This window comes from Triticum urartu, chromosome 6 (assembly GCF_003073215.2).
Source record: "Triticum urartu cultivar G1812 chromosome 6, Tu2.1, whole genome shotgun sequence".
Lineage (NCBI taxonomy): Eukaryota > Viridiplantae > Streptophyta > Magnoliopsida > Poales > Poaceae > Triticum > Triticum urartu.
Genome location: NC_053027.1, coordinates 91,492,816 through 91,564,904, shown reverse-complemented (window position 1 = coordinate 91,564,904; position 72,089 = coordinate 91,492,816). Strand labels below are relative to the sequence as shown.

At 45.6% G+C, this 72,089-nt stretch overlaps 1 pseudogene; it reads right to left on the bottom strand.

The window, feature by feature from the left end:
• Positions 1–20,510: 20,510 nt before the first annotated feature.
• On the bottom strand, positions 20,511–63,348 carry LOC125516228 (annotated as a pseudogene).
• Positions 63,349–72,089: the final 8,741 nt, after the last annotated feature.

The following is a 72,089-nucleotide window of genomic DNA, read 5'->3' as shown; positions in this document are numbered from 1 at the left end:
CCATATGGTTCCCGGGGGGTTCCGGTAACCTCCCGGCACTCCGGTAAAATCCCGATTTCACCCGGAACATTCCGATATCCAAATATAGGCTTCCAATATATCAATCTTTACGTCTCGACCATTTCGAGACTCCTCGTCATGTCCGTGATCACATCCGGCACTCCGAACAACTTCGGTACATCAAAATGCATAAACTCATAATAACTGTCATCGTAACTTAAGCGTGCGGACCCTACGGTTCGAGAACAATGTAGACATGACTGAGACAATGTCTCCGGTCAAAACCAATAGCGGGACCTGGATGCCCATATTGGCTCCTACATATTCTATGAAGATCTTTATCGGTCAGACCGCATAACAACATACGTTGTTCCCTTTGTCATCGGTATGTTACTTGCCCGAGATTCTATCGTCGCATCCAATACCTAGTTCAATCTCGTTACCGGCAAGTCTCTTTACTCGTTCTGTAATACATTCATCTCGCGCAACTAACTCATTAGTTGCAATGCTTGCAAGGCTTATGTGATGTGCATTACCGAGAGGGCCCAGAGATACCTCTCCGACAATCGGAGTGACAAAATCCTAATCTCGAAATACGCCACCCAACATCTACCTTTGGAGACACCTGTAATGCTCCTTTATAATCACCCAGTTACGTTGTGACGTTTGGTAGCACCCAAAGTGTTCCTCGGCAAACGGGAGTTGCATAATCTCATAGTCATAGGAACATGTATAAGTCATGAAGAAAGCAATAGCAACATACTAAACGATCGGGTGCTAAGCTAATGGAATGGGTCATGTCAATCAGATCATTCAACTAATGATGTGACCTCGTTAATCAAATAACAACTCATTGTTCATGGTTAGGAAACATAACCATCTTTGATTAACGAGCTAGTCAAGTAGAGGCATACTAGTGACACTTTGTTTGTCTATGTATTCACACATGTATTATGTTTCCGGTTAATACAATTCTAGCATGAATAATAAACATTTATCATGATTATAAGGAAATAAATAATAACTTTATTATTGCCTCTAGGGCATATTTCCTTCATGAGGGACTCCTCATCTATCAGCAGGGGACGACCGAGCATGGTGGTGGCCGCCATGAGCAGGTCGGAGCGCCGCTGCTTGGGTGGGATTCCTCCCAATTTGACCCACACCTCTGGCATCGCCATTCCCTTGGGGGCGTCGAGGACCGCATCGCGGATGTCCACCATGAGGTTGTTGAGGGAGAGGAACAACTTGCCGCTCCTTGTTGCCATCCGGAGCATCACCGGATCAGGGAAGACCACCGAGAACGCCCCGCCCTCCATAGGTGAGATCTGCCAGTCCCATTCGCCCTCGAAGAGGTGTGGCAGCTCCACTTGCAGAATCGCTTGGGTGAGTGCACCGGAAGGCATGGAGAGCACAGCCGCGTTGGCCCCCAGCTGGATCTGTGGCTCCTCCCTCGAATCATCCGGGTACTGGAGGCAAAAGAAGCCCTCGCCGGAGATGGCGTGCCCCATGGTTTGGAGGAGCAAAGGCTTGCCGCGGGTCGGGCACTGCGCCGACGTGTGCCCCTCCATGGTGCACACCACGCACAGAGGCTTGAAGGTGTAGAGGTTCTGGAAGTGACCCGTGCGACCGCAGCGAAAGCACTCAGGTCCGTCGGCTTCCTCGATAGGGATTGGCTTCGCCTCCGTACCCTTGGATGAGCCCGGCGCCTCAGATCTGGGCGGGAGAGGCAGCTTGGAGGCCGTCGCCCCCGCAGGCTTGGATTTCTTCTTCGCGTGGGAGTCGCCGCCCCAGTCGCCGCCCGGCGCTGGTTGCATCCCCTTGCGCTTGAGCTCGAGGCCGCGTTGCTTGTACTCCGCCTTCTTCTTTTTCTTCCTTTCCTGTTCCTTGAGCCACCATGCAGGCGGCGGCCCCCAACCCCCCTCGTTGTCAGCGCGGCCACGGTTGCGGCCCCGCGGCGGCTTCATGGGAGGTTTTTCCCCCCGGCGATCCTGCTTGGAGCCCATCGCCACTACTTCTGCAAAGGAGCGCCGCAGTGGGGGAGGGAGTGGAGTGAGTGAGAGGAAATGGGCGAAACGACCGAAGCGCCGCACCTCCGCAGCGGTGGCTGGAAAACCTAGCGAGGGATTTAGGGTTCCACGGGGGATCCAGAGCCATTTATGTGGCCGCTCGGGGCTGGGCTGTTTGGGCTGGATCTCCCCCTGTGGGCCGGGCTGGGTCCTGGGGACAGGAACACTTCCCTGCACCACAAGCGCGTCAGGGGACTGGGCCCCAGCCCGCGCCACCTCCGCAGTTGGGCCGTCCACCACCCGAGTGGGCTGGCCCGTCTGGACCGCTGGCTGGTCCGCCCCAACCCTAGGGCTGACCACGCCCAGCTCCGTCCGCGCCGCCGCCGCCACGAGGGACGCTGACGCCGGACACGACAGGTCTGCCGCATGCTGCAGGAGCAGCCCCGCATCAGGAGCAGCAGGGTTGCCGCGGCCCTCGCGTCGCCACACAGAGCGAGCCGCCCTGTGCGCGGCCGCATCGGCCCGCCGTGAGCCACGGCCCCCGGGCGCAAAAGCACGCCGGCGCCCGGCCTTGAGAGAGCCCCCGAGCTCCTCGGCCCGCGACACGAAGTCGCCAATGGAGCAGGCCGCACGGCCACCTGCCCCCGACGCCACCGCGTCGCCTAACTCCGCCTCCTCGTCGCAGTCCGACTCGTCCTCCGCCAGCGCCCAAAAGCGGCTTCCCGACCACCCAACGACGCCCAAGGAGGACGCAGCCGCCCGCCTGGGGGCTGGGGCGCGAGCCGCCGCCCAGCCCGCCTCCGAGTCCACCGCCGGAGCCTGAGCAGCACCTCCGTGGTCGTCGGCGGCCAGGCCCTGCGCAGAAACACCACCACCGTCGCCACCATCGCCAGAGACGCTCGCAACGCCTGTCCGTACAGGAGCCGTTGGGAGCGTCATCAAATAACCGATCTCCTAATGATCGATGTAGCCGAGGAAGCTTTCATTGAATAATTACACAGGACTGAACTAAGAACGACTCTTCACTGCATGCAACATAAAATTAATGGTTCCACTTCCACTAGAGGAGCAGGCGGCGCCGATTGACGCCGGACGTGAGCTGCCCGGACCACGGAGCAGTAAACACGTCACTATTGTGCCGGCCGGCCGGACAAGGCGGAGGTTGCCACTTGATTTTGCACTTTTTAGTTATATCGAAATACAAGCGCACGCTGACAAGAAAACTTCCATTTTAAACGGCAGCTGGGCTGACCGCATTTCGATGTGGAACAACCACCTACTGGCTACTGCTGCCTATATATGTGTTTGTAACAAATAAAACTGCTTCAATCAAGGAAACGGCAGCTCCCTGCAGCTTCGATCGAGATCATCCAACACCGTTAATTCCCTCCACATTAAGTGGTTCTTGATGGATGATCGCCAAACCCTTTTTCTCCCAAGATGGTGGTCTCCACACCGATAATGATCACCGACGACCGCCTGGCCGACATCCTGCCGGAGATCTTCCTCCGACTACCAACCCCGGCCGATCTTATCCGCACATCCGCTACTTGCACGTCGTTCCACCGACTCACCGCCGACCGTTCTTTCCTACGGCGCTTCCGCAAGCTCCACACCCCGCCCATCCTAGGGTTTCTAGATACGGCGGGATTCCATCCTGCCACCCCACCTCACCCCTCCGCGTCTGCTGCCCTCGCCACCGCCTTCACTGCCGACTTCTCCTTCTCCTTTCTCCCTCCTCCCGCCCGCTGGACCGTCCAGGACATCAGTGATGGCCGTGTCCTCCTCAATCGCCGCCGCACTGGTGAGCAACGCCGCCCTGCATTCGGCGAGCTAGTGGTGTGCGACCCCTTGCACCGACGATACCTCTTCCTTCCTCCAATTCCTGGTGACTTAGTGGCGTCGGTGGAGGATCCACTTTGTGAGCTAAGCGAACCCTTCCTCGCTCCCCATGGCAGCGAGGAGGTAGTAGGAGTGGTAGATGAAGAGATTTCATTTCAAGTGATCTGGGTAGCAAGTTGCCTGACTAAACCAGTCGCCTTTGTGTTCTCTTCAAACACCAGACGATGGCGAACTGCTGGATACCACAATTGGAATGATTTGCCAGACTCTAAATATTATCACTTTGGGAATGCAGCACGCCATGTGTTATCCCAGCGCCGGTGTGCTTATGGATGCTTCTACTGGAAGATAGACCTTTCGAGTGTCTTGCTCGTGCTTAACTCCCAAGGTATGCAGTTCTCCACTGTTGGCCTTCCACTCGGACTATTTACGGTTACGTGCAACATTGTGGAGGCGGGGGAAGGCAGGCTTGGGGCGTTCCATATAGGAGAGAACAGATCCGACTGCTATTATAGCATTAGACAAAGTAATTACACGCCAAACCGGTGGCTGATAGGGAATACGATCTCACTGGATTCAAGGTACAAACATAATATCACAGGTGCATCAGAGAGGTATGTCATACTGGTAGGGAAAGAAAACAAATTCTATGACAGCTCGTCGTTGGAGTGCCCAGGCTATGAATGTTTCGCACTAGATGTCAAGACATTCCAGGTTGACAGGATGTGCGCGAAGAAACACACCAAGTCTGGTATATCAAGGACACACATATATACTAATTATCCACCATCGTTGTTATCATCGTCAAAAATATGAAGTGGTAAATATTTTTATCACATCCTAGTTATATTGTCACCTTCCTTTGTAATTATCACACAGCTAGTTCGATGCTTTTCCAAAAGAAAGTTGTTCAATGTTTGCTAACTTGTTATTGTAAGTGGGAATTCTAGTTTACATGGTTCAATTAGCACATGTTATTTCTTTTGTACTTTTATCTCACTATGTTGTTAGGGTCCCCACACCTATGTTTAACCGCATTATATGATTCCAAACATCATGAGTTCGGTCTACTGCGGACCTCTCTTAGCTATTCATTGTTAAAATTTCATAATTTTAATAGTGGCATTGTGTTAATTACTAGTCATCTACTTACATCATAATTAAGATTTCCACCAATGTATCAAATTCATTATCCATACAATAATGCTAGACTTACATATTAAACTTATGGACCCTACGCTTGCTATTTCTTTATTCCCCTCAAATTAACTTCACCAAAAAATTCTCCCATGATTACACGGCCTGCCTCAATGTCAGCCCGTAAGTTTAATTAGTAAGAAATTATCCGTAAATCGTTGAGCATTATTGTTATCCAAATTAATCTCAAGAGACACACACAAAAAAATCAGTGAGCTTTTGGGACCGCATTATATGATTCCAAACATCATGAGTTCGGTCTATTGTGGGCCTCTCACTGTGGACCTATCTTAGCTATTCATGGTTCTCAAAATTTCATAATTTTAATAGTGGCATTGTGTTAATTACTAATCATCTACTTACATCATAATTAATATTTCCTCCAATATATCAAGTTCATTATCCATGCAATAATGCTAGACTTACACATTAAACTTATGGACCCTACTCGTCCTATTTCTTTATTCCCCTCAAAACTAACTTCTCCGAAAAATCCTCCCATGATTACACGGCCTGCCTCAATGTCAGCCATAAGTTTAATCAGTAAGAAATTATCCGTAAGTCGTCTAGCATTATTGTTATCAAATTAATCTGACAACACACACACACACACAAAATACCAGTGAGCTTTTGGGCTTTATCATTGGCTTTGTACTTGGTTGGCATGTAGCCAGATGCTTGCTTTAGTAGAATATACAAGTTATAGACTTATAGTACAGAAACTTGTTTTCTTTTATATGAAAGAATTTAATATTTTTTCTAGAACACTTATATAATTAGACTTCTGAGTGCAACATACTATTAGTTTACCATTGTACTTAGTTCTGTCGATATTTATTCCAGCAATTAATTATTGCCATCTTGATTCATTTTGTGTTCCTTGTAACTTTACAGAAATGTCATGCGTGCAGCAAGGATACTGGCAAATTCTTCAATGATGTCTATGTCAATGATAAAGGATGAATTGTATGAGCCGCATTTCCTCAATAGCAGATAGACAGATTTTGTTTTAATTGTGACTTGGGGTCCAGAAAAAAAAGGCTTCTTTGCTTATTTTAATATACACAATGTCCACCAGGCTCCCCTTGTTTTCTTTTTTGTTAGGGCTTGTTGAGCTATGCCCTCAGCAGAACATTTGTACTTTCTCTTGTAAGACTTGGGTGTGTGTGTTCTGAACTAGTCCTTGTATGTGTGCTCTTGACGGTTTGCTTTATTTATAAAGCGGGACGAAAGTCTTTTCGGTAAAAAGAAGAGAATCCTACGTATGTTACATAAAGCGAGTGTCCATGGTGTTCTATCCGAAACTTGTAATTCACCTTTATTTCATACTATATAGTATATAGTATTACCTTCGTCCGGAAATACTTCCCACTGAAATGGATATATCTAGACCTAATTTGTGATAGAAACTTGTGCCATTGAATCACACATTGACTTGACTTCCCGGGGACAAAATGCCCATGAACTGTGATCGAAGGTGTGATGTTTCGTGTTTAGCTCTGGACATGGTTCATGTTCTGACCTCTGAGCAGCTGCAGTTGTGTGAATCTGGGAGAGTATCTGGTGATACAACACCTTGAATGCTCCCATGATACCAACTTTAAAACATTAATTTTAGATGTTTCAAAAAATTCTAATTCTTTTTTGTGAATGTTCACAACCTATGTGACTACAACCCTTAAAAGTCATATCCAAATTCAAAATACACATTGAGAAACAAAAATGACAAAATTAGCATGAATGGTGTCACAAAAGGACAAAAGCAAGATACTATTCACATCTGGATTAGTCTTTTTTGTTCAGCGGCGGTTGTTGTTCTAGTGCGCTGGTCCTATGGGGCCTTAGCAGGACGACTTCCCGACTGTCTACTACAAGAAGTTTTGCCTGGCTCCGACGAGGGAGGGGTGATGACGGCGGCGCGTCTTCGGCTCGCTTCAATGCTTGTAATCGTAGTTAGGTGCTCTACGAATCTGGATGTAATTTTTATTATTTCTGGTGTTTGTTGTACTGCCATAATTGAAGGTGAATAGATCAGAAATTTTCTCGCAAAAAAAAGATACTATTCATATCTGGATTAGTCTTTTTTGTTTGTCAGTGTGCATTTCGAATTTGAAGTAGTGGTTGTATACACATTCCTTGTGAATATTCATGATTTTTTTCAGTACTTTTTTGAAACATTTAAAACTAATTTTTTTTGAATGGTATCATGGGAGCATGGTATCACTGAATATTCACCCTCGTGAGTCTCTCACACTACACATTTTGTTCGATTCTGATATGGTGTCTGCGTGCCCTCCCTGGTTGTCTGAATTTCAATCCGCTTTCATAAATGAGTACTCAATGTCGAAATGTTTGTAAACTTAATCCATGACGAAGTAGTCATGTCGACTTTAGTGGGTGCTTCTATTCGATTTGATCCTGGCTAAGGGCTTTTCTTTTATTTTATTTTGCACTTTCTTATTTTGGCAAGTGCCTCCTTAGTGTACTTGTTTAGGGACCTGTTTTTGGTCCTGTTATCCAAAAAAGGTTTCCCCCACTTTATATTATAAAGCAACCAACACCGATCACATAGCAACTGTTTGGGCGACCAGCACATCAAACCAAAAGAAAACAGAGCGAATGAAGAAACAAATGACAACAACAACAACAACAACAACAACAACAACAACTCGACAAAGCGCGGATGACCCACCACCGCTGCGCTCTCCGGAATCGTCCCACCACAGTCCAAGGCTCCGAACCACCGCGTACCAAGCAACACCTCCAAGAAGGAATGTGTCGTCGATGACACTGCTGCCCGAACGTGTTCTAGGGTTTTCCCCGACACACGGAGGGGAGTGGGGGATGGACACCACCGACACCCTTCAGGAAGGAATGGCGGCACCCACAGGCGTCATCGCGTCGGTGCTGGATGAACCGACAGGGACCCCAAACTCCACTGCCCAACCGATCTAGAGCCAACCAGCCAACATACCATCCACCAGAATGCGCCACCGCGGTCTTGATGTCACCCACGCTGCCTCACCGAGATCACCACCACAAGGCCTAGAGGACGGGGAGAGGGGGCGCCTGGAATCGGGAGCGGCAGCACCGGAGCCGCACGGAGGGTACCACCTTCACCGCCGATGTGCGGGAGGCACATGCCTCTAGCACCTTGCGGTCACCGTCTGGACGCAACAAGAAGAGCATATATACCAGGCCATCCCAGGCCCGCAAAGCCTACACCACCACGTTGCAGCAGGCCGGCGCCAGTGCCGCCACCACCCACCAGCCCAACGCCGCTCCTCCGACTCCTGGAAGACACGCCGATGACAAGCCCTGCCGTTGGCCCGCCTAGACCCAGATGGGGCCCAAAAGGCCCGGATCTGGGTTGAGCGGGAGCCGCCAGATCGTGCCACCCCGCCACCAATAGCAGCACCGCCGCCCAGCAGATCACTGGCGATCGCGATAGGCCACCCCGTCGACGCAGCGGACGACTGCCGCCCCGGTGCGCCCTATGGCTCCACTCCACCCCGCAAAGGCCAGGGACAGCTGCCGCCTGCACCACCTGGGCCAGGGCTAGGGCCGAACACCGGCGACGGTGGCGGGAAGGGAGGAATGGGGGAGGTCTCGAGGAGGGAGGTGCCGGGGACGCGGCCGGTCGCCCGCACTCGCGAGAGCGTTTTACTCTCTTCGTAAATTCCTCTTATAATCAATGAATTTGACAGCTTTCTTACAAACATAAAAAACGATTTTGGGCAGCTATAACTAATTCTAAAAAGTTTTTGATGCCAAAAATAGTGAGAAGGCTCGCTTACCATTGTCTGAGGGGCCACGAGGCAATTGCAGGTGCCAGCGTGGATCTCATGCAAATAGGTGTTGGTCCTCCTCAGGAGAAGTGCCACATTGGACAACTCTAGTAACCTTGTGCCTAAGGCTGGCCATAGTGGGAGTAATATCATTAGTAACATCACACTTTTCACGATAATTTTGCTTATATGGCACATATTTAATGATGAGAGAGGTGACGATGGTAACTTAGCTAGTTACTGTAACATCACACATAAAGGTAATATGAGTCTATAAGCTAATAAATGAACCATAACATGACAACACATATGTTACTACCCACTGTGGAGGTAGTAACATAGCCTAGTAAAATGTGATGTTACTAGTCTAAGTTACTCCCTATTGTGACTAGTCTAAGGATGGGCCCGATCCACAAGGTGATGACCGTCAGGATCTCGCAACCGGGGAGATGATCTGTGGCCTCCAGCCCCCGGTGATTTCGTCGTCTGGCCCTATATCCATGGACACCGCCTGACCGGGGCCGGAATCCCTAGTCTTGGCGGCTGGCTCTCGGATTTCCTTGAGCTTCTTTTTTTTTGAACACGATTTCCTTGAGCTTCTCGGTAGGTGTGAGCCTTGCTAACGCCCAGATACTGCAGGGGTTCGCTCTGATTCCACAACGGGAGTTGATGAATCCGTAGAGCTTCCCAACCGGTAAGCCGAGAACACACTTGTCCGTACTCCCTCCGGTCCTTTTTAGTTCGCATATAAGATTTGACTGAAGTCAAGCCTCGTAAAGTTTGACCAACTTTATAGAAAAAAGTATCAACATTCACAATCTGAAATCAATATCAATAGATGTGTCATGATTTAAAGTTTCATATTGTATAACTTTAGCATGGCAGATGTTGATATTTTTTCACATAAATACGGTCAAACTTTGTGAAGTTTGACTTCAAAAATTTTAATATGCAGAGTAAAAAGGACCAAAGGGAGTACTAAGCCTGATGTTGAGTGCGCGAAGATTTGTAAACATCTCATGCAAGTCATCGCTGAGCGTGTCAATTCTTTTGGTCCCGATGACCATGTCGTCAATATACGCCTACACGCAGTTGTGCCAATCTACATCTGTAGACATGCCTAGATTATCCGCTGATACGTGGGCACATGGCCCCTGTACTCTTCAGCCCGAAGGGCATGGTGACTTGGCAGGAAGGACTGTAAGGAGTGATGAAGGGAGTTGCCTCCTGATCGTATGCCTGCCACTTCATCTTCTGCACATATTTTAAATCGACGTAGAGGTGCCCAGATTTATCCCTTTTGGGCACCTTGACAAGGTTTGACAACCAGTCCGGATGTTTGACTTCTCGGATGAAGTTGACCGTGAGTCACTCAGCCAACTCCCTACCCATAGCCTGACCCTTGGGCTTCGAGAACCTATGTAATGCTTGTGAACATTTTTCTTGCAATGGTACATATACAATGTCTTTTTCTTTATAGGGACTAGCACAAATGCTTGTGCGTTGCAACGGGAGACATAATTAATTTTTTTAAAATAGTTGGAATAATATGAGAAAAAACAATCATAGTTCATTTGATATTTAGTGCTTACCAAAATCCATGGACCCATACAATAGCAAGTTATGTACTAATTCCAAATGCACTTAAAGTGTGTAATTCCTTATCATATTCAAGTAAAATGTAATTGGTTATCTTTGATCTCTGTTTGAAACATATTACTTGATGGTTGCATAGTTCGTGCTGGCATGTGCTAGGTGGCTGGTGACCGGCAGTTGTTGCCGGTCCGTGCATTGCAATGGGAGAAGCTAATTCTTGTACATTCCTAGAGACCTATCGTTGTTGTTAATTCTCCTTTTCATCACCATTGTCAATGGTGATTAATCACACAACAATGAGTTGACAACATACTCTAGCACATCGCTTCACATGTCTCTCTCCCCCCACCAACTTATAATTTTCACGGACTTGTAAGTATTAATAGGATGTTCAAACGGGCAAGTACAATCATAAATATAAGCTCTTCTCTCATAAAAAATAAAATAAATCTAAGCTCTTAAACACGCAAATCTTAAAAGAATGCACGCATTAATATACAAATACTGAACACTAAAAAATAGTAGTGTTTGGCCACGTCCATATTTTCTTTGCCACACTTAGTCCAAAGCAAAACACACGTCCTTTAATTACCATGATTAAGTCTTCCATATAAGGATCCACCCGTTTCACACAATCATTTCTTTACATTAAAGATATCTGGTTAAATATTCTATTTCGTATAGCCCTCTCAATCCTTCCTTTCCTTTTTTGACAATCCCCTCAATCCTTCCTTTGAGCCTAGAATCTTTTCTTTAATTTCATCCGCTTAATTAGCTCGCCTCTGTTTCACCACCATTATGTTGGTTTTTGAGTTGGTTGGTATATTAACCGGTCTCAATATGTTTACACGCGGGGTGGGACTATTAAACATCAAGCAAGCTTACCCTAGTTGGTTGTTGCCTCCAAGCACGTTAGAAGAGGTCCTTGGTTCGAGTCCCGGTCTTAACTTGTTTTTGCAGCCTCTCACGGGCCATAAGAGAAGACCCAACAACGCATCTACATGGTCCAGTTATTCTTTGAACTCTAGAAAAGCCCAGTTGTGCGGCTACTTGGCCCAAAAATTATTTTTGCCAGACGCGCGAGTTAAATTAGTACCACCTTGCGCATATACAAAATCACATATGCGGGACGAAACCAAAAATATCACCTTGCTTTATTAGTAGATATAGATATAGATATGGATATAGATATAGATATAGATATAGATATAGATACATAGGTATAGATATAGATATAGATATCACATATGTCCGTGTGTTGCAACGGGAGTAAAAAATACTCGCACACTCCAGTGACCCATCTATGTTAGCATTCTCTTCATCATGGTCACATTGTCCACCTCACGACGAACATGACAATCTCAAGAGCAATGAGCTTGATCATCACACTCTAGCACGCTACTTTCGAAAGACCTTACGGTGTGTCACTATGAAAAAAGTTATCCCCATACGTAATCTCCGTCCTAAAGCATAGAATACATATAAACTGATAAATATGTACCTACATTTTTTGTTACAGTGAAGAAGGCAAATTATGTCAGCTATGGTTGAATTGAAAAATAATAATATAATTATTCTTAAAGCTAGCAAAAGTTTGATTAGTTGTTACCACTGAGACAGAAAGATTGGAATTGAAACACATATTTTTTTATGATATTTTTCTAGAATTGAAATATGTATTATTCAGTACATCTAGATATTCATAATGGCGGCGGAAAGAAGCCAAAAATATAAAAGTATTCTTTATAAGAAAACTACATAAAATATCATATGGCCCTAGCCTAATAACAATAACACATAAAATGATGTGAAACATCTGATTAAATCTCTTCTAAAAATGAAGAATGTAAATAAAGAAGAAAAACTAATTAGTGAGAAAAACAACATATACCATGTATTTAATCAATCACTTTTTTCATGCAGGTCTTCTTCATACCGCAACTGTTATTAAATCTCTTCTAAAAATGAAGAATGTAAATAAAGAAGAAAAACTAATTAGTGAGAAAAACAAGATATACCATGTATTTAATCAATCACTTTTTTCATGCAGGTCTTCCTCATACCGCAACTGTTATAGTTAAACATATTCAATTATTCAAATACACATTAGGGAAAAACGAACCACATAGCTAGTACAGCAACTTAGTGCACTTCATTTGAAAGAGTCAAACACAGATCAGAAAATGAATAGATCTACCTAAGAAAGCAACAGTTTGCATAATAAAGAACAAACGGAAATATGGCAGCTACGGATTGTGAAGAACATACATAAACATGGATGTCAACATGCCACCCACCCTCGAGCAGTCATGGACCACGTTGTAGTGGATGATAGTAAGTAAAAAAGTAATAATTAAAAAAACTGCTCGCAATTCTTACACCTTATTTCCGCACGCCCAGTTCCGTATCAAAACGAAGCAGGCGCTTTATTTAGTCACATCCAGGGGCCCAGTTGGGCTGGTCGCCACCACAAGAATCAACCTAGTATTCCTCGGTTCGAATCTCCCTCATGGCATTTGTTTTTTCCGGTTCAATATTTTTCCTTTTTTCTTTCCTTTTTTCTTTCGTAGCAGCCAGGCCAGCAACAAAACGGACGAAAAATTTGATGGTCCCACCATGGACAAAAAAGTGAAGAAACAATCCTCCTTTTAATATTAGGTAAAGATAAAGATTTGTCCAGCAATGATCTGAGTAGAGACATTCCTTGCAACCTTTTACAAAGGTCCCAAAATGGGTCCTTGTCACTAATGTATGTTTTGCTTTCGAAAGTTAACTAAATTTGAATATATATTTTTGAAGAAAAATATACATACTAACATGTAAATAAGTAATGCAATGTTTTCGGATGATGTCATTAATATCATTGTAAATGATGCTTCAATATCATACTAACTGAAAAATTTATCATACTAACTGAAAAATTACACTTTGCTATTTGGGCCTAATGTTTTTCAATTTATTTGACTGTTCATTCAATAAAGTATAGTACTTCTGGTTAATTGGAAAGATAAGTTATCTCATCATCAGTCATCAACTGTAATTGATACTACAACAAGGACCGGTAACTCTAGTGAAGAAAGTAATATGCTTATGGTTGGATTTCTCTAGAAAGGCATGGAAGAATCTTATATATCAGTTTTATTTGTCCCTGTGCATTTAACTAGTTTCATTTTATTGGGAAGCATTCTTATGAAAGGACCTTTAAAAATGTTAGTACTCCCTCCGTCACGGTTTAGAAGGCACAGTTAAATTTGCGTGCGTTTCCACAATAGACAAGGTTTAGGGCGCATTGCATTTATTTCTAGTAGCTAATTAGTACTCTGATATACTATTTTTATATGCATGCGTAGTGTGAATGCTATTTTTTAGCCCGTCTCATAACCAATAGATAACCACCTAGGTCTTAGAGAATTTCCAAGTGCGCCTTCTAAACCGTGATGGAGGTAGTATTACATTTGACTAGTTTATTATTAGCTTATTGATTAGTATATTTATAGAGAAGTACTGATTCCTTCCAGCATTCATAGTCAGACATCCCTCTTTATTCAAAACACTATGGAATCACATTATATTGCGATTAATCTTGTATATTTTGAATTACCAAGGTTGGTGATAATGCAAATCTTTGTAGCAATGGTACTGCCTACAGATCAGGTCGAAAGAAAAACAATGGAACACTTCTCGCTGTAATAGTTGTACCAATTGTTGCTGCCATTGCACTATTTATTATCTTATTTTTGTTGTGCCAAGTGTTCAAACTGGTCATATTTTGTGGCAATGGTTTCTTTTTTGTGCCTTCCACACTTTCATATTTTAATTTTATTTTGGCTTTTCACTACTAGGAAAAGGGCTATAGATAGGATTGATACTAATGGCGCACCATGGAAGCAGTGCGCCACTACTATATACTAATGGCGCACCGGTTGGTGATGCGTCATTAGTGTGAAAGACACTAATGGCGCACCAGAAACAGGGTGCGCCACTAGTATTAAATTATTATTTTTTCCATTTTTCCATACATAGTAATGGCACATCAGGTCGAAGTGCGCCATTACTAGTTCTAAGTAGTAATGGCGCACCAAGCAGACAGTGCGCTATTACTGTAAAAAAAATTATTCTTTTTTTGCAAAACTACTAATGGCGCATCGTTTCACAGTGCGCCATTACTAGTTTAAACTAGTAATGGCGCACTATTACCCGGTGCGCCATTAGTATATATATATATTTTTACTTTTTTGCAAAACTACTAATGGCGCACCACCTGCAGGTGCGCCATTAGTAACCAGGGTTACTAATGGCGCATTTGCTGGTGGTGCGCCATTAGTAACCTAGGACCCCAACAAGATATTTTGGACAGCCCCACACCTACCCACTCACTTTTCCCACTTCATTCCCTCCACCTCCTTCTCCAAGCTTTCGGCCATCTCCTCCTCCTTACCTCATTTCCACCATAGATTCATCAAAATTAAGTGGTGAAATTACCTTTTTTTGATAGGTAAGTAAGGGGAAAGCTATCTTCATGATGTAGATCTACTTTTTTTCTCCCTAGCTCGCTCCAACAACGCGTGCACATGCACTTTTTGTGGCCTAGCTAGATCTATCTATGTTTGTGGTGTTGCATGTGTTTGTGGTGTTGCATATATGTTTGTGTTTGAAGGTACCGGTATTTGAAATGCGATAGTTGCCAATATTTTGCCGGAATGTTTTGATTCATTTCCGTTTCGGCGAGAATTTTGGCACTATGCATTCTTTTTGGTCCTATTTTTAGGGAAGGTCATGCCAAATTTTTTCTTGGTTCTAAAATATCGTTTTGCTCTACCCCCGCAGGCGACCATGGTCCGCACGATGACTGAAGGCATCGTGAATAGGTTTTTGAGCTCCGCGAAGGCCGAGATGCTTCAAAAGAACGAGACGGAGATAAGATGTCCGTGTCGAAGATGCAAGCTGAAGAGCCTTATTGCGGACCCGGATTCCGGGCAGGTGCGGGACCACCTGCTCTTGCGTGGTTTCATGGATGGCTATCGGTGGCAAGGTGATGAAGATGACTATGAAGTCGTCCATGGGGGCCGGGCAAGAAATGAGGAAGGGCAACAAGACAAGTACCACCGCGGCGAGGGCGGGCGAGAAGACGAAGAATCTCCAGGACATGATCACGACGGTGATGCTGTACACAGTCATCATGTAGAAGATGTCGTACATGATGATGAGGAAGATCAAGACGAAGGGCATGATCATGAAGATGAAGATGCCGGAGCAGACGACGATGGAGGCTGGGTGCAGGACCCTCATATTCAAGAGCTGCTTCTCAAGCAGACGGATAACGCAAGAGCTGCCGCCTGAGAGAAAGCCAAGCTGGATCAACTGGAGATAGACGCGGTTACTCCATTGTATGAAGGATGCAGGCCCGAGGATACCCGCCTGAAAGTAACGCTCATGGCTCTGGAGATGAAGGTAAAACACAAAATGACCGACGCATGCTTCGACGAGAACATGTCATTCTGGCACGAACGTCTTCCCAAGGGGAACAAGTGCCCGACCAGTTTCGAGGAGGCGAAGAAAATCGTGTGTCCTCTGGATTTACCGCACGTGAAATACCATGTATGCATGAACAATTGTATCATTTATCAGGACGAGCACGCGGAGTCTACCATATGTCTGGTGTGCGGCGTCACTCGATACAAGAAGAGGAAGAAAGCTCCTCGAAAATCGGTGTGGTACTTTCCAATCACTCCTCGTCTGCAGCGGTATTTCGCGGACCCTAAGGTAGCAAAGCTCCTGCGTTGGCACGCGGATAGGGAGGAGAAGAAGCGGGAAGATGACGGAAATGATCCGGAGATAAATAAAAAAGACAAGATGCTGAGTCACCCTAAGGATGCGAGCCAGTGGCAAGCGCTGAACTTCGAATACCCAAAATTTGGGAAGGATCCAAGGAACATCGTGCTGGGCGCGAGCACCGATGGAGTCAATCCGTTTGGCAGCCAGAGAAGCACACATAGCACCTGGCCTGTGTTTGTGTGGATGTACAACCTTCCCCCCTGGTTGTGCATGAAGAGGAAGTACATTCACATGAGTATGCTAATTGAAGGGCCGAAACAACCCGGGAATGACATCAATCTGTATCTGGGGATGCTGAAGGAGGAGCTAGACACGCTGTGGAAAACGCCAGCCAATACGTGGGACGCCGCAGAGAAAGAATATTTCCCTATGAGAGCCGCACTGCTCACGACGGTGCACGACTATCTCGGTTACGGATATCTCGCGGGGCAGGTAGTCCACGAATTTTCTGGATGCGTAAGGTGCATGGATGACACAACGTATCGCCAGCTAGATAGAGATCCCGGGTCTTCGAAAACCGTGTTCATGGGACATCGAAGGTGGCTTCGCGACGATGACTCGTGGAGGAAACGCAAGGATCTGTTCGATGGTGAAACCGAACCCCGAAAACGCCCGTGTACGAGGAGCGGCGAGGAAATAGACGAGCTGTTGAAAAATTGGAAAGACTGCCCACTGTCGGGAAAGAAGCAAAAGGCGTCTCAGAGAGAAGGATGTGGCATACCCGGTTTTCGTGGCCAAGGTGCCAGAGGGCAAGGGCTTTGTGGATGGCGACATCGGGGGTACGATCGTCCTGCGGTTTGATGACATCTTTGCTAGTTTAACCTTCATCCGCTGCAGTACACCTTCGTTCGGCTGTTTTCGCTGAGTATGGAGATGCAGATCATTAGAGACAAGACCCCGGACATCGTGATAGTCGACCCCTTCTACATGCGTGCCAAGCACTTGAGCAGCACTGGGGACCGCCAAGTTGCGAGTTCACACCTCGAAGGCGTCATTCTGGCAAACCCAGATAAGGATAACTTCCTTGTGGCTTACTTTCCTGAGTAAGTCATCCCTTAACCGCCCCGTAACATATGATTTCTTAGATTTCGATCGTTCTTTTTTTTCTAACATTCCGTGTTCTGTGCAGTGACACACATTGCACACTCATCCTCTTAAGCCCGAAATATTCCATGGCCACGTATTTAGACCCGAACCGTAACTCCAAGATAGACTACACAAATGTCAAGAAAGTTCTTGATGATGTTCTCCCCGCCTACGCCAAATCTGGAGGCACCTTCACCAGGGCAGTTCGTAAGTACGGCAAGCACATGTTCTCACACAATACGAAGTTCTGCTGCGTCAAGCAACCGCCTGGCGGTCAGAAGGATGCCTACTACGCCTTCCATCACATGCGGGCGATCGTAAGGGACCATCATCAACTTCTGCTACCAGATAATCTCAAAGATTGGGCCGTGAGCTTGTCGGCAGTCCAGGACGCGGACCTCAGACAAGAATTCTTTCGCATCCAGTCGGAGTTTGCGGACATCATCCATCAAGATGTCCTTCATACCTCGGGGCAGTTCTTCCTCAGATATCAACCGTCCAACAGTGAGATAGATGAAATGCTACAAATGCAGGGTGACAACGACCGCGATTTCATGACCATCACGACAGACGGCGGCTTCATCCACGTTCCTGTCCGATGAGTCGAGTCGAAAGTAGTGATGTGTAGTTCTGAAACATTGATTGGGTCATGTTGTAATTATACTTTAATGAATTCGTATGTCTCTTTGGTTTGGACATTCGTTCAACTTAGATGTAATCGATGCTATTTATTAGTAGGACCATGAATCGTGCTATTAATGTCTTGCTTTTCTCTTCCGATCCTTTTGTTGCATACTTACATATTGCTTATGTATTGTCTGTTGTTTGGCTTGTGCATAGAGATGCCGTCGTATGTCGTGTACAAGGGTAAGGTTCCCGGAGTCTACGACGACTGGGAGGAGTGTTGGAGACAGGTTCACCGTTTCAGCGGTAACAGTTACAAAGGGTACACCACTAGGGCGGAGGCCGAATGTAGATACGCCCGCTATCTAGAGGGAGAGAGGAGGGAGCGTTGGAGGAACCGGATGAAGACCAGTTTGATCGCGATGATGCTCATCGTGATGACCACAGCTCTCTTCTATGTGATGGTAGTTTAGATGATCGATATCGACTTGTAATGTGAAGGCAAACTCGATACTCGCGGTCTTGAGACTTGTAATGTTTTATCTTTGTTTGGTCTTTTGATTTGGAGACTAATATGATGAATTGTATTCGGAGACTAATCTTCTATTGTATTCGATGAATCTGATGTTGCTGTGTGCTGCTGTCTATATTCTGTCCAATAATATATTTTGTAACCTGTGCAAAAATCAGAAAAGCAAAAAAAAAAAACCTAATATTCATACTAATGGCGCACCACACAAGACACTAATGGCGCACTGTGATCATCACACTAATGGCGCATTAACTGCTGGTGCGCCATTAGAATGCCAAAGCACATGGGTACATATGACCCCCTGGGAGGCATTCTAATGGCGCACTGCAGGCTATACTAATGGCGCACTACGTGGTGCACCATTAGAACACCAGATACTAATGGCGCACCGGTGGTGCGCCATTAGAATTTAATTCTAATGGCGTGATGCGAGTGGCGCACCGATAGTGCGCCATTAGAAGGCAAATCCGGTGCGCCACTAGCAATGCCTTTTCCTAGTAGTGTTTGTTATATGAAAGGAAAAGTTCTTGCCTTTAATTACTCTATGCATGTATTCAGCTAAGCGAAAGGTTACTTGTTATGAAGATGAATTGGCGTTACTTGAGAACCGAGAGTTCTCTTACAAAGAACTAAAGCATATTACAAATAACTCCAGCCAAGAGAATGGAAAGGGCGGGTTTGGACTTGTCTTCCTTGGTTACTTGGGAGAATGGAACTCAGTTGTTGTGAAAGAATGTTCTAGTCATCTTCCCAAGGGGTAAAGAGTTTTTTGTTGAGGTAAAAACAAGAATCAATGTGAAGAAGTTCTACATATCGCAATTAAATATTCACGTGTAATCCTTTAATTTTTCTCTTTCTCCCAAATTTCTTAGTGTAGCCATATGTGTACAAATTTTGATGAATGGGTTTTTTTAAAGATTTGCCCCTCTATGGTTTTCTACATAAAACTGCACTTACTAATCATTTGCTTTATATTTCCTGTTTAAATTATCTGAAAGACAGTGCTGCGCATTAAAGAAGAGCAATCAGATAATAGTTTTAATGTTCTTAGATACATGTCGAAGGTTGGAGTCGTCTTCCTTTACCTTATGATAAACTTGCTTCATCCATCTTACCTTCTTTTGTGAAGGCTGGCACATTACAATATACACCAGACACCTTACAGTCATTCATATTTTAAACAAAACTAAGTAAGCGAAAGACCTAAACGTTATTGCGACAGAACCAAGGGATTCATATGTGATATGTACATTCTGGTCACTCCTTGCTTTGTCTCCACCTTTCAGCAGCCCAAATGGCTAGATCTTATGTATTCACTCTAAAAGTCCGGTCCTATACAAGTTACTCCCAAGTAAAATGTATTGTAAAAGTGCACTAATATTACGCTCACATGGACACATGTTAAAAATTAATTCGTACCAAAATAGATGGTGGTTTTGACATTGCATACTCTTCAACAAGTTACTTTCATATTTAATATTCATACGAATATGCTGGTTAGGAAAATATGGAAAAAATATTTTCACAAATCTAATGCTACAATTTTACTCAGCTGTTGTGAAGAGTTTCAAATTAATGAATTCCCTCATTAGCAAGATCTAAGAAATGACAGGATATAAGAGAGGGAGTGTTGTGGCATCTTAGAGTGTAGTTGTTGATTAAGCATTGTGGATAAAAATAGAGGGGTTTACAAAAAGTCCATGCCCTAGCCACCTTGCTAAATCTAGAAAACTCATTCTTCATTCAGTTATACGAATGGTTGGATCCTTTGTATTCATAGGTCCATCTAAAGCCTTGATTATATACAAGTCCCATACCAGGATTTTACTATTGCTAGAGGAGTAGTATTGACTTAGATATTTCCTGCAATAAATAGAGTTAGATCTCTTGTTGATTGTATTAGTATTATTAACATTTTCCATTTGGGTATTTTTAATTTTTGCAAGGGTAATTTGGTCTAATCTCGAGTCGAAGGGCTTGGACAAATTGCGTCCGCCCACCAAGGCGGTGCCACATATAAACACAAGTACACATGAAGTTTCTTAGATGAAATATATTTCAAGAGAACCATAAAGCCTACCAACTTGAGTACTTTATTAGACACTGATGCCTCCTGTGGGGACTTAAACTATTGGCACCAGAAAGTCCAACATCACAAAGCCAAAAGAAGCTAATGTTACTGTGAATGGTATAAGCCAAAAGAGGCCAATAGTTGCGATGATCACATATTCCGGAGTCGATGACCCGAATTCCATAATTTCTTGCTCATACCTCTTGGATTCATCTTCACTGCTTACCTTTGGTGTAACCGCAAATGTCATCTTTGATAGCCCTAGTAGCTTCCGAACAATGTCAATGGCTCCAAAGAGAAACGAGGTTATTCTCTTAACCAACCACATCCTTTGTCCGTTCCACCATCCTTTCAATGTGCCTCCACATGATAATGCCTCATATAGGCTGTACATGTTCTTCACACAGAAGGCATATATGAAGGGTGCGATCCGTGGACTCGTAATCTGAAGGACACGTAAATACTGCATTAGTTTTAATAGAAAACACATGCAACCAAGGTGACGCTTTGCTCATATTATGAATCATTACCTTGGGGAAAAGGGGGATGCCTTTGAGGAGGGCTAGTGAAGGGATGATAACATAATACAGGGTAGGGAGTGAATTGGGTGCCCATAGCCCATAGATGCAGTAGCTCATTTGATGTCTTAACTTGGTTTTTCCATGCCCAAACAAGAAGGGGCAGTATTTTGATAGAAAGATTGAGAAACTACCCTCACTCCATCTCTTGTGTTGCAATAGTGTCTGAGCAAGTGTCGTTGGACCTAGACCCATAAACGCTGGTCTTGTAGTATTGTTGTAGACTGACTCCCATCCTCTGCAATGTATCGCCAATCCAGTGATTACATCCTCCATGGGGCAATTATATTTCAACCCAATCTCATCTCCCCATTGCGTGTCATGTTCAGATGTGCAGGTTGCTAAAGACTTTGCTTTCTCTTCAATCTCATCTATGCTAGTATCTTGTATTCTGCCCTTGATCCCTCCGTTCCAGTCTTCTTGATATTCTTTGGTGAACCTCCTGCCACAAAGGATCTCCCTTCTGTGGAAACATCCAGTGCCAACATACAGAGGTCCACCCAAACTGTCCATACCACCCATCTCCACCTTTAAATTGAGTAGCTATGTTAGTGGAAATATTATGGCGAACATGACAATGGTACTCAAGTTACAGTTTAATGATGCTGACTTCATTGATGACATGGAGAGAGTTACCATATATATTATTCTTGGTCATGTTGTCATAGTTCTGAGGATACTGCACAAATCCGAGCTTGTGACCCATTTCTTCGTCAAGGAAAAAGCACAATGCATCTCTGACCGTATTGCTGTTGCTGGAATACGTATTACAGTCCACATTCATGATGACAGGGTTGTTGCTTATCACTGATGATACCCTTATCTGCGTTTCGATGGAAAAAATTGACACATTTTAGTTAAGTCCATTATGATGAAGGTATTACAACAGTTCATGGTATAAACTGCTCATCTAATTGGATGATAACATTGTACCATACGGACAAGACTGGATACCATACAGACAAGACTGGTAGTTAGTACTTGGTAGTACTAGTGTCTAGCATTCATGAATGAGTTTTTGTCTATATGTAAAACCAAGATACTCATATATTCACCACACTTTTTCACAAAAAGTCTGTAAAAGTGGAGGTTCTTACATTTCCTCAACTCTCATACTCCCAAATACTACCTCCGTAACTAAATATAAGACGTTTTTGCAGTTTAATTTAAACTGCAAAAACGTCTTATATTTAGGTAGGGGGTAGTACTTGGGAAAATTCTATTGTGGACTATTGATACAATGCTGGAAAATTGAATTATCAGGGTGTCAACTTTATGCTACAATTTTCTCAAAGGAAAGAAAGTACACCATAACATTTTGGTTACTCTTGTCCAGCAATACTGTTTATCAAAGACTTCAAGGTTGTGAATTAGAATATGGTGCAAATATTATGTTCGTCAAGAATGGTCAGTACAAGATAATGAGCTTAATAATTATAACTATTCTCACGTGCCATGTAAACAAGGGTTGGAAGCACATTTCCTTCACTATCAACTGCCTTTTGGTCTTTGCCATCTATCAGAATCTAACAAAAGAAACAACTTTAGAACCTCGAACACCCCCCAATACCTGTAAGTTATTTACTCCAGAATGCTGGAAACCTTTACTCCAATTGGGGTACGAAATCTACCTGCACAATTGACTGGTGATTTTTTGAGGTGATTTCTGGATTTCATTCATAAAACCCTTTATGATTTGCTCTGATCTCGCTACGAATTTTGCATGGTATGACAGCCGTATCTATGCGCTCAGTCATTTCGTCATACGTGTCCTGCTCAAAATAAATGAAATAGTTTCATTAGTTGCCACGACAAATGTTGAGCACTAATATTAGTAATATATTGATTTTGTCACGTCTGTGGGTGTGTCAATTCATTCCCTGTTAAATAGTCATTTGGCATGTGTTTCAGAAAAACAAAAGAAAGAAGACGTTTGTAATATCTGCTTACCTTGATAAATGACTATTGTCCCCGTGCCATCTCTGGCTGTGGCAACAGGGGCGGACTCTGGGTGTGTCGTGGATTGTGACCTGACCCCCGCCAACAAGCGTGGCTCCAACAGTGCGGGGCGTCAGGCAAAGAAGACGGCGGGCAGAAAGCCGGCCAATAAGCAGGTGGCAGTAGAGGCGGGGGAGACGGGAGCGGTGGCAACCATAGGTGGCGAATTAGGGGCGGCGCTGGGTGCGGCAGAAGTGGGCACCAAGGCCAGGCGTTCCAAGGCGACTCCTGTTGCACAGCGGGCGCCCAGCGCACGAGCCAAGGCCAAGCTTGGGGAGCTGACCTCACTGGAGAGCGCCAAACTTCGGCTTGCTGACAAGAATTTGGAGGCTGCAGGTAATTCCTTACCATCTTACCGCATTCTGAACGCTTTTTCGGATGAACATCTTGCGAACATCTTAGACGATAGTGGAGTTGCGATTAGTGCTCCGTGTAGTGAGATCATCTCACTGGTGCACACGCGGGAGGAAGCGCAGGCCATGCTCGCGGGTGGGGTCGCGCGCTGTGCTGACTCAATCAACTTGCCATCATGCCGGTAGAGGCTGGCTGCGAGGCAGGGTCCGATGAGGAGACAGAGGCGAGGGATGCCTCTGACCTACCTTCTTCCAGCTGGATCCCGGCGCGGAAGCGAGTGGCGAAGGCGGTGACATCCAGGGGGGTGCGTCTGCGTAATCGAATCATATAAATGCGTTATCTATTTTGGAACATCCGTGGGTGTGGCCACGGTGGGAGACGTACACAGCTCAAGGAATATATTTCCAAGGAGAGGATCGACGTAGTTGCGCTTCAGGAAATGTTTAAATATGACTTCTCGTCTCGTGAGCTCCTTTCTTTCGACCCGCTGCAACGTTTCTCTTGGCACTGGGTGCCCTCGTCGGGGCACTCGGGTGGCATTCTTATGGGTTGTAACCTTGATATTTGTGATGTATTGCAATGGGATGTAGGTGTATTTTTTTCTTGCGGCTACCGTGCGTCATCGTGTCACGGGCCTCTCGTGGGTCGTTGTGTGCGTATACGGACCTGCAGACCATTCGCGTTCGTCAGATTTTTTAATGGAGTTAACCAACTTGGTAGGGGGCAAACGATCAATAAATTTGTCACTTGTGGTGGGTGGTGACTTCAATCTAATCCGTTCGGGGCGGACAAAAGCAACACCAACATTGATTGGACTGGGGTGTCCATGTTCAATGGTGCCATTGCGGCAATGGCTTTGCGTGAGGCGGCTCGGACCGGTGCGAGATTTACGTGGACTAACAAACAAACGCGGACGGTTTGGAGTGTGTTAGATAGGGTTTCCTTTACTCCCGAATGGGAGGTTCTATTTCCCTTATGCACACTAGTTGCCGAAACACGTATCGGCTCGGACCATGTCCCGTTGATATTCTCCTCCGGGGAGGAATTCATTAGGCGTAGCCCACGGTTCTACTTCGAAATGGCATGGTTTGAGTCCGAGGGGTTTGCTCAGATGGTTGCGGATCGTTGGTCTACGATCTGCGCCCAGCTTGGGCCACAATGCGGACCAGCTGAGTTCTAGATCACGGCGGCTAGCAAACTCTGGGCTTTCCTTCATGGGTGGGGGGCTAACCACGGCAGTGAGACTAAGAAAGAGCGGGCTAACATTGTTGAGGCAATAGCCGCGAAGGACTGGGAGGTTGATCAGCGGCCCTTCTCGGAGGGGGAATGGGCCGCTCGTTACGACCTAGAACGCAAAGTATTAGCCATCCTCCGAGCTGAAGAGGAGTATTGGCGCCGTAGGGGCGGTATCAAGTGGGTCACCAAAGGAGACACTAACACTGATTATTTACATGCCTACGCTAACGGTAGGAAACGTAAAATTACGATCCTTCAGTTACAATCTGATCAAGGTCTCTTAGTTACCAACGATCGCATTGTCGCCCACATTTATGAGTTTTTCATCGGTCTTTTGGGGACGGCCGAGGAAAAGGCTCTTTGCCTCCGTGATGACCTTTGGGACCCATCCGAACGTGTCACTCAGGAGGAGAACGACGGGCTCGTTCTCTCATTCCTCCCGGAGGAAATTGATCGAGCTTTACACGATATGAAAACGGACACGGCTCCTGGTCCGGACGGGTGGCCGGTAGAGTTCTTCAAAAAGATCTGGCCTAACCTTAAACACATTTTGTATGGTATAGTGAATGGGTTCGCGTTAGGTACTGTTGACCTGGCTAGATTAAACTACGGGGCCATCAGCTTGATCCCCAAAGTTAAAGGGGCTGACAATATTAAACTCTTCAGACCAATCACCCTGATAAATGTCCCGTTCAAGATCTGTGCGAAAGCTTACGCCTCTCGCCTGGCGCCCGTAGCTCAACGGCTGATTAGCCCTAGTCAGACAGGTTTTCTGAAGCACCGTAACATCCTATAAGGACCTTTAGCGCTTCTGGAAATCGTTCACGAGCTTAAACGTACCAAGTCGCGTGGCGTCCTTCTTAAGTTAGATTTCGAAAAGGCCTACGATCGCGTGAACTGGGAGTTCGTGCGAGAGGTCCTCATCAAAAAGGGTTTTGAGGGGGGTTTTGTTCACCGTATCATGCACCTCGTGAGCAGTGGGCACACGGCGGTGACCATCAACGGTGAGATAGGCAATTTCTTCCGCAACAAGCGTGGCCTCAGGCAGGGGGACCCGAGCTCGCCTTTGATATTTAATTTTGTTGTGGATGTGCTTGCAGCGATGATTAGCAAGCCAAGAGATGCAGGGCACATCAAAGGGCTAATCTCTCATCTTATTCCAAGCGGTGTGACACATCTACAATATGCAGATGACACGATGTTGTTATTCGAGCCGGATGACCATAACATTGCCTCGATTAAGTTACTGTTGATCGTTTTTGCAATTTTGTCGGGCCTTCAGATTAATTTTCTCAAAAGCGAAGTGATCACCATAGGGATGGAGGAGCACGAAAGTAGGAGGGTCGCAAACTTGCTCAATTGCAAGATTGGCAAGTTCTCGATCAAGTATCTTGGACTGCCGATAATGCACAAGAGCCTGACTATAGCTGAATGGGCGCCACTATATGGCAAAGTGGTGAATCGAGTTAGTCCTTGGAGAGGAAGGTTTATGTCCTCGACCGCTAGGTTAATTTTGACCAACTCTAGCTTATCCTCTCTTCCTCTGTCTACAATGGGCATGTTCCTCCTGGCCAATGGAGTGCATGCTAAACTTGACACGCCGCGCGCCCGGTTCTTTTGGGAAGGAACTGGGACGAAACGCAAATATCACTTGTTAAAGTGGGCGGCGGTCTGCAGGCCGAAGAAGTTCGGTGGTTTGGGGATCACAAATTCGAAACTGATGAACGTTGCCCTGCTAACCAAGTGGTGGTGGCGGCTAGCCCAAAACGAGAAGGGTCTCTGGGCGGACATTCTTCGGGCAAAATACTTCCCGGACGGCAACCTGTTTAAGGCCAAGGCCAAGGGATTGACCTTTTTGAATGGCATTCAAGCGATGAGACATGCCTTTACGGTTGGGGACCAATTCTCTGTCAACAACAGAGCGTCCGCGCGATTTTGGCTGGACAGCTAGAGGGGACAATCCCCGTTGTGGCAATCTCACCCGGAGCTGTATCAGCTGGCCATAGACACAAACATTTTGGTCGCTGATGCACTTAGAGTGCACCCTCCGGTGATTTCCTTTTTCTGGCTGTTGGAGATGGGAGAGGCGGCTGCCTGGAATGCATTAGTTGCTGAGCTCAAGGGGAGGACTCTCAACAAGGATAATGACGAGATCTCGTGGAAGCTGACGGCCTCTCAGAAATTCTCGGTCAAATCCTTATACGAGAAGCTCACGGAGGGGAATGAGTTGGACATGGCTAAGGGGCTGTTGAAGGCTGGCATTCCCCTCAAGATTAAGATCTTTATGTGGCCAATGTTCCGTAATCGCCTCCCTACATCGGATAACGTGGCCAAGCGCAACGGACCGACAAATGAGACATGCACCATCTGTGGGCTGGGGGAGGATGCTAATCACGTCTTCTTCAGATGTTGTCTCGCTAGATTTGCGTGGAGTGCAGCCAAAGAGGCTTTTAACCAGAACTGGAATCCGCAAACTAGCAACGACCTTCTTACCATACTAACCGCGCAGAGGGGTACGAATGCTCGGGTGGTGTGGCGGTGAGTAGGGGCGATGCTTTGGTCAATGTGGACCGTGCGGAACAAAATTACTATCGAACACATGTTCCCTGCTCACCCCATTGAGATTCTTTTCAAATGCCATACTTTCTTACAGGCTTGTGCGCCATTGGGGAAGCAGCGTGACGAGGGACGCATGATCGAGACTTTGGAGAAGATCAAGCGGTGCATGACGAGATCAAGATCACCAGCGCTGCAAGCTTAACTCTTTTGCGTTCTATTTATCTAGTTGCGAACTAAGCTATGTTATATCTTCGCCCGTGTGAATTGTTAGCTTTATCATTATCGGGACTGCGAGCCCGCTGAACTTATGTTAGTTTGGTTGTAAGGTTGAACTGATGTGGATGCTGCCTTGTGGCTTTATTAATTTAAAGCCGTATGCGCCGTGCGTCTATGTTCCAAAAAATGACTATTCTTTTTTTAGAAAAGGAGGATGTACCCCGGCCTCTGCATCTGGACGATGCATGCAGCCATATTGTTAATTATTCACAAAGACCATACAAGGTGATACATCAATAAGGCTGAAGCCACCATCCTGACAACACCGTTGCTACTCCTATCTCCTTGATGAAGGCGTGTTGAATGTTCGGGCCTAATACCAAATAGACATTGCACTAAAGCCTAACATCTAAAGCCGGGTCTCCCCGCCAAGCCACTACCTAGATTGGGTCCCACACCGGTCAGGCACACTCCCAGTGAGCACCGCACGCTGCAAGGGCTGTCACCTCCATCATCCCTCAGTCCATCATCAGAGCAAAACTGTAACACCCTGATAATCATGCTAGAGTAGCCTCCTGCTAATGACTGCCAAGTCATCACAATTATTTTGTTAATCATCACTTTGTTCCAAATCAAACCCAAATTCAAATTTAAATTGCAAGACAAAATTTTACTTCTTCAAACAGTAAAACAAAAATGTTCGTTGTGTTGAAAATATTCAATAAGAAATTGTGGTGAATTAACCAACCTCATTTGAATTATTAAAATGCCCTTAACAAATTAATAAGTGGTGCAACATCACATAACCCGGCCATTTTGAATTCTAAAAATAATTATCCTTTTCCAAATATTCTATAGACTTGTGTGTGGCTCAATAATATTGCCCTGGATTTTTGTGTGAAGTTTCACATTTGACTAAATTCATTTGGTCACTCAATTATAATGAAGAGTAGTAAACAAATAAAGAAAAACAGAAAAGACTAGCTAAAGGAAAATAGAAAAGAGGAGGACCTACTCTACTAGAAGATTTGGCCCATCTAGCACCATAGCAGGCCCAGCCCATGCAGGCCTTTGTTGGGCCTCCAAGTGCAGAGGTTTGTAGGACAGTAGCAAATTTCCCTCAAGTGGGTGACCTAAGGTTTATCAATCCGTAGGAGGTGTAGGATGAAGATGGTCTCTCTTAAGAAACCCTGCAAACAAATAACAAAGAGTCTCTTGTGTCCCCAACACACCCAATACAATGGTAAATTGTATAGGTGCACTAGTTCGGCGAAGATATGGTGATACAAGTGGTATATGGATGGTAGATAATAGTTTTTGTAATCTGAAAATATAAAAACAGCAAGGTAACTAATGATAAAAGTGAGCATAAACGGTATTACAATGCTAGGAAACAAGGCCTAGGGTTCATACTTTCGCTAGTGCAAGTTCCCTCAACAATAATAACATAATTGGATCACATAAGTATCCCTCAACATGCAATAAAGAGTCACTCCAAAGTCACTAATAGCGGAGAACGAACGAAGAGATTATGGTAGGGTACGAAACCATCTCAAATTTATTCTTTCCAATCAATCTGTTGGGTTATTCCTATAAGTGTCACAAACAGCCCTAGAGTTCATACTAGAATAACACCTTAAGACACAAATCAACCAAAACCCTAATGTCACCTAGATACTCCAATGTCACCTCAAGTATCCGTGGGTATGATTATACGATATGCATCACACAATCTCAGATTCATCTATTCAACCAACACATAGAACCTCAAAGAGTGCCCCAAAGTTTCTACCGGAGAATCACGACAAAAACGTGTGCCAACCCCTATCCATAGGTTCATGGGCGGAACCCGCAAGTTGATCACCAAAACATACATCAAGTGAATCACGTGGTATCCCATTGTCACCACAGATACGCACAGCAAGACATACATCAAGTGTTCTCAAATCTTTAAAGACTCAATCCGATAAGATAACTTCAAAGGGAAAACTCAATCCATTACAAGAGAGTATAGGGGGGAGAAAACATCATAAGATCCAACTATAATAGCAAAGCTCGCGATACATCAAGATCGTATCACGTCAAGAACACGAGAGAGAGAGAGATCAAACACATAGCTACTGGTACATACCCTCAGCCCCGAGGAGGAACTACTCCCTCCTCATCATGGAGAGCACCGGGATGATGAAGATGGCCACCGGAGTGGGATTGCCCCCTCCGGTAGGGTGCCAGAACGGGTCTAGATTGGGTTTCGGTGGCTCCGGAGGCTTCTGCCGGCGGAACTCCCGATCTATTGTGCTCTCCGATTGTTTTAGGGTATATGGATATATATAGGCGGAAGAGATACGTCAGGGGAGCCACGAGGGGCCCACGAGGGTGGAGGGCGTGCCCCCTACCTCGTGGCTTCCTCGTTGCTTCCCTTTCGTACACTCCAAGTCTTCTGGGTTGCTTCCGATCCAAAAATAAGTTCCGTGAAATTTCAGGCCAATTGGACTCCGTTTGATTTTCCTTTTCTGCGATACTCTAAAACAAGGAAAAAACAGAAACTGGCACTGGGCTCTAGGTTAATAGGTTAGTCCCAAAAATCGTATAAAATAGCACCTAAATACATATAAAACATCCAAGGTTGATAATATAATAGCATGGAACAATCAAAAATTATAGATACGTTGGAGACGTGTCAGCATCCCCAAGCTTAATTCCTGCTCGTCCTCGAGTAGCTAAATGATAAAAACAGAATTTTTGATGTGGAATGCTTCCTAACATATTTCTCTAAGTAATTCTCTTCATTTTGGCATAAATGTTCAGATTCATAAGATTCAAGACAAAAGTTTAATATTGACATAGAAACAATAATACTTCAAGCATACTAACTATGCAATCATGTCTTCTCAAAATAACATGACCAAAGAAAGTTCATCCCTACAAAACCATATAGTTTGTTCATGCTCCATTTTCGTCACACAAGAATGCTCTCATCATGCACAGCCCCTATGACAAGCCAAGAAATTGTTTCATACTTTAGTAATCTCAAACTCATAAACCTTCACGCAATACATGAGCGCGAGCCATGGACATAGCACTATGGGTGGAATAGAATATGATGATGGGGGTTATGTGGAGAAGACAAAAAAGGAGAAAGTCTCACATCAACGAGGCTAATCAATGGGCTAGGGAGATGCCCATCAATTGATGTCAATGCAAGGAGTAGGGATTGCCATGCAACGGATGCACTAGAGCTATAAATGTATGAAAGCTCAACAAAAGAAACTAAGTGGGCGTGCATCCAACTTGCTTGCTCACGAAGACCTAGGGCACTTGAGGAGGCCCATTGTTGGAATATACAAGCCAAGTTCTATAATGAAAGATTCCCACTAGTAAATGAAAGTAAGAAAGCAAGAGACTCTCTATCATAAAGATCATGGTGCTACTTTAAAGCACAAGTGTGGAAAAAGGATAGTAGCATTGTCCCTTATATGTATATGGCCTTTCTTTTTTTCATTTGGCCTTTCTCTTTTTTTGGCTTTTTTTGGGGACAATGCTCTATTAACGATGATCATCACACTTCTATTTATTTACAACTCGATACTAGAACAAAGTATGACTCTATATGAATGCCTCCGGCGGCGTACCGGGATTGCGATGAATCAAGTGTGACATGTATGAAAAAATATGAATGGTGGCTTTGCCACAAATACGATGTCAACTACATGATCATGCAAAGTAATATGACAATGATGATGCGTGTCATAATGAACGGAACAGTGGAAAGTTGCATGGCAATATATCTCGGAATGGCTATGGAAATGTCATAATAGGTAGGTACGGTGACTGTTTTGAGGAAGATATAAGGAGGTTTATGTGTGACAGAGCGTATCGTATCACGGGGTTTGGATGCACCGGCGAAGTTTGCACCAACTCTCAATGTGAGAAAGGGCAATGCACGGTACCGAAGAGGCTAGCAATGATGGAAGGGTGAGAGTGCGTATAATCCATGGACTCAACATTAGTCATAAAGAACTCACATCCTTATTGCAAAATTCTACAAGTCATCAAAAATCAAGCATTACGCGCATGCTCCTAGGGGGATAGATTGGTAGGAAAAGACCATTGCTCATCCCCGACCGCCACTCATAAGGAAGACAATCAAATAACACCTCATGTTTCAAATTTGTTACACAACGTTTACCATACGTGCATGCTACGAGACTTGCAAACCTCAACACAAGCATTTCTCAAATTTACAACTACTCAACTAGCACGACTTTGATATTATTACCTCCATATCTCAATACAATCATCAAGTATCAAACTTCTCTTAGTATTCAATGCACTCTATATGAAAGTTTTTATTAATCTTGAATACCTAGCATATTAGGATTATTTAAGCAAATTACCATGATATTTAAGACTCTCAAAATAATCTAAGTGAAGCATGAGAGTTCATCTATTTCTTCAAAATAAAACTACCACCATGCTCTAAAAGATATAATTGAAGTACAAGAGCAAACAACAAACTACTTCGAAAGATATAAGTGAAGATCAATGAGTACTTGAATAATTATGCAACTATATGAAGACTCTCTAACATTTAAGAATTTCAGATCTTGTTATTTAATCGAAACAGCAAGCAAAACAAAAGAAAATAAAATGACGCTCCAAGCAAAACACATATCATGTGGCGAATAAAAATATAGCTCCAAGTAAAGTTACCGATGAACGAAGTCGAAAGAGGGGATGCCTTCCAGGGCATCCACAAGATTAGGCTCTTGGTTGTCCTTGAATATTACCTTGGGGTGCCTTGGACATCCCCAAGCTTAGGCTCTTGCCACTCCTTATTCCATAGTCCATCGAATCTTTACCCAAAACTTGAAAATTTCACAACACAAAACTTAACAGAAAACTCGTAAGCTCCGTTAGTATAAGAAAGAAATCACCGTCATAAGTTACTGTAATGAACTCATTTTAAATTTATATTGGTGTAATATCTACTGTATTACAACTTCTCTATGGTTCATACCCTCCGATACTACTCATAGATTCATCAAAATAAGCAAACAACACGATGAAAACAGAATCTGTCAAAAACAGAACAGTCTGTAGTAATCTGAATCAAACGTATACTTCTGGAACTCATAAAATTCCCAAATAAATTTCTGGACGTGAGGAATTTATCTATTAATCGTCTGCAAGAATAATTAACTAATTATCACTCTCCAAATAAAAGTGGCAGCAATTCTCGTGAGCGCTAAAGTTTCTGTTTTTTACAGCAAGATCAACAAGACTTTCCCCAAGTCTTCCCAACGGTTTTACTTGGCACAAACACTAATTAAAACATAAAAACTCAATCATAACAGAGGCTAGATAAATTATTTATTACTAAACAGGAGCAAAAAGCAAGTAACAAAAATAAAGTTGGGTTGCCTCCCAACAAGCGCTTTCGTTTAACGCCCCTAGCTAGGCATGATGATTTCAATGATGCTCACATAAAGGATAAGAATTGAAACAAAAAGAGAGCATCATGAAGAATATTACTAGCACATTTAAGTCTAACCCACTTCCTATGCATAGGTATTTTGTGAGCAAACAACTTATGGGAACAATAATCAACTAGCATAGGAAGGCAAAACAAGCATAACTTCAAAACTTTATGCACATAGAGAGGAAACTTGATATTATTGCAATTCCTACAAGCATATGTTCCTCCCTCATAATAATTTTCAGTAGCATCATGAATGAATTCAACAATATAACCAACACCTAAAGCATTCTTTTCTGGATCTACAAGCATAGAAATTTTATTGCTCTCCACATAAGCAAAATTCTTCTCATTCGGAATAGTGGGAGTATCATAAGAGACTTGAATACTATAAATTATTTCCACATTAAAAGATTTATGTTCAGAGAAAGGGTACTCATAGTCATGACAAGTTTTATAAATATAATAATCACTACTCTTTATAGCATCAGTTTCATCACAATAATCATCATAAGTAGCAACTTCGTTCTCATCATAATCAATTGAAACCTCTTCCGAAATAATGGATACATCACTAAATAAAGTCATGACCTCTCCAAATCCACTTTCATAAATATAATCATCATAAATAGGAGGCATGCTTTCATCATAATGAATTTTCTCATCAAAACTTGGGGGACAAAAAATATCATCTTCATCAAACATTACTTCCCCAAGCTTGTGGCTTTGCATATCATTAGCATCATGGATATTCAAGGAATTCATACTAACAACATTGCAATCATGCTCATCATTCAAATATTTAGTGCAAACCATTTTAATGCATTCTTCTTCTAACACTTTGGCACAATTTTCCTTTCCATCATACTCACGAAATATATTAAAAAGATGATGCGTATGAGGCAAACTTAATCCCATTTTTTGTAATTTTCTTTTATAAACTAAACTAGTGATAAAACAAGAAACTAAAAGACTCGATTGCAAGATCTAAAGATATACCTTCAAGCACTCACCTCCTTGGCAATGGCACCAGAAAAGAGCTTGATGTCTACTACACAACCTTCTTCTTGTAGACATTGTTGGGCCTCCAAGTGCAGAGATTTGTAGGACAGTAGCAAATTTCCCTCAAGTGGATGACCTAAGGTTTATCAATCCGTAGGAGGCATAGGATGAAGATGGTCTCTCTCAAGCAACCCTGCAACCAAATAACAAAGAGTCTCTTGTGTCCCCAACACACCCAATACAATGGTAAATTGTATAGGTGCACTAGTTCGGCGAAGAGATGGTGATACAAGTGGTATATGGATGGTAGATAATAGTTTTTGTAATCTGAAAATATAAAAACAGCAAGGTAACTAATGATAAAAGTGAGCGTAAACGGTATTTCAATGCTAGGAAACAAGGCCTAGGGTTCATACTTTCACTAGTGCAAGTTCTCTCAACAATAATAACATAATTGGATCACATAACTATCCCTCAACATGCAACAAAGAGTCACTCCAAAGTCACTAATAGCGGAGAACGAACGAAGAGATTATGGTAGGGTACGAAACCACCTCAAAGTTATTCTTTCCAATCAATCCGTTGAGCTATTCCTATAAGTGTCACAAACAGCCCTAGAGTTCGTACTGGAATAACACCTTAAGACACAAATCAACCAAAACCCTAATGTCACCTAGATACTCCAATGTCACCTCAAGTATCCGTGGGTATGATTATACGATATGCATCACACAATCTCAGATTCATCTATTCAACCAACACATAGAACCTCAAAGAGTGCCTCAAAGTTTCTACCGGAGAATCACGACGAAAATGTGTGCCAACCCCAATGCATAGGTTCATGGGCGGAACCCGCAAGTTGATCACCAAAACATACATCAAGTGAATCACGTGGTATCCCATTGTCACCATAGATATGCACGGCAAGACATACATCAAGTGTTCTCAAATCTTTAAGACTCAATCCGATAAGATAACTTCAAAGGGAAAACTCAATCCATTACAAGAGAGTAGAGGGGGAGAAGAAACATCATAGGATCCAACTATAATAGCAAAGTTCGCGATACATCAAGATCGTACCACCTCAAGAACACGAGAGAGTGATCAAACACATAGCTACTGGTACATACCATCAGCCCCGAGGGAGAACTACTCCCTCCGCATCATGAAGAGCACCGGGATGATGAAGATGGACACCAGAGAGGGGTTTCCCCCTTCGGCAGGGTGCCGGAACGGGTCTAGATTGGCTTTCGGTGGCTACGGAGGCTTCTGGTGGCAGAACTCCCGATCTATTGTGCTCCCCGATCGTTTTAGTGTATATGGAGATATATAGGTGGAAGAAGTACGTCAGGGGAGCCACGAGGGTGGAGGGCGTGCCCAGGGGGGTGTGCGCGCCCCCCTGCCTCGTGGCTTCCTTGTTGCTTCCCTTACGTGGACTCCAAGTCTCCCGGGTTGCTTCCCTTCCAAAAATAAGTTTCGCGAAGTTTCAGGTCAATTGGACTCCGTTTGATTTTCCTTTTCTGCGATACTCTAAAACAAGGAAAAAAACAGAAACTGACACTGGGCTCTAGGTTAATAGGTTAGTCCAGAAAATCATATAAAATAGCATATAAATGCATATAAAACATTCAAGATTGATAATATAATAGCATGGAACAATCAAAAATTATATATACGTTGGAGACGTATCAGCCATCGAGCTGAACGTGTGCTTAACTCGGAGGTGCCGTACGTTCGGTACTTGATCGGTCGGATCGTGAAGACGTACGACTACATCAACCGCGTTGTGCTAACGCTTCCGCTTTCGGTCTACGAGGGTACGTGGACAACACTCTCCCCTCTCGTTGCTATGCATCGCCATAATCCTGTGTGTGCGTAGAATTTTTTTGAAATTACTACGTTCCCCAACAGTGGCATCCGATCCTGGTTTTATGCGTAGATGTTATATGCACGAGTAGAACACAAGTGAGTTGTGGGCGATATAAGTCATACTGCTTACCAGCATGTCATACTTTGGTTCGGCGGTATTGTTGGATGAAGCGGCCCGGACCGACATTACGCGTACGCTTACGCGAGGCTGGTTCTAGCGATGTGCTTTGCACACAGGTGCCTGGCGGGTGTCAGTTTCTCCAACTTTAGTTGAACCAAGTGTGGCTATGCCCGGTCCTTGAGAAGGTTAAAACATCACTAACTTGACAAACTATCATTGTGATATCTATTAATGGTTCTTGCTCAGCCCATAGCAGCCACGTAAAACTTGCAACAACAAAGTAGAGGACATCTAACTTGTTTTTGCAGGGCATGTTATGATGTGATATGGTCAAGGCATGATGCTATATTTTATTGTATGAGATGATCATGTTTTGCAACCGAGTTATCGGCAACTGGCAGGAGCCATATGGTTGTCGCTTTATTGTATGCAATGCAATCGCCCTGTAATGCTTTACTTTATCACTAAGCGGTAGCGATAGTCATGGAAGCATAAGTTGGCAAGACGACAACGATGCTACGATGGAGATCAAAGTGTCGCGCCGGTGACAATGGTGATCATAACGGTGCTTCGGAGATGAAGATCACAAGCACAAGATGATGATGGCCATATTATCACTTATATTGATTGCATGTGATGTTTATCTGTTATGCATCTTATCTTGCTTAGATTGACGGTAGCATTATAAGATGATCTCTCACTAAATTATCAAGGTATAACTGTTCTCCCTAAGTATGCACCATTGCAAAAGTTCTTCGTGCTGAAACACCACATGATGATCGGGTGTGATAGGCTCTACGTTCAAATACAACAGGTGCAAAATAGTTGCACAGGCGGAATACTCAGGTTAAACTTGACGAGCCTAGCATATGCAGATATGGCCTCGAAACACTGGAGACCGAAAGGTCGAGCGTGAATCATATAGTAGATATGATCAACATAGTGATGTTCACCATTGAAAACTACTCTATGTCACGTGATGATCGGACATGGTTTAGTTGATTTGGATCACGTGATCACTTAGAGGATTAGACGGATGTCTATCTAAGTGGGAGTTCTTAAGTAATATGATTAATTGAACTTTAATTTATCATGAACTTAGTCCTGGTAGTATTAGCATATCTATGTTGTAGATCAATAGCTCGCGTTTACCTCCCCTGTTTTATTTTTGATACGTTCCTAGAGAAAACTAAGTTGAAAGATGTTAGTAGCAAGGATGCGGACTGGATCCGTGATCTGAGGTTTATCCTCACTGCTGCACAGAAGAATTATGTCCTTGATGCACCGCTAGGTGACAGACCTATTGCAGGAGCAGATACAGACGTTATGAACGTTTGGCTAGCTCAATATGATGACTACTTGGTAGTTTAGTGCACCATGCTTAACGGCTTAGAATCGGGACTTCAAAGACGTTTTGAACGTCATGGACCATATGAGATGCTCCAGGAGTTGAAGTTAATATTTCAAGCAAATACCCGAGTTGAGAGATATGAAGTCTCCAACAAGTTCGATAGCTAAAAGATGGAGGAGAATAGCTCAAGCAGTGAGCATGTGCTCAGATTGTCTAGGTACTACATCGCTTGAATCAAGTGGGAGTTAATCTTCCAGATAAGATAGTGATTGACAGAATTCTCTAGTCACCATCACCAAGTTAGTAGAACTTCGTGATGAACTATAGTATGCAAGGGATGATAAAAATGATTCCCGAGCTTTTCATGATGATGAAATCGATGAAGGTAGAAATCAAGAAAAAGAATCAAGTGTTGATGATTAACAAGACCACTAGTTTCAAGAAAAGGGCAAAGGGAAGAAGGGGAACTTAAAAAAGAACGACAAGCAAGTTGCTGCTCCCGTGAAGAATCCCAAAGCTAGACCCAAGCCTGAAAATGAGTGCTTCTACTGCAAAGGAAATGGTCACTGGAAGCAGAACTGCTCCAAATATTTGGCGGATAAGAAGGATGGCAAAGTGAACAAAGGTATATTTTATATACATGTTATTGATGTGTACTTTACTAGTGTTTATAGAAACCCCTCAGTATTTGATACTAGTTCAGTTGCTAAAATTAGTAACTTGAAACGGAAGTTGCAGAATGAATAGAGACTACTTAAGGGTGAAGTGACGATGTGTGTTGGAAGTGGTTCCAAGATTGATATGATCATCATTGCACACTCCCTATACTTTCGGGATTAGTGTTGAACCTAAATAAATGTTATTTGGTGTTTGCATTGAGCATGAATATGATTCGATCATGTTTATTGCAATACGGTTATTCATTTAAATCAAAGAATAATTGTTGTTCTATTTACATGAATAAAACCTTCTATGGTCATACACTCAATATAAATAGTTTATTTAATCTCGATCGTAGTGATACACATATTCATAAAATTGAAGCCAGAAGATGCAAAGTTAATAATGATAGTGCAACTTAATAGTGGCACCGCCATTTAGGTCATATTGGTGTAAAGCGCATGAAGAAACTCCATGCTGATGGGATTTTGGAATCACTTGATTATGAATCACTTGATGCTTGCGAACCATGCCTTATGGGCAAGATGACTAAGACTCTGTTCTCCGGAACAATGGAGCGAACAACTGACTTATTGGAAATAATACATACTGATGTATCCGATCCGATGAGTGTTGAGGCTCGCGGCGGGTATCGTTATTTTCTGACCTTCACAGATGATTTGAGGAGATATGGGTATATCTACTTGATGAAACATAAGTCTGAAACATTTGAAAAGTTCATATAATTTCAGAGTGAAGTGGAAAATCATCGTAACAAGAAAATAAAGTTTCTATGATCTGATCGTGGAGAAGAATATTTGAGTTATGAGTTTGGTCTTCATTTGAAACAATGCGGAATAGTTTCGCAACTCACGCCACCTAGAACACCATTGCATAATGGTGTGTCTGAACATCGTAACCGTACTTTATTAGATATGGTGCAATCTATGATGTCTCTTACCGATTTACCACTATTGTTTTGGGGTTATGCATTAGAGACAGCTGCATTCACGTTAAATAGGGCACCATCTAAATCCATTGAGACGACACCATATGAACTGTGGTTTGGCAAGAAACCAAAGTTGTCGTTTCTTAAAGTTTGGGGTTGCGATGCTTATGTGAAAAAGTTTCATCCTAATAAGCTCAAACCCAAATCGGAGAAATGTGTCTTCATAGGATACCCAAAGGAGACAGTTGGTTACACCTTCTATCACAGATCCGAAGGCAAGACATTCATTGCTAAGAATGGACCCTTTCTAGAGAAGGAGTTTCTCTCGAAAGAAGTGAGTGGGAGGAAAGTAGAGCTTGATGAGGTAACTGTACCTGCTCCCTTATTGGAAAGTAGTTCATCACAGAAATCTGTTCCTCTGACTCCTACACCAATTAGTGAGGAAGCTAATGATGATGATCATGTAACTTCAGATCAAGTTACTACCGAACATCGTAAGCCAAGCAGAGTAAGATCCACACCAGAGTGGTACGGTAATCTTGTTCTGGAGGTCATGTTACTTGACCATGACGAACCTACGAACTATGAGGAAGCGATGATGAGCCCAGATTCCGCAAAATGGCTTGAGGCCATGAAATATGAGATGGGATCCATGTATGAGAACAAAGTGTGGACTTTGGTTGACTTGCCCAATGATCGGCAAGCCATAGAAAATAAATGGATCTTCAAGAGGAAGACGGACGCTAATAGTAGTGTTACGATCTACAAAGCTAGACTTGTCGAAAAAGGTTTTGACAAAGTTCAAGGTGTTGACTATGATGAGATTTTCTCACTCGTAGCGATGCTTAAGTCTGTCCGAATCATGTTAACAATTTGTCACATTTTATGAAATCTGGCAAATGGATGTCAAAACTACATTCCTTAATGGATTTCTTAAAGAAGAGTTGTATATGATACAACCAGAAGGTTTTGTCGATCCTAAAGGTGCTAACAAAAAGTACAAGCTCCAGCGATCCATCTATGGACTGGTGCAAGCATCTCGGAGTTGGAATATACGCTTTGATGAGTTGATCAAAGCATATAGTTTTATACAGACTTGCGGTGAAGCCTGTATTTACAAGAAAGTGAGTGGGAGCACTACAGCATTTCTGATAAATATATGTGAATGACATATTGTTGATCGGAAATAATGTAGAATTTTCTGGAAAGCATAAAGGAGTATTTGAAAGGAGTTTTTCAAAGAAAGACCTCGGTGAAGATGCTTACATATTGAGCATCAAGATCTATAGAGATAGATCAAGACGCTTGATAAGTTTTTTCAATGAATACATACCTTAACAAGATTTTGAAGTAGTTCAAAATGGAACAGTCAAAGAAAGAGTTCTTGCGTGTGTTACAAGCTGTGAAATTGAGTAAGACTCAAAGCCCGACCACGGCAGAAGATAGAAAGAGAATGAAAGTCATTCCCTATGCCTCAGCCATAGGTTCTATAAAGTATGCCATGCTGTGTACCAGATATATTGTATACCCTACACCGAGTTTGGCAAGGGAGTACAATAGTGATCTAGGAGTAGATCACTGAACAGCGGTCAAAATTATCCTTAGTAGAATAAGGATATGTTTCTCGATTATGGAGGTGACAAAAGGTTCGCCGTAAAGGGTTACGATACGTCTCCGTCGTATCTATAATTTTTGATTGTTCCATGCCAATATTCTACAACTTTCATATACTTTTAGCAACTTTTTATACTATTTTTGGGACTAACATATTGATCCAGTGCCCAGTGCCAGTTCCTGTTTGTTGCATGTTTTTTGTTTCACAGAATATCCATATCAAACGGAGTCCAAACGGGATAAAAACTGACGGAGATTTTTTTTGGAATATTTATGATTTTTGGGAAGAAAAATCCATGCGAGACGATGCCCGAGTGGGCCACGAGGCAGGGGGGCGCCCCTGACCCTCGTGGCCACCCCGTAAGGCAGTTGATGCCCTTGTTTCGCTGCAAGAAAGCTAATATCCGGATAGAGATCGTGTTAAAATTTCATCCCAATCGGAGTTACGGATCTCCGGGAATATAAGAAACGGTGAAAGGGAAGAATCTGAGAACGCGGAAACAGAGAGAGACAGAGAGACAGATCCAATCTCGGAGGGGCTCTCGCCCCTCCATGCCATGGATACCAAGAACAAGAGGGGAAACCCTTCTCCCATCTAAGGAGGAGGTTAAGGAAGAAGAAGAAGGAGGGGGCTCTTTCCCCCTCACTTCCGGTGGCACCGGAGTGCCACCGGGGGCCATCATCATCACCGCAATCTTCACCAACAACTTCACCGCCATCATCACCAACTCTTCCCCCCTCTATGCAGCGGTGTAACCTCTCTCTTACCCGCTGTAATCTCTACTTAAACATGGTGCTCAACGCTATATAGTATTTCCCAATGATGTATGGCTATCCTATGATGTTTGAGTAGATCCGTTTTGTCCTATGGGCTATTTGATGATCAAGATTGGTTTGAGTTGCATGTTTTATTATTGGGGCTGTCCTATGGTGCTCTCCGTGTCGCACAAGCGTGAGGGATCCCCGCTGCAGGGTGTTGCAATACGTTCATGATTCGCTTATAGTGGGTTGCGTGAGTGACTGAAACACAAACCCGAGTAAGGGGGTTGTTGCGTATGGGATAAAGAGGACTTGATGCTTTAATGCTATGGTTGGGTTTTACCTTAATGATATTTAGTAGTTGCGGATGCTTGCTAGAGTTCCAATCATAAGTGCATATGATCCAAGTAGAGAAAGTATGTTAGCTTATGCCTCTCCCTCATATAAAATTGCAATAGTGATTACCGATCTAGTTATCGATTGCCTAGGGACAAATAACTTTCTCGTAACAAAAAGCTCTTTACTAAAACTAACTTAGTTGTGTCTTTACCTAAACAGCCCCTACCTTTTATTTACGTGCTCTTTATATTCTTGCAAACCTATCCAAAAACACCTACAAAGTACTTCTAGTTTCATACTTGTTTTAGGTAAAGCGAACGTTAAGCGTGCGTAGAGTTATATCGGTGGTCGATAGAACTTGAGGGAATATTTGTTCTACCTTTAGCTCCTCGTTGGGTTCGACACTCTTACTTATCGAAAGAGGCTACAATTGATCCCCTATACTTGTGGGTTATCAGGTTACGTCAATGCAAGTTTTGACACTGATCCATATGACTCTAAGTCTCAATCTGGATACATATTGAAAGTGGGAGCAATTAGCTAGAGTAGCTCCGTGCAGAGCATTGTTGACATAGATTTTTGCAAAATACATATAGATCTGAATGTGGCAGACCCGTTGACTAAACTTCTCTCACAAGCAAAACATGATCACACCTTAGTACTCTTTTGGGTGTTAATCACATAGAGATGTGAACTAGATTATTGACTCTAGTAAACCCTTTGGGTGTTGGTCACATGACGATGTGAACTATGGGTGTTAATCACATGGTGATGTGAACTATTGGTGTTGAATCACATGGCGATGTGAACTAGATTATTGACTCTAGTGCAAGTGGGAGACTGAAGGAAATATGCCCTAGAGGCAATAATAAAGTTATTATTTATTTCCTTATTTCATGATAAATGTTTATTCATGCTAGAATTGTATTAACCGGAAACTTAGTACATGTGTGAATACATAGCCAAACAGAGTGCCACTAGTATGCCTCTACTTCACTAGCTCGTTGAATCAAAGATGCTTAATTTTCCTAACCATAGACATGAGTTGTCATTTGATTAAACGGGATCACATCATTAGGAGAATGATGTGATTACCTTGACCCATTCCGTTAGCTTAGCACACGATCGTTTAGTATTCTGCCATTGCTTTTCTCATGACTTATACATGTTCCTATGACTATGAGATTATGCAACTCCCGTTTACCGGAGGAACACTTTGTGTGCTACCAAACGTCACAACATAACTGGGTGATTATAAAGGTGCTCTACAGGTGTCTCCGAAGGTACTTGTTGGGTTGGCGTATTTCGAGATTAGGATTCGTCACTCCGATTGTGGGAGAGGTATCTCTAGGCCCACTCGGTAATGCACATCACTATAAGCCTTGCAAGCATTGCAACTAATGAGTTAGTTGCGGGATGATGTATTACAGAACAAGTAAAGAGACTTTCCGGTAACGAGATTGAACTAGGTATGAAGATACCGACGATCGAATCTCGGGCAAGTAACATACCGATGACAAAGGGAACAACGTATGTTGTTATGCGGTTTGACCGATAAAGATCTTCGTAGAATATGTAGGAGCCAATATGAGCATCTAGGTTCCGCTATTGGTTATTGACCGGAGACGTGTCTCGGTCATGTCTACATAGTTCTCGAACCCGTAGGGTCCGCACGCTTAACGTTCGATGACGATATGTATTGTGAGTTATGTGATTTGACGTACCGAAGGTTGTTCGGGGTCCCGGATGAGATCATGTACATGACGAGGAGTCTCGAAATGGTCGAGACATAAAGATTGATATATTGGAAGCCTATATGTGGATATCAAAAGTGTTCCGGGTGAAATCGGGATTTTACCGGAGTACCGGGGGTTACCGGAACCCCCCCCAGGGGTTTAATGGGCCAAGATGGTCCTTAGTGGAGAAGAGGAGGGGCGGCCAGGGAAGGCCGCGCGCCCCCTCCCCCTCTAGTACGAATTGGACAAGGAGGGGGCGGCGCCCCCTTTCCTTCTTCTCTCCCTCCTCCTTCTCCCTTCTCCTACTCCAACTAGGAAAGGAGGGAGTGGCGCGCCTCCTCCTAGCCGGCCGCCTCTCCCCCTTCCTCCTTTATATACGGGGGTAGGTGCACCTCTAGACACAACAATTGATCTCTTGTATCTCTTAGCCGTGTGTGGTGCCCCCTCCACCATAGTCCACCTCGATAATATCATAGCGGTGTTTAGGCGAAGCCCTGTGTCTATAGAACATCATCATCATCACCACGTCGTCGTGCTGACGGAACTCTCCCTCAAAGCTCGGCTGGATCGGAGTTCGAGGGACGTCATCGAGCTGAACATGTGCTTAACTCGAAGGTGCTGTACGTTCGGTACTTGATCGGTCGGATCGTGAAGACGTACGACTACATCAACCGTGTTGTGCTAACGCTTTCGCTTTCGGTCTACGAGGGTACATGGACTACACTCTCCCCTCTCGTTGCTATGCATCACCATGATCATGTGTGTGCATAGAATTTTTTTGATATTACTACGTTCCCCAACAGTTATTCCCATGATACATAATGTCTTTGGCAATCTGTATCTTCTGCTTTGTCAGCCATGCTCTACTTCCGAGCTTGAGTTAATTGCTCTTGAAGTTTGTAGTATATGTTCCTAAGATACCCGATGGGTTGAACCAATGCCTTCCCTAATCTGTGCAAACCCGAAAGATTTCACGGGTCATACTTATCTCGTACTGCACTAGGTAAAACTTTCAACAACTAATGCCATTTTCGAAAAGCGAGAAGTGAATGGAATGTTATACATTGAAGAAGTGGAAGTCGACCTTGAACTTATCTTCATGCCCATGGACATGATGTAGATCCTATCATGGAAGCTTCTTGTAATAATAACTGTTTCCTTGATATAATATCATCTTGTGTCTATGAATTGATCCTTTGCAATCGTGGTTTCAACCATATTGTCTTTCTTTGATCCCATTTCTCGGACGAGTAAAATACTTGGCTTCTCAGATCAGTACGCCTGCCCAACCACTATTTTGATCTACCTTCGAGTATTACCCCTGGTATCTCGAGGATTTCACCCCATTGCACTACATGTTATGCATTTCTGATGAAGTAGTAGCTTTCCCCGTAATAGTCCCTCCACGGGTTCTGGGTTGTCATCAATCGAGAACACGGATTAGTGAATCGAATCAACACTGTGATTCAATACTCCTAGTACTTTGTTGTTGAGACGTTTAATACTCCATCACGTCATTCCTAGCCTGATCGGCTATACCATTATTGGGCTAATTTTTAACTGGCTACCAGGTCCTTCTTCACGGAGCACAAATTTCGACAGTGAGCTAATCTTACGTCGATCGTCCTTGTCATATCATTTCTCCTTGAATAGCAAACTTGATTTTGAGTTTGTTTCATACCCATGGTCCTGATAACTTTCGCTTCACCCTTCCTTTTGCTTGATGTCATCGATGATCGATTATAACCTGATGAAACCCCTCGACAAGTATGTCGTGATCATCGTCAACATTTTGACTCCTTCCAGGATATCAATTGGATTCTTGATGAGAAGTACCATCCTTGCCCTCGATGATTTGTGTTATCATCGACCACCTTATTGCCTTCCGTTCAACACAAACTTGTTCGTGTTTCCTGATATACCTCGAGATCCTTGCTACCCAGCATTTGTTCTTTACCTTGGAGTATTACCATCTTTTATGTCAAGAATGTCGTGAGAATTTCACCACCTCTTAAGAATTCTTGATACAGGTGATACTCCTTGCCATATCCATTCACTGCTTGGTCCCTGAGGGAGTCCTGGATTAGGGGGTCTCCGGACAGCCGGACTATATCCTTTGGCCGGACTGTTGGACTATGAAGATACAAGATTGAAGACTTCGTCTCGTGTCCGGATAGGACTCTACTTGGCGTGGAAGGCAAGCTAGGCAATACGGATATGTATATCTCCTCCTTTGTAATTGACATTGTGTAACCCTAGCCCTCTCCGGTGTCTATATAAACCGGAGGGTTTTAGTCCGTAGGACAACATACAATCATACCATAGGCTGGCTTCCAGGGTTTAGCCTCTCCGATCTCATGGTAGATCAACTCTTGTAATACCCATATCATCAAGAATAAATCAAGTAGGACGTAGGGTTTTACCTCCATCAAGAGGGCCCGAACATGGGTAAAACATCGTGTCCCCTGCCTCCTGTTACCATCCGCCTTAGACACACAGTTCGTGACCCCCTACCCGAGATCCGCCGGTTCTGACACCGACATTGGTGCTTTCATTGAGAGTTCCTCTGTGTCGTCGCCGTTAGGCTTGATGGATCCTACGATCATCGATAGCGATGCAGTCCAGGGTGAGACTTTTTTCCCCGGACAGATCTTTGTGTTCGGAGGCTTTGCACTGCGGGCCAACGCGCTTGGCCATCTGGAGCAGATCGAAAGTTACGTCCCTGGCCACCAGGTCAGGTTTGGAAGCTTAAACTACACAACCAATATCTGCGGAGACTTGATCTTCGACGGATTCGAGCCCTTGCCTTGTGCGCCACGCGGTCACGATGAGTATGATCTAGCTCTACCATCGGACAGTGTTCAAGAAATCGCACCGGCAGCCGCTCCGACCCTCAATTCGGAGCCAGTTGCGCCATCCATGGACGGGTGGATAGACCCCGCCACGGAGGCCGTATCCTTTGCGGCGATCGAGCCGAATATCGACCTTACCCTTCACGAGAGCCGTGTTGCTAAACTGCCGGATCCTTCTCCGGCCACGGACTCCGAACCGCCTGCGCCCGTTCCTGTCGAATCCGATTGGGCGCCGATCATGGAGTTTACCTCCGTGGATATTTTTCAGCACTCACCCTTTGGCGACATACTGAACTCATTAAGGTCTCTCTCCTTGTCAGGAGGATCCTGGCCAAACTATGTCCGGCAGGATTGGAATGCGGATGACGAAGAAATTCGCCACCCACCCACCACCCACTTAGTAGCCACTGTCGACGACTTAACCGACATGCTCGACTTCGACTCCGAAGACATCGACGGTATGGACGATGATGCGGGAGACGAAGAGGAACCACTGCCCACAGGGCACTGGACAACCACCTCATCATACGATATATACATGGTGGACACACCCAAAGAAGGCAATGGTGACGAGACAACGGAGGATGACCCCTCGAAGAAGCAACCCAAGCGCCGGCGTCAGCGGCGCCGCTCTAAGTCCCGCCAAGGCAAAAGCGGTGATATCGGCATAGGAGATAATAGCACTCCGGCAGTGCCGAAGACGACAACAATCCCCTCCAGCAAGATTTAGGGCAGTAGGATGGAGAAGCCAGCCCTCCAGAGAGAGCGGCAGATGGAGAGGCGAAGGATGATAATTACATGCCTCCCTCCGAAGATGAGGCAAGCCTCGACGATGACGAATTCGTCGTGCCTGAGGATCCCGTTGATCAAGAGCGCTTCAAGCGCCGGCTTATAGCCACGACAAATAGCCTTAAGAAAAAGCAACAACAGCTTCAAGCTGATCAAGATTTGCTAGCCGACAGATGGACCGAAGTCCTGGCGGCCGACGAATATAAACTCGAACGCCCCTCCAAGAGTTACCCAAAGTGCAGGTTGCTACCCCGACTGGAGGAGGAAGCACCATCCCCGGTGTATGACGCGGCTGATCGGCCACCTCGTGGCCGCGACAGAGAGGCATTCCAGCCAAAAGCTCAGCCCGCACCCCGACGCCATTCAAATAAAAAGGCATGGGGAAATACGCCAGACCTGCGAGACGTATTGGAGGACAAAGCAAAACACGCAAGATCAATCTACGGATAACGAGGGTGTGCCACTATGCGAGATGATAATCGTCACGCCGGATACAGTAAAAGTAAGTCCGGCCGGGCCGAACACAGCGGGAAGGACTCATTTGAGCTGCGTCGTGATATAGCCCAGTACAGAGGCGCCGCACACCCCTTATGCTTAACAGATGAAGTAATGGATCATCAATCCCAGAGGGTTTCAACCCCGTAAATATAGAATCATACGACGGCACAACAGATCCTGCGGTATGGATCGAGGATTTCCTCCTGCATATCCACATGGCCCGCGGTGATGACCTACACGCCATCAAATACCTCCCACTCAAACTCAAAGGACTAGCTCGTCATTGGCTCAACAGCTTGCCAGCAGAGTCCATTGGCTGTTGGGAAGATCTGGAAGCCGCATTCCTCGACAACTTTCAGGGCACTTATGTGCGACCACCAGATGCCGATGACTTGAGCCACATAATTTAGCAGCCAGAGGAATCGGCCAGGCAATTCTGGACACGGTTCCTAACAAAGAAAAATCAAATCGTTGACTGTCCGGATGCAGAGGCCCTAGCAGCTTTCAAGCACAACATCCGCGACGAATGGCTCGCCCGACACCTTGGCCAGGAAAAGCCAAAATCTATGGCAGCCCTCACGACACTCATGACCCGCTTTTGTGCAGGAGAAGACAGCTGGCTGGCTCGCAGAAATAACATATCAAAGAACCATGGTACTTAGGATACCAAGGATGGCAATGGCAGGTCACGTCGCAACAAACATAAGCACCGCATTAACAGTGACAATACCGAGGATACAGCAGTTAATGCCGGATTCAAAGGCTCTAAACCCGGTCAGCGGAAAAAGCCATTCAAAAGAAGCACTCCGGGCCCGTCCAGTTTGGACCGTATACTCGATCGCTCGTGCCAAATACATGGCACCCCCAACAAGCCAGCCAACCACACCAACAGGGATTGTTGGGTGTTCAAGCAGGCCGGCAGGATAAATGCCGAAAACAAAAATAAGGGGTCACATAGAGATGACGAGGAGGAGCCCCGGCAGCCGAACACCGGAGGACAGAAGAGGTTCCCCCCACAAGTGCGGACGGTGAACATGATATACGCAACCCACATCCCCAAGAGGGAGCGGAAGCGCGCGCTCAGGGACGTATATGCGTTGGAGCGAGTCGCCCCAAAGTTCAACCCATGGTCTTCCTGCCCGATCACCTTCGACCGCAAAGACCACCCCACTAGTATCCGTCATGGCGGATTCGCCGCATTTGTCTTAGACCCAATCATTGACGGATTTCACCTCACTCGAGTCCTTATGGATGGCGGCAGCAGCCTGAACCTGCTTTATCAGGACACAGTGCGCAAAATGGGTATAGACCCCTCAAGGATCAAACCCACCAAAACGACCTTTAAAGGCGTCATACCAGGTGTAGAGGCCCATTGCACAGGCTCAGTAACACTGGAAGTGGTCTTCGGATCTCCGGATAACTTCCGAAGCGAAGAGTTAATCTTCGACATAGTCCCGTTCCGCAGTGGCTACCATGCACTGCTCAGGCGAACCGCATTTGCGAGATTCAATGCGGTACCGCATTATGCATATCTCAAGCTCAAGATGCCAGGACCTCGGGGGGTCATAACAGTCAATGGAAACACAAAGCGCTCTCTCCGCACGGAGGAGCACACTGCGGCCCTCGCAGCAGAAGCGCAAAGCAGCCTCTTAAGGATGTCCACTAGTTCGGCGATTAAGGACCCGGACACCTTCAAGCGCGCCCGGAGTAATCGGCAACTGGACCGCCTGGCACGTTCCGAGCTCGCATTGTTGGGGAACGTAGTAATTTCAAAAAAATTCCTACGCACACGCAAGATCATGGTGATGCATAGCAATGAGAGGGGAGAGTATGATCTACGTACCCTTGTAGATCAACAACGGAAGCGCTAACTTGGTTGATGTAGTCGTACGTCTTCACGGCCCGACCGATCAAGCACCGAAACTACGACACCTCCGAGTTCTAGCACACGTTCAGCTCGATGACGATCCCCGGACTCCGATCCAGCAAAGTGTCAGGGAAGAGTTCCGTCAGCACGACGGCGTGGTGACGATCTTGATGTACTACCGTCGCAGGACTTCGCCTAAGCACCGCTACAATATTATCGAGGACTATGGTGGAAGGGGGCACCGCACACGGCTAAGAATATGATCACGTGGATCAACTTGTGTCTCTAGGGGTGCTCCCTGCCTCCGTATATAAAGGCTCAAAAGGGGGGGCGGCCAAGAGGAGGCGCGCCAGGAGGAGTCCTACTCCCTTCGGGAGTAGGACTCCCCCCTTTCCTAATTGGAATAGGATTCGCAGAGGGGGGGAAAGAGGAGAGAGAGGAGGAAGGGGGCCGGCCCCCTCTCCTTGTCCTATTCGGACCAAGGGGGGAGGGGCGCGCGGCCCATCTCTGGCCACCTCTCCTCTCTTCCACTAAGGCCCATATACCTCCCGGGGGGTTCCGGTAACCTCCCGGTAATCCGGTAAAATCCCGATTTCACCCGGAACACTTCCGATATCCAAATATAGGCTTCCAATATATCAATCTTTATGTCTCGACCATTTCGAGACTCCTCGTCATGTCCGTGATCACATCCGGGACTCGGAACAAACTTCGGTACATCAATATGCATAAACTCATAATATAACTGTCATCGAAACCTTAAGCGTGCGGACCCTACGGGTTCGAGAACAATGTAGACATGACCGAGACACGTCTCCGGTCAATAACCAATAGCGGAACCTAGATGCTCATATTGGCTCCTACATATTCTATGAAGATCTTTTATCGGTCAGACCACATAACAACATACGTTGTTCCCTTTGTCATCGGTATGTTACTTGCCCGAGATTCGATCGTCGGTATCCAATACCTAGTTCAATCTCGTTACCGGCAAGTCTCTTTACTCGTTCCGTAATCCATCATCCCGCAACTAACTCATTAGTCGCAATGCTTGCAAGGCTTATGTGATGTGCATTACCGAGAGGGCCCAGAGATACCTCTCCGACAATCGGAGTGACAAATCCTAATCTCGAAATACGCCAACCCAACATGTACCTTTGGAGACACCTGTAGAGCTCCTTTATAATCACCCAGTTACGTTGTGACGTTTGGTAGCACACAAAGTGTTCCTCCGGGCAAACGGGAGTTGCATAATCTCATAGTCATAGGAACATGTATAAGTCATGAAGAAAGCAATAGCAACATACTAAACGATCGGGTGCTAAGCTAATGGAATGGGTCATGTCAATCAGATCATTCATCTAATGATGTGATCCTGTTAATCAAATGACAACTCTTTGTCCATGGTTAGGAAACATAACCATCTTTGATTAACAAGCTAGTCTGGTAGAGGCATACTAGTGACACTCTGTTTGTCTATGTATTCACACATGTATTATGTTTCCGGTTAATACAATTCTAGCATGAATAATAAACTTTTATCATGATATATAAGGAAATAAATAATAACTTTATTATTGCCTCTAGGGCATATTTCCTTCACGCATATCAATGTGGCCCTCACCCCGGTCCCAGCCAAACGGTGAAATCCGTGCCACGCGTACATAATTACGCTTTAAAAATACCATGGGCACAGGTGGGGAGGGGGGCACGACTACGGCACGCCCCAAGACGCGGCTTAAACCGCACTAGGGGCTTCCCGCTTTGTTATGTTTCTCTTTCAGGACTTCAACCCCTGGAAACCCTGTCCGACAGCATGATTGCCGAACACATGATGCAGCAACCAAGGAGGCAGAGAGCTATGTCACACCACGGAACTCCCAGGTGGATTACGATACCAAGTGAAATACTTGTTTTAATACTATTCCTCAGCTCGCCCTTGGAAGGGACATGTCAAATAGTCCTACTTTTTAGCTTATCGCACTACTTGTATCATTCTGCCCTAACGCACCTTTTTGAATAAAACAATGCATAGCATTAAGACTATTATTGCATTCTTCCTTTACATATATATATGTTCATTCATGACATGTAGCACCCGTACACTCTGGTACGGCCAATACGCCAGGGGCTTAAGCATACCCCATATGCGGCGTGAGAAGTCTGAACACTTTCGACAGTGCGGCACCCCGAAATTATAGCATTATATGCACCAGCTCCAAATCATGTCTTGGGTCAATAGTTGGGTTTGCCCGGCTCCCATGTTTTGGTACCTTACGTTCCGCTATATCGGCTAAGGTAGCACTGTAAGAACTACTGCGATTGTGCCCCGGTTCTGCTGGGCTAAGCACCTCAGTAGAGAAAGCTAAAACTGATTGTCATGATAAGGAGAGAGACTGGTCACTGTTCGAGAGGTTTCAAGTCCCTATAGACTTATGCCACTTAGAGCGACGAGTCGGCCCTGTCCAGCTTAAGGCCTGTATCGCGCCCCGAATTTGGCCTTCCGAATACAAGGGGCTTCGCTGAAATTTAAAATTATAGAATTCTATGGCTAAGTGAGAGTGATAACGCATTATAGTCCGATTGCCTTGTTCGTTGTGCTGAGCACCTCCCTCGAAGGATCCAACAATGGGAACAAGAGTGCTCAGGTTTATCCCGAACACCCCAGCACTCGTGGCGTGGGGGCAGAAGCCGACGACTAGCCATCTCCCAGATTTGATAAACAGCTGAACAGAAGGCAATATTTTAAATTCAAACAAGTGTTGCATAGCGCATATGAACAAGTTTTCATAATACAGGATTACACGAGCTAGTTTACTCAAATATTACATCTTTCGCACACTCATCCACTACAAGACGGGCACCCTTCAGGACACCCTCATAGTACATCTCAGGGTGGCGATGCTCCTTGCCCTGCGGTGGCCCTTCCTTCACCAGCTTCACGGCGTCCATCTTGGCCCAGTGCACCTTCGCACGGTCGAAAGCCCGGCGCGCACCTTCATGCAGACGGACCGCTTGATGACTTCCAGCCGTGGGCAGGCATCCACAAGCCGCCTCACCAGGCCGAAGTAGCTGTTGGGAAGGGCGTCACCAGGCCACATCCGGACTATAAAGCCCTTCATGGCCTGTTCGGCCGCCTTGTGCAGCTCGACCAGTTGCTTCAGCTGGTCGCTCAGAGGCATCGGGTGTTCGGTCTCAGTATACTGAGACCAGAATAGCTTCTCCGTTGAGCTTCCCTCCACGGCCTGGTAAAACTATGCGGCATCCGGCACGCTGCGGGGCAAATCTGTGAATGCTCCTGGAGAGCGCCGGACTAGGGTAAGTAACAAGTAATTTACTTTCACATGCTTGCTTTGCATATTGAATGCCTTACCCACCGCTATCTTCTTCATCGCATCAATCTCCTGGAGGGCCTTTTGGGCCTCAGCCTTGGCATTCTTTGCGCTCTCGAGGGCCGCGACAAGCTCGGACTCTCGCGTCTTCAAGTCAAGCTCCAACGCCTTGTGCTTCGTCACGAGAGCGTGGAGCTCTTGCTGCACCTCGCCCACCCGAGCCTCCTGCCTTTCCCGCTCAGTGCGCTTCTTGGCCGCTTTGTTTTCGGCCTCGGATAGCGCTTGCTTCAGGGTCTCCACCTCGGTCGTGGCCCCTGGAAAATTTACGATGATCATGTCATTTTGCAATCGCATTCTTTTTATTATACCCATAGACTAGGTACTACTTACCTTTGTTCTCCTCGAGCTGCCTCTTGGAAAGGCCGAGCTCTTTCTTGGACCCTTCGAGGTCCTGCTTCAGTGCGGCGACCTCCGCAGTCAGTGCGGCAAAGGCCAGCAGCGAAGCCTGCATACGCATATAGACATATTTATATTAGACTCCTGCGATATTGTTTGATCCTCTATTCGGCTTTTCTTTGTGAACACCGAACAGAGCATCAGGGGCTACTGTCTAAGAGGTAATATTTTTCCTATATTTCAAATACTTACCTCAAAGCCTGTTAGAAGGCTGGCACAGGCTTCAGTCAGTCCGCTCTTGGCGGACTGAACCTTCTGGATCACCGCACTAATAGTGCGGTGCTCTTCGTCGATGGAAGCGCTGTGAAGCACTCCTAGCAGATTGTCCGGTGCCTCTGGATGGACAGAGGTCACCGGCATGGGCGTCTTGCCCCTTTTGGAAGGAGGCCGCCTGCCCGAGTCCGGAACCACTGGGGGTTCCGGCGCAGTATTCGGCTGAAGGCCGAACTCGGAGCCCTCGGGAGCCTTACCCCCTCTACTCCCGGAGTCCGGAAGGTCGCCTTGAGGCGCCTTCGGAACTGTCTCCCCTCGACCCGGTGCCTCTCGAGATAGCACCTCGTCATTATCCGTAGGGCAAGGGGAGGTGACGGTCGGAAGTGGATCGCTATCCATATCCGACGAGTCCAAGGAGCCACCCGACGAAGATACATCGATACGGGCTTGGCGCGGTCTGCATAATCATATTCGACGTTAGGAGAAGCAGTGCATCAAAGGTATGCTATGAGTTACTCTGGTATCCGAATCCTTATGACTTCGCCAGGGGCTTGGCCCTGAGAAGCCACTCGTCCTCGTCTTCGGCGGCGGTGGTGGAGTAGTCTGGAAGGAGAGTCCTTCCCTTCTTGGACCTTTCGGCCCCCCGGTTGGGGAGGCCTCTTTTCTTATCTCCCCCGGCTGAAGGGGGAGCATCTTCATCTTCCTCCTCGTCTTCGGGGGAGGAGTGCGTCGTGGAGTCATTCGACGATGAGCCCGATATCACCTGGTGCCAGGAACTATTTCGGGTTCCCTTGGCCTTCTACTTGGTCTTCTCCGGCACCTTGTATGGAGCCGGAGTCAGCATCTCTGTCAGGAGAGCGTCCGCGGTGTCTTCGGGCAGAGGGGTCGGACAGTCGATCTTCTCTGATGCCCCCACCCAGTCCTGTCAAAGGCATGGGAGCTCAGACCCCACGCGTGGTTAAGCTATGGGAATTAAAAAAATCCTACCAGATGTACAAAACTTACCGGATTCGCAGGGCGCTTCGCGCTTAGCCCGCGGTCCTCGGTGAGAGGGGGAGGGACCTCGGCACCCTTGAACAGCATCCTCCAGACGTCCTTGTGCGTCGTGTCGAAGAGCTCGCTCAAAGTCTGGTGCTGGGCCGGGTCGAACTCCCACAAGTTGAAATCCCATTGTTGACACGGGAGGATCCAGCGGAAGAGCATGACTTGGACTATGTTGACAAGCTTGAGCTTCTTGCTTACCATATTCCGGATACATTTTTGGAGTCCGTCCAGCTCCACCGATGAACCCAGGATAGGCCCTTCTCTTTCCAGGAGGTGAGCCGCGTGGGGATTCCGGATCGAAACTCAGGGGCCACCACCCAGTTGGTGTTGTGTGGCTCGGTGATGTAGAACCACGCCGATTGCCACCCCTTTATGGTCTCCACAAAGGAGCCTTCAAGCCATGTAACATTGGGCATCTTGCCCACCATGGCTCCGCCGCATTCCGCTTGTTGGCCTCCCACCCCCTTCGGCTTGATATTGAAGGTCTTTAACCACAGGCCGAAGTGGGGCCGGATGCGGAGGAAAGCCTCACACACGACGATGAACGCCGAAATGTTGAGGATGAACTTCGCGGCCAGATCATGGAAGTCCGGCCCGTAGTAGAACATGAGACCGCGGACGAATGGATGGAGGGGAAACCCCAGTCCGCGGAGGAAGTGGTGGAGGAAAACTACCCTCTCGTGAGGTTTCAGGGTAGGAACGATCTGCCCCGCAATGGGCAGCCGATGCGCGATATTCGCGGCTAAGTATCCGGCTCCGTGCAGCTTCTTGATGTGTCCCTCCGTAACGGCGGAAGCCATCCATTTACCTCCCGCTCCGGACATGTTTGGAGAAGGTTGAGGGGAAGGATGTGGACTTGGGCGTTGGAGCTCCAGTGCGCAAGAATGGATGAGCAAGGAGGAAGAAGGCGTGGGTAGATAAAGGTTAAGCCTTATCCCCTTATAAGGGCGGCCGAAACTATGCGCCCCCACTAGCCTGGTAAAACTCGCTTATCCCCCAAGCACCATAATTGATGGCGCGGTTGGGTTACCCATGCCCATATTGATGAGAATTCCATAATAAGGGGGACACGATCTCTGCTTTGACAAGACGTGTCAAGAAACTGCCTCGCGTTATGTGCGGGGCTGGAAAACGGTTCGAATGATCACCGGGCCATGGCATAATGTCATGTTGCCAAAACGTGTCAGCAGATTAGATTTGTGGAAATATTATTCTCTCTACGGTGGTATGTGGAACTTATTTTGCAGGGTCGGACACTATCCTTGTATTCAAATTTTTCCGTGGTGTATTCAGAGGAGGAACCCGCCTTGCAATGCCGAAGACAACACTGCGCACCGGACTCATCATCATTGAAGCCTGGTTCAGGGGCTACTGAGGGAGTCCTGGATTAGGGGGTCTCCGGACAGCCGGACTATATCCTTTGGCCGGACTGTTGGACTATGAAGATACAAGATTGAAGACTTCGTCTCGTGTCCGGATAGGACTCCACTTGGCGTGGAAGGCAAGCTAGTTAATACAGATATGTATATCTCCTCCTTTGTAACCGACCTTGTGTAACCCTAACCCTCTCCAGTGTCTATATAAACCGGAGGGTTTTAGTCCATAGGATAACATACAATCATACCATAGGCTAGCTTCTAGGGTTTAGCCTCTCCGGTCTCGTGGTAGATCAACTCTTGTAATACCCATATCATCAAGAATAAATCAAGCAGGACGTAGGGTTTTACCTCCATCAAGAGGGCCCGAACCTGGGTAAAACATCGTGTCCCCTGCCTCCTGTTACCATCCGCCTTAGATGCACAGTTCGGGACCCCCTACCCGAGATCCGCCGGTTTTGACACCGACAGTTCCCGTGTTGTTTCTAACCGAAAAACCGACAATTGAACTATCAGGTGCGACTTCAAAACTTCTAGCAACCCTATTGCTTTCAAGTTAATGGTCGATATTTCAATCTTAGACCATTGGTTATCGAATCACCATTCTAACATTGATCATGCTACCTAAGCCCATATTTCGGGTGCACCTTTCAATCAATGTTTAATTGTGTATGTTTTCCTCAAGCATACATCATTATATCATTTGGTCTGACAAGTGTTACCTCCTTGTTCAAATAATTGTGGAAATCCATCTTTTGTTAATCTCATTGAAATGTCGCCGAGTCCATCAACCACCTCCTCACCTTCTCCTTGGTTAATGATGAACTCTTGTTTCGGAACTCACTTCCATAATTCATTTCCCGAGGATCTTACAATGTCATCCTGTCAATTTGTGTTGCACCTTTTCTTCTCAAGCATCCTAAGTCTGAGGTATCCTGACACTAATCGGATCTGAATCTCGGTTAGATATGATGGTTGGAACATACTTCCAAGAGTTATCACGTGGTCTTTATGTGACCCAGTAAGGTGATGTCGTGCCTAGCACACCTGGCCCGAGGCCCCGTTGTTATAGATTCCTTTTCAGCAAGGTTATCCATTCTTCCATGAGGAAATTGTAAGACTTATTCTATAAGTTGTTCCTGATGGATCCTTTGTGAATCCAAAGTCTAACCTTTACCCCATGACCATGTCAATGCTATCTTGAAGCATGTCTGTGGTACTCCGATTTTCAACAAGAACATTTGAAGCCCAATGCTAAATGTTTCTTGCTCAGTTATCCAAACACCGTTGTATGGCTACATATCATAATTCTTCTTACCCCTTTATCTAATTGGTCATGTCTTTGATCTCCTGGCACATAAATCATGCCCCGCTTAACCTTGGGAATGATATACTCCTATTACTTGTGTTTAAACAAAATTTCCTTTCCATTGGTTTGTTTAATCTGATGATCACACTTTCCTTTCCTTTGTTTTGTTTAACCTTTCTTGTGATCTATATGATCTAAGCAGTAACATTCTTCTGCTTATGTAAAAACCTTAGTGTACAACGGTGTCAGTAAGACCCTGTTGCTTTTGTTGATGGAATTCGGGTATCTGCCGATGGACGAGAACTTTGCCTATTGGTCCACCTCGTTCAACAAGCAGAAAAATGGTTCTCTTCGTCCCTCGCCCTTGGTACCGATGTTGTTGCCGACATAACTGACAGTCTCTTCTCTGACATGCCTTGCTATCATGATCGTGCAAGAAGATAGCGCCCTCCCTACTTTTAACCCACATGGTGGGCCCATAACCCACAGTTCCACAGGATCGAAACCTGACTCTCCTGTACATACCTGTTTCAAAGTTATCCCTTGCGCTTGGTTTCGTATGTAATTCGCGAGCCACCTTCCTAGTGATCTATTCTGGTATCAGACGCAATACTTATTCTCGTTGCCCTGAAGCCCTTTCACCTTCTGATTAGGCACACAACGACTGTCTATCCGCTTGAAACTTCTTATGGTACCTTCTTACTTTGCTCTCGAAATTTTCTTAAGTTTCAGTTCGAGAGTTACTTTCCGCCACCCTCCCCGATGTTAGCTACCAGCTAGTCAACCTTGCAAAGGTCCGTTCTTCCAGAATAACCACCCTTTATTCTTTCATAAGTACGATGGAGTTCCCGAAGAAAGGATGCCGAATTCATCATGATGACCTAAAGTAGTGGAGTGAAGACATCAATGTATTGGATCGATCTCTTCGAGAAGAGCAGCCAAGATTGAGAAGATCCGTTAGAATTTCGTAACCAGACCTTTCCCCCTTACTCTACCTCTTAAATCTCGGGACGAGATTTTTTGTAGTGGAGGAGATTTGTAACACCCCGATAATCATGCTACAATAACCTCGTGCTAATGACTGCCAAGTCATCACAATTATTTTTTTAATCATCACTTTGTTCCAAATCTAACCCAAATTCAAATTTAAATTGCAAGACAAAATTTTATTTCTTCAAACGGTAAAACAAAAATGTCCGTTGTGTTGAAAATATTCAATAAGAAATTGTGGTGAATTAATCAACCTCATTTGAATTATTAAAATGCCCTTAACAAATTAATAAGTGGTGCAATAGCACATAACCCGGCCATTTCGAATTCTAAAAATAATTATCCTTTTCCAAATATTCTACAGACTTGTGTGTAGCTCAACAATATTGCCCTGGATTTTTGTGTGAAGTTTCACATTTGACTAAATTCATTTAGTCACTCAATTAAAATGAAGAGTAGTAAACAAATAAAGAAAAACAGAAAAGACTAGCTAAAGGAAAATAGAAAAGAGGAGGACCTACTCTACTGGAAGATTTGGCCCATCTAGCACCATAGCAGGCCCAGCCCACGCAGGCCTCCTTCTGCCTCTAGCTACAGGAGGCAGAGAGGCCGTGGCGTGCATCCATGGCGCCTTGGCCATGGATGGCGCCCTCTCCACGACCTATATAGATGTCGACCGAAACCCTAGAGCACCCCCTTCCTTTCCCCCCTCAACCCCCTTCGCCCCTACCTCTACTGCTTGATTTCGAGCTCGGAAGATCCGCGGTGACCGCTGCCTCTCCGTTGATTGACGCGTCCATCGGCCCCTCCGACGTGCGGGGGGCACGTCCTGGAGGTCCGTCGCGGTCAACAGCGTCCGTTCCGGCCATTGGAGCAATCAGGGGAGCTGCGTACAAGGCGTCATCATCTTCTTCTTCGTCCGGCCGTCCCAACCTCGCCGTCACCAGCGCCTCTCTGGTCCACCTCAGCCTTCCTCGAGCACCTCTTCTGGCTCGCGGTGAGCTCCTCTCCCGTTTCCCCTGTTTCCCCGATTTGATTCATCGCCTTAGATGCCGCCGCGCAACGCCGCACCGCCATGGCCGAGTTCCCCGTAAGCTCGCCCTCACCACGCCCCAGCGCGCCTCCCTTCCTCGCGCCCCGGCCGTGCGCTCGCGCGCCAAGCCCGCACTGGTCGTGCCCACTGACGCTCAGCCTCTCGCGCGCTGCCGCTTTGTTGCTCCCTGTTTTCGCTACTGCTGTTGCCTGCTTATTGCTGCCGCTGTAGGCCGTCGCCGTGAGCGCTGCCCCACTGGCTCCCCGCCGCCTAGGGCCCCTCCGATCGGCCGCGCCACCCGCTCTCCCGGCCGCCCGCGCGACCTGTTGGTCCCGGCCGCTCGCCGCCCCTTGCGTCGTTTGCCGTGCCTGGACGAAGCCGCGGCTCGCTGGCTCCCTTATTTTGGGCCCGGCCCGATTAGTATTAGGTTTAGGGCATGTACAATGGTTGATAAGACAGTCTTATCTTAAGTCTTGCATGTAATTTAGAGATGACAAAAAAGTATGTCTACAATGAGTTATATCTTAGCCTTATCTTCAATAACTAGCAATTCCTTAAAACATGGTGAAACAAATTGTGCTAAGAGATCATCTCTTGTCTTATCTTAAATAAGAGAAGACAAGCCTTTTCTTACAAATTCTCTCTCCTCCACCTCATCATTTATCCTACGTGGCACTCCTAAGATAGCACCATTGTACATGTCCTTAGGATTAGATTAGGCCCTTTAGTTAATTAGTTAGCTAGCTGTGTGACACGTGGGGCCCTCCTTTTTAAATACATGTTAAAGCAAATTAAACACGTTCTATGTATGACAGTTGGGCCCGCTTGCACTATTCACTGGTTGACTAGTCAATCATTGACTGGGTCAACCCAGCCCAGGGGCCCCACATGTCATGGACTGTGGCTGGCTGCCTCTGGGTATAAAAAGTATTGCACTATTTATTTTCGAATTAAAATAAATTCAGAAATTTCAGAAAAATGTTTAAAACTTTGAAAAATCATACAAAATAAATCATAGTTCGGATGGAAAAACTTTGTACATGAAAGTTGCTCAGAACGACGAGACGAATCCTGATACGCAGCTCGTTCGTCCGTCGCATATACCTAGAATAGCGAACAAGCAACTTTCCCCCTCCGATTCATCTGTCCGAAAACGCGAAACACCGGGGGTATTTTCCCGAATATTTCCCCCCTTCGCCGGTATCATCTCCTACTGCGTTAGGGCACACCTAGCACCGCTCATTGTCATGTCATGCATCGTTATGCATCTGTTTGCATTGTATTCATTGTTTCGTCCCCCTCTTCTCTCCGGTAGACTACGAGACTGACGCCGCTGCTGGTGCCCCGATCGACTACGTTGTTGACGACCCCTCTTTCTTGCCAGAGCAACCAGGCAAGCCCCCCCTTGATCACCAGATATCGCCTATTTCTCTCTCTACTGCTTGCATTAGAGTAGTGTAGCATGTTACTGCTTTCCGTTAATCCTATTCTGATGCATAGCCTGTCATTGTTGCTACAGCTGTTGATACCTTACCTGCAACCCTAAATGCTTAGTATAGGATGCTAGTTTATCATCAGTGGCCCTACATTCTTGTCAGTCTGCCATGCTATACTATCGGGTCGTGATCACGTCGGGTGTTGATCATGGGTATATACTATACATATTGCACATGATACATGTTCTGACTAAAGTCGGGTCGGCTCGTTGAGTACCCATGGTTGATTCATGAATTGGGAACTGAAAGGACATACTTTCCCGATGGTCCTCTGTGTGGATCTTTGTGGCAGAGCGACAGGGCAGATTGAGACCACCCAGGTGAGAGGTGGGCCTGGCCCTGGTCGGCGTTCGCGGTTACTTCAAGATAACACGCTTAACGAGATCTTGGTATTTGATCTGAGTCTGGCCACTGGCCTATACGCAGCAACCAACTACGCGGGAACAGTTATGGGCACTCGACGTCGTGGTATCAGCCGAAGCCTTCATGACGTCAGCGACTGAGCGGCGTGCGCCGGGTTGGACCGCGTAACGCAACTTCCTTTGTAATGGAGGTTGCTAGGTCTGCTCACCTCTGCGCCATAGGATTTAGACCGGCGTGCTGACCTCTCTGTTGTGCCTAGATGGGGCTGCGATGTGTTGATCTTCCGAGGCCGGGCATGACCCAGGAAAGTGTGTCCGACCAAAGAGGATCGAGCGTGTTGGTAAATGTGGTGCACCCCTACAGGGAAGTTGATCTATTCGAATAGTCGTGTCCCTCGATAAAAGGACGACCGGAGTTGTACCTTGACCTTATGACAACTAGAACCAGATACTTAATAAAAACACACCCTTCCATGTGCCAGATACAACCCGGTGATCGCTCTCTAATAGGGAGACGAGGAGAGGATTGCCGGGTAGGATTATGCTCTGCGATGATACTTGGTTAACTTACCGTCTACTCTCTTCTACTGCTTCAAGATGGAGGCTGCCAGAAGTGTAGTCTTCGATAGGACTAGCTATCCCCCTCTTATTCCGGCATTCTGCAGTTCGGTCCACATATGCTACCCCTTTCCCATTTGATACCAATGCATACATATGTAGTGTAGCTCCTTGCTTGCGAGTACTTTGGATGAGTACTCACGGTTGCTTTGCTCCCCCTTTTTCCCCTTTCTATACCCGGTTGTTGTGACCAGACGTTGGAGTCCAAGAGCCAGACGCCACCGTCGACGACGACTCCTACTACTCTGGAGGTGCCTACTACTACGTGCAGGCCGTTGACGACGACCAGGAGTAGTTTAGGAGGATCCCAGGCAGGAGGCCCGCGCCTCTTTCGATCTATATCCCAGTTTGTCCTAGCCTTCTTAAGGCAAACTTGTTTAACGTATGTCTGTACTCAGATATTGTTGCTTCCACTGACTCTTGTGTATTCGAACTCTTGTATTCGAGCCCTCGAGGCCCCTGGCTTGTAATATAAAGCCTGTATTATTTTAAATGTAACACGCTCCTCCTCTTGTCCCCTCCAGCCAGCGTGTGCTCCAAAACGATGCCCCGGGAGGGACAACGGCATCGAGGTGCCATCATCGTCCGATCCGGTAGACCCAGATCTAGGGTTTCCCCCGGAGCTCACACCGTCGCCGCTGCTGGATCCACGCGGCGCCCACCACCCATAGCATCTCTCGCCCGACCATCTGAGCCTCCCAAGACGGCGCCTCCATGGAGGTTACGACGCGCAGGGCGCCGCCGCCGCCCAATCCAGACTTAATTTTGGACTTTCGTCCGGGAGGGATTTGGATGTGGATAGGAGGGACCTCGGCTTCGCCTCCAGGAAGGGTAACGGCGTCGAGGGACGCCGCCGATGCTGGGCCGGACCAGCCGGACAAAGTTTCCTCCGGTCCCCAACCTATACCACCAAACCTCCGACTATTCCGGATCTGACAGCGAGATGAACCGAGACCAGCAGAGATGCAAGTGCCATGGGGCTCAACCCACCAGGAAGGAGGATCAAGAAGGACAGCCATCGTAGATCTCTAGGCGCCGGATCCAATGGTCCGACGAGGCCAGCGGCGTAGACCACCACCCTGCACCGGCCGACAACATCCAAGCGCTAGATCCAGATGGATCCAGCCTGGACATGGCGGCGCCCGCGACCACCTGATCTGAAGACCACGCAGCCACCACCTCGCCGTGGAGTCGCATCCAAGCCGCAGTTGCCGCGCCACACGCCGGCGCCGCAACACGCCGCCGCCAAGATGCTCGCCCGCCGTGCCGCCAGACCCCGCGCTAGCCCGACGCCTCTTCGCGATTTGGTCGTCCGGTGCTGCCAAGACGCTCCAAGGGGGAGAGATGCCCCGCCACCGCCCAGCCGGCCAAGCTTTGCCCGGCGGCGCTGCGGACGGCGGCATGGAGAGGTGGAGGCGGAGGAGGGCCGAGAGGATGGCGGCTAGGGTTCCCCCTGGATCGCCCGCGAGGGCGACACGAGAGGGACGAGGGGGGCGAGGAGCACGTCCTTTTGGGGTGCACAAATCTTGATGCCCATCTGACTCTGAGAAATAAGCAGCTGATGACCTTGGCTCAATGTTATATCTCTTGCAGAATGGTAGCCAATGCTTTGCAAATAAGAAGGCTTCCCACATAGCGTAGAAAGTGAGGACTGAGCCTCCGTCATCAGAAAGGTACACACTTAATTTTTTTCGCTGGGTAATTGTATGCCATGACCGATAGGATGGTGGAGATGACGAGACTTGGTGGCTCTGAAAGTGGGTCTGCAGTGCATACAAAGATGTCCACACCAGGTAGCCTGTCTCCGTACCTTCTCCAAATCCAAATGACAATTGTAACTGTGTTAATGCCAAGCATGGCGTATCTTTCAATCTTAGTGTACATGTCAAAAACAATACAAGAGTTCTTTGTGGTGGAGTCAGCCCACCGGGTTCAAAGTTCTATACTTGACATAGATGTCCACATTTTTTTTTGAATTTGTTTCAGACTTCTCCGTGGTCTTTGATTAGTGGGAGACGACGGTCTGATCGACTAGAAGGTTATGCCTGTGGTGACTTTGTCAATTTTAAGATTTATCGGTTTAATCTCTCAGAGATACTTTAGGGATAGGATGTGCATGTATGTCTTTATAGGGATGAGTGTGTATAAATGTGACCGTTGATATCCCATAGTTTTGAATTTGCACATAGTTTTGATTTTTTTTCAGTGATGAAGCATTGATATCCCATTCCGCATGAGAATTATCAAGCACACTTGCTACACTAACACGAAAGTCTAAAAAATCAGTTTTATAATTATTCATTCTGAATTTAATGTTTATTCGAGAGCATATGCTTCCTAGAGCCAAAAAGGCCCCATGCGTATAATATCGTGCTATGTCTCTTAGTTGGACTAACTTTGAGTTAAAAAGGAGTAAACAAGGGAAGTCGTTTTATCCGTGCCTTTAGAGTTGTTTAGACGCAAGAGACAGGGAGGGGATTTGTGGTACGCAAGTGCGGGGGCACGACCACATTTTTCTTTTGGCTTTCGATTTTTAATTTTTATATATTTTTAATCAAAAGTCTAAATTAAGTTTTGTTCGTATATTCGTGTTCCTCGTGACAAGGGGGCAAGGGCTTTCAGATAAGATCCGTTTTGAGTAAGTTTTAGCGAGTTTTTAAAACTTCATTAGGTTCAACTATTGAAACCCGACACAAGCGAGTGACAAAATCTCAAGTTTCAGAAAATAAAACTTAAAATTTGGAGTGCCCTCATGCAGAATCCAACGACTTTGCGGACCGCGAGGTAATTGTGTGGTCGGGCGAGTTTCTGCGTGAGACAAACCAACCATGCATCCTGTTAGCTTTGATTTCAGTCAGTAAACAATGGATATTTGAATTTTCTTAAGCCATCGAATGCAATCTCTTAGCTTTGAGGTGACAACAACGAATTTTTTGTTGAAAGCCGCCGGCTGGGGTGTATATCGTACGTCGCTATCTTAAGGTCTTAGATAGGGACATACAGCATAACGTAAAATCAGGTAACCTTGATACTTCCTCCGTTTTTTTTACTCTGCTTATAAGCTTTGTTTGAAGTTAAACAATGCAAAGTTTGACCAAATTTATATTAAAAATATCAACATCTAGAATATGAAAACTATATGGTATGAAAATTTATGTCATAATGCATCTAATGATACCGATTTTGTAATATGAATGTTGATATTTTTTTACTACAAAGTTGGTCAAACTTTGTAAAATGTGCCTTCATAGAATTTTATATGCAGACCAAAAAAGAAATGAAGGAGTACAGACTGAAATATAAATTGTGCAATGTGTTCAGTGTTGATTTTTTAACCTAGTGGGTGGTGTGCGTCATATAGTCGCACAGCCGACTTGTTAATGCATTTTTTTTGCTTTAAAAAGCTTTTCTTTTGAATAACAAGGTAAATAGGCATCACCAGCAGCTCAATCATTTTCACAACCTTAGTCATAACCAAAGTTTTCGTCACGCTTAAAGCTGTTTTGTTGTGTATATATGAAAGAACAACATAGATCTACAATTTTGAAATAACCATATGCCATAGTATGCCATCTTGTAGCGTACTAGTAATTGGCTAGCTATATATTTTATATTTTCTATTAAGTCTCATCTAGCTGGATTTTCTTTACAATCTGAGTCCATTTTATATTTTCTATTAAGTCCCAATCAAATGCTATTGTTCCAAATATAGTGACTCCACATGTATTTCATCATGTATACGAGACTGCTTAGTCTTGTCTCTTAAATCCAACGACTTCATATTTGACCAAAATTATTAAAAAAAAGAGTTTAGACAACTAAATCAATATTAGTAGATCTATTAAAATATTATCATAATATATTGACTGGATATAATATATTGATTTTTTATTATTGTACAATAATTACAGACAAGGGTGGAAACGTGGTGATTCCTTCAAGCAAGACCAGCAAGGCTTGGAGACGCTTGACCATGCATCTCGCCCGCCCGCAAAACGCGTTTGCAGTTCGCGAAAACGGCCTTTGCGGGTCGGCGCGGACGGCCGCAGATGCAGACCCCCCAAACGGACCCGTATAAAAGTACATTCGCGGAATATGCTTTTTTTACGGGTCGGCTTTGCGGGGTCTGCTCTTGCGCCGCTGCATGCCGCATCCCACCGGCCCGCAAATATCAAATCCACAACACAAAAATAAAAACAAACATCCACACTACAAAATAATTATTCAAATCACGGAAGCAAACTAAATAATTATTCAATACCAACATAATACAACAATCATCTACATTACAAATAATTATTCAAATCACCGAAGCAAACTTAAATAATGCAATACAAAACTTGTCACAAATACAAATACAAATGAATACAAAAATGAGTTACCGTCCAGCCCTTTGCCAATGGTGCTTAATGAGATCCTCCTGAAGTTGAAAGTGGATGTTTGCATTTTTAATCTCCTTGTATGTCTGAAGAAAGGCTCTAATGCGGTTAGGGTCTCTAGCTGATTTGACACGGCTACCCACATTGTCGTAGAAGAATTGCAAGTACATTCCTCTCTCATCTTCGAGAATCATATTGTGAAGGATAACACAACATGTCATGATATTTTTCAAGGTTCTCTTATCCTAAAAAGAGCAGGACCACGAACAATGGCAAACCTAGATTGCAAAACTCCGAATGCTCTTTCAATGTCTTTTCGGGCTGTCTCTTGCATCCTTGCAAATTCACAATATTTTTTAGTTTTGGGATCTTTGATGCTCCTGACAAAGGTGCACCAAAGAGGGTATATACCATCTGCAAGGTAGTACATTTTTATGTATTCATGTCCATTGATGGTGTAGTTGCAAGCAGGAGCATCACCACTAGCAAGCTGTAACACCCCGTATGTAACTTGCCATATTTGTATTCCAACTCTTGCCGTTTCCGGCACTAAGTTATGTTATTTCCTCGTTGTCGGGTTTTTGTCTTCGTGTGCTTTTGTCTTTGTCATGCATCTCATATCATATCATCATGTGCATTGCATTTGCATACGTGTTCGTCTTATGCATCCGAGCATTTTCCCCGTTGTCCGTTTTGCATTCCGGCGCTCCTATGTCCTCCGGTGTCCCTTTCTACCTCTTTTCGTGTGTGGGTATTAAACGTTGTCAAGTTTCGTACCATTTGGACTTCGTTTAATACTCCAACGGTTAACCGAAGGACCGATAAGGCCTCGTGTGTGTTGCAGCCCAACACCTCTCCAAAGTAGCCCAAAACCCACCTAAACCCCTTCCATCATCTAGAGCGTTCGATCACGATCGCGTGGCCGAAAACCGTGCTCAATTTGGAGCCTCCTAGCTCCTCCTACCTATAAAAAGGCCCCTCCACCAAAAATCCCGGGTCATTTCGCACCCTAACCTAGCCCCCTTCCTCTCCGCGCGCCGGACAACGTCCGGGCCGCGTAGGACAAAGCCGCCGCCGCCCCGCGCCAATAGCGCGCTGCCACGTGTCCCTGGCCGGCGCCCGCCGCCGCCGAGGCCCGTTCGGCCCGCAGCGAGCCCCCGAGCCCATCTCCTCGCCGCCCTCACGTCCGCGTGCCCGCCGTCTTCCTCCTCGTGCCCGCGCCGCCCCGATCCGCTCTGGTCGCCGCGCCGCCACCGCGCTCCTCGCCGGCCGGAGCCGAGCACCACCGCGGCCGGCCCGCGCCTCGCCGCCTCGCCGCTCCACCGCGGCCACCTCGCCGTCCGGCGAGCTCCTCTCCACCCTGGCCTCTCTTCCGGCCCCCTCGAAGCTCCGGCCATCGCGACCACAAATCCGGCGAACAGGAACTCCGGCGAGCGCCTCGAAGTCCGTGCCGATCTGGATCTGAGATCCGCTAGGGTTGACTTTTGCCCTAACCCTAATATTTTTGCAAATGTTCATCGCATCATAGCTCTGCAACCGTGGCTCCGTTTTGGGCGTGTAGCATATCAAATTGTTCGTCTCGACGAGTAATTCATTTCATCTCATTGCATCATGTTCATTTGAGCTCATCTTGATGCCCTAAATGCTGTTGGAAGAGTGCTAATTTCTGTTAGTTCCAGATTCATATCATTAATTGGACATTTGTCATTTTTTCCATAATTGTTTGGTGCCACCTATGAACTTGAGCCCTACATGTGTTTTGAAGTATGCCATGCCATCTTTACAGAGGTGTATGCCATGTATTTTTGTGATCTCTGTGGTGACTAGCACAAGCATGCAAAGTAGCTCTCTTGATGTTGCTGATTTCAGGGACTTAGAAATATTCTAAGTCTTTGCCCCGTTAATATTTTATGCCATGTCTTCATGTTGCTACAGAGTGATCCATGCCTCTTTTGAGCATGATCAGTAAGGATGTTTTGTAGATATTGTTGTGCTCTATCCATCCATGTCTTTGTTTGAAATTATGGAGCAACCTAGCTTGAGTCAATCGAGCTCTACTTTTTCTATAAAATGTTCCTGGAAGAATGTTTACGTGTTAAGCATTTTTGTCGAGCTTGTTGTGGTTGATCCGTGCATGCTATGATGTTGTTCTTGCCATGTTTAGCTTCTATGCCATGTCTACTTGCTGGGTGTATGCTTAGTTTGTCATACAATGCCTTGTGGTGAGTGCATCGAGCTCGTAAACATGCCTACTCAATATCTGTTTTGCCATGTTCCAGTTTTTTACAAAGTCTGAATCTGTTAACGATAATTGCTATGTTCACATGGTTGCATTGTATTTTCTGATCCCTTTTGGCTTTTGGTCAGTAAGGGACTTTTGTTGTATGCTTTGAGTAGCTTCATGCCATGCCTTGCTTTGCCATGATAAGTTCCTGTAGCATGTTGTTATCTTGCTCTAAAGAGTGCTTCCTAATGTTAAATTCCTGGCATGTTGTTAATTTTACTAAGTCTGTAACCTGATATCTTTTGCACTTTTGCCATGCTTGTTTGAACCTGCTATTGAGTGATTTAGCTATACCTCAGTGTTCATCTTTTGTCAAGCATCTTGAGTGGATCCCTGCCATGTATTTTGTTGCTATATTAGAGTGCTGTAGCAAGTTGTTCTTGATGCATTTAGATGGACTCGTGCTGTTAATCACAGATCGGTGCCATATTTGTTTTGCTTGCCATTTGCAAACCGTGCATCCGATTCCAGTGATCTTTATATCGATTTCGACCGAAATCAACTCCCCTTTCCAATGGCACTCTTAGTTTTCCAAGTTGAGGCCAGGTTTAATTTTTCCTTTCCGAAGCATGCATATGCATCGCATATCACATCCCGCATGTCATGCATTGTTTTGCATCATTGTTGCTCGTGCATTGCACGTGGTTGATTGTTTCTCCCTTTGCTTGTGTTCTTGCTTGGGTAGAGCCGGGAGACGAGTACGTGATCGAGGAGACCGTCGAGTACACTTACGAGGATCAAGCTAACATCAACTTGGAGAACTTTGCAGGCAAGATGACTGTACCCTCGAAATCACTTCTATCTTTGCTTGCTAGATGCTCGCTCTATTGCTATGCCTATGCTACGATACCTACCACTTGCTTATCATGCCATCCATATTGCCATGTCAAACCTCTAACCCACCTTGTCCTAGCAAACCGTTGTTTGGCTATGTTACCGCTTTGCTCAGCCCCTCTTATAGCGTTGCTAGTTGCAGGTGAAGATTGGAGTTTGTTCCTTGTTGAAACATGTTTATTGTTGGGATATCATTATTATATCTTGTCTACTTTAATGCATCTATATACTTGGTAAATGGTGGAAGGCTCGGACTTACGCCGGGTGTTTTGTTCCACTCTTGCCGCCCTAGTTTCCGTCATACCGGTGTTATGTTCCTTGATTTTGCGTTCCTTACACGGTTGGGTTATAATGGGAACCCCTTGACAGTTCGCCTTGAATAAAACTCCTCCAGCAATGCCCAACATTGGTTTTACCATTCGCCACCTAGCCTCTTTTTCCCTTGGGTTCAGCGGACTCAAGGGTCATCTTTATTTAAACCCCCGGGCCAGTGCTCCTCTGAGTGTTGGTCCAACCTGTCAGCCGTCGGTGGCCACCAGGGGCAACTCTGGGCTGGCCTACCGGAAGTTTGGACAATCTGGTGTGCCCTGAGAACGAGATATGTGTAGCTCCTATCGGGATTTGTCGGCACATTCGGGTGGCTTTGCTGGTTTAGTTTTACCATTGTCAAGATGTCTTGTAACCGGGATTCCGAGTCTAATCGAATTGTCTTGGGAGAAGGAATATCCTTCGTTGACCGTGAGAGCTTGTGATGGGCTAAGTTGGGACTCCCCTGCAGTGATTTGAACTTTCGAAAGCCGTGCCCGTGGTTATGGGCAGATGGGAATTTGTTAATGTCCGGTTGTAGAAAACCTTAAACTTAACTTAATTAAAATGAATCAACTGAGTGTGTGGCCGTGATGGTCTCTTTTCGGCGGAGTCCGGGAAGAGAACACGGTCTCGGGTTATGCTTGAACGTAGGTTGTTCTAGGATCACTTCTTGATCACAGTTGCTCGACCGTGCCTTTGCCTTCTCTTCTCGCTCTCATTTGCGTATGTTAGCCACCATATATGCTAGTGCTTGCTGCAGCTCCACCTCATACCTTTTACCCTTCCTATAAGCTTAAATAGTCTTGATCACGAGGGTGTGAGATTGCTGAGTCCCCGTGACTCACAGATTCCTTCCAAAACCAGATGCAGGGACCGATGATACCACTCCAGGAGATTCGACTGAGCTCAAGTGGGCGTTCGATGAGGACTCAGGACGATACTACGTTTCCTTTCCAGACGATCAGTAGTGGTGCCCAGTTGGGGCGATCGGGGACTTTGTCGCATTTGGGGTTGTTCTTTATTTTGGTTCCATAGTCGGACCTTGATTGTATCTAGATGAATGTAATGATATTTATGCTATTGTGTGACATGGAGAGTGTAAGCCAACTATGTATCTCTTTCCCTTATTCATTACATGGGTTGTTGTGAAGATTACCTCACTTGCGACATTGCTTACAATGCGGTTATGCCTCTAAGTCGTGCTTCGACACATGGGAGATATAGCCGCATCGTGGGCGTTACAAGTTGGTAATTAGAGCCTTCCCCGACCTTAGGAGCCCCCTGCTTGATCGAATCACTGGCGTTGTTGAGTCTAGAAAAATGTTTTGAGTCATTTAGGATTATATATATCGGAGAGTAGGATTCTTTTTACTCCGCAGTCCCTTCGTCGCTCTGGTGAGGCATCCTGACGTAGAGTTTTGACTCTTCTCTTCTCAAAATTTCACTAAAAAAATTTTAGGATCACGCGGGTATCTTGGAATCTTTCCGATGGTTTTGTGACGAGAACATTATTCTTGGTGCCTCCTGACATTTAGGGGTTGTGGCAGTGTCCCGGGGAGTTGAGCTCCGAGGTGTTGCCGTCACAATTTTATCGTTGCAATTCTGGAATACCTGAGTTCCGCCGACATCGAAAATCTCTTTTATGCAGTTGTTGGTGAGATAACCTCGACGCGACCCAGTACTGGGGTGGGAGTTCGGGAGTATCGTCATAACTCGTATAACGGATGCTTTTCGAAGGTTGAGGTAAATGATTTCCGAAGTTTTCTTGGTTATGTGTTGAAGGATGGATACAGCTGGATGTACGATTTTCTAGCTTTGGGTGAGATATTATGCTTCCCCTGTATCCCCAACACCTGGTTGCATAACCGGAAAGGTTCGGGAGTTTCATAGGTGGGAATTCTTGTAGCTCTAGTATTTCTTCCGCGGATATTTGGTTTGTGATTGGGTAATCCTTACCAAGTGTTTGTTCTTGTCCGTACCTTGTTGTTTTATTCTTCTACCTCTATCTTAGTGGCTTCTCAATTTATGGAAGTGTGACCATTTCAATTGGAATGCATTCGTTCATTTTGTTCAGATGTTAAGATTATATGTTGCAATTTCGATCCATTTGATTCAGCTTGAATATATGTCTATCAAGATGCTAACGGATGTCACCCTCTTCAGGATGGCTCCTCCAACGCGTCAGAATCCTGAACCGCCACCACCACCTCCACCTCCGGAGGCATGGCAAGTTGTGATGGCCGCTACCAATGCAAACACGTAGCTAATCATGCAACTCTTGCAAGAGCGCAACCAAGGGAACCAAGGCCATGGCAACAATCAGAATCAGTTTGCTACACTCAACCAGTTCCTCGCAAACCAGCCAAAGACCTTCAGCAACTGTGTCGAGGCAACATACGCTGATGCTTGGCTCATGGATATCTGCAAGCATTTCGAGTGCAGCAACGTCAGGCCTGAGGACTTTGTCAAGTTTGCTTCATTCCAACTCAAAGACCAAGCTGCAGAGTGGTATCAGCAATACAAAGATTCCAGAGGAGGTCGTGTGATTACCTGGGATGAATTCCGTCAAGACTTCAAAGCTCACCACATTCCTCAGAGTGTTGTTGAGAGCAAGCGTGAGGAATTCCGCAACCTGAAGCAAGGCAGCT